The sequence below is a fragment of the Erigeron canadensis genome, chromosome 9 (genome assembly GCF_010389155.1).
Source record: "Erigeron canadensis isolate Cc75 chromosome 9, C_canadensis_v1, whole genome shotgun sequence".
Classification (NCBI taxonomy): Eukaryota; Viridiplantae; Streptophyta; class Magnoliopsida; order Asterales; family Asteraceae; genus Erigeron; species Erigeron canadensis.
Window position 1 is genome coordinate 22,952,299 of NC_057769.1, and position 72,089 is coordinate 23,024,387.

Genomic DNA, 72,089 nt, shown 5'->3' on the forward strand with positions numbered 1-72,089 from the left:
TAAATTTCGGCTTAATATATTTTGTTACTATCTGTAATATCTAATGTACAACTCCTACTTTGTCCGGTTTATATCTAATCCTATTTCATTACTTTCAAATTATATATAGCTAATATATTTTAGTGTTAAATTTCGTTGTTTTGAAATCGATCCGCGGTTTCTCGCGGGATAAAAATCTAGTATATTACAAACAGAGATCTATAAACATACGTACCTACACATGTATATAACACATAGTTGACGGAGGTTGACTGAAGAGACGGGCACCGAAAGCATGTGTTTGTGTGTGTGTTTTTTTTATTTGGATAGTGTGTGTGTGTTTTTTTCTTTTCTATTTGGAAAGTAACAAGGTTTGATATGGGGAGTGTGCGTTTGTATTTAAAACTTGCTTTTAGTCTATTACACGATTTATTTTTTCAAAACGGTATTTTATTTTTACTTAAAATTGCTCGTATAATTTTTGAAACAATCATGTTAATTGACCTTATATAAATGTAAAATTTGAGATTCAAGTGGATACTCTCGAAATTAAAAATAGTATTATCTTTTTAATTTTATATTGCAATTGAACTATTTTACACAGAGTAGAAAGGGATAACCGGATAATCACAATATACCTTATTGTAATTCTTTAGTCCCGCAACTTCCATTTTTTTAAGGCTGAATTTGATTAAATAAATAATGAGAATGGACACCATGGTTGATAGGATCTTAATCTTATCTTAATCTTAATATATATTATAAGACAGTTGAATTAATGATTAATTAATTAATCACATTGTTCGATTTTATCAAATTGACTTTTGATGATGTCATCATTTAGATAAACTACAAATTAAAAATCATAATAATCATTATCTAAATATATTATTATATTAATATTTATATTAATTTGTAGAAAAAGTCTTATTAATTTACACTTTTTTGTTTTCCATCAATAGTTTACACTTTTTAGCCTTGAATACTTCATTTATATTTATTTTTAGCCATTAACTTGAGAGAAATTTTTTAAATTTACAATCATTTAATTAAATAAAAAAAATTTAACATATGAAATATTTTCTACAAAAAATAATTTGAAAACCTAATGACTTGTTAACAAATATTAGAAGAATCCTAATTGTTATCAAAGAACATAAAATAATCCTAATTGTTATCATTTATCATAGAATAAGTGATTGAAAATAAACATATGCGTGTTATGAACGCGTATCATGATTAAATACATGTACTTGAATGTCAAGTACAGGATCACAAATATGTTTATATTTTAATTTTTAATTATTTTTCCTAATGATATCACATTATGAGTATATCTATTTCAAAATATTCTATAATAAAGAAATTATTATATATAACATATGTCTTGTGGAATGACTACGACAAATAATTTCATTAATATGTCTAGGCTAATAATGACAGTGAATAACCTATGATTATTGTACTATAACTTGCAAAATATAACACTTAAAACCGTGTTTTTTTAAAATTGTAAGCTTTTATGAATTAAATGTATGAAGATCTAATATTGTTAATATCGTAAATTTCGTGTCCAGTGTTAGACACGGGTCTACAATCTAGTATATACTATAAGACAGTTGAACTAATGTCTTATTAACCAATCACATTGCTCAATTTCATCAATTTGACTTTTGATGATGTCATCATTTAGATAAACTACAAATTAAAAATCCTAATAATTATTATCCAAATATATTATTATACTAGTGCTTAGGCCCGTCCATTTGACGGGTAGTTTCAAAATATATAAATATTATAATAGTTGTGAAACAAAAAATGTATGACAAATGTCACAACTTAATAAATACGAAAGCTAAAGCGGAAACATATGAAAATTAACTCCATATAAATATTGATTTCAGTTTACCTTTTTTTTTCAACTTTAGTTAAATAAAATGAGAAACAAAAAACGTATGACCAATATTATAACTTAATCAATACGAAAGATAAAGAAGAAACATATGAAAATTAACTCTCTATAAATATTGATTCCAGTTTACCCCTTTATTTTCAACTTTAGTTAAATAAAAATAAAAGCAAAAAGTGTAGAGTATATAATTGAAATAATACATACCAATTTATCAACAAAGACCATTTCAGACGTTTTGATTTTGTTCGGGTTGTTCCACTCCGAAACAGTCCATATATGTACAACACGGAGTCGTAGATGGTGGTTAACATGTGTTGGCTTAAAGTTGTCAAGATGAACTAATGTGGTTTTATTTTTTGTTGTTGAATAATAAGTCATAATGAACCTAAAATTGACAACAAACTAAATTAAAAGAGATAATAATAACAATAACATAAAATTCAATGTAAAATAATAATAATAATAATTAAATATGAATAAAGTATATAAATAAAAAACCTTTACGTGAGGGTTTTTTCTAGGTGCAATAACATAAGAATTCAATGTTAAATAATAATAATTATTATTATGATTAAATAAGAACAAAGTATATAAATAAAAAACCTTTATGTGAGGGTTTTTTCTAAGTGATATATATATAGATATATAGATATATAGATAATAATAATAAAAATTTTTTATTAAAGGTCGGTCATTTTTTATTAAATAAATATTAAAAAATTAGAGGATTAATAAGGAGAGAGTATTAGGCTAAAGGAGGGAGATTAAGGGTGTCAAGTGTACCCCTAACCCCCTCTTTTAGTTATATTATAGATTAGTATTTATATTAATTTGTAAAAAAAGTCTCATTAATTTACACTTTTTTATTTTCCATCAATTATTTACACTTTTTAGCCCTGAATACTTAATTTATATTTATTTTTAGCCATCAACTTAAGAGAGTTTTTTAAAATTTATAATCATTTAATTAAATTAAAAAAAAATTTAACATATGAAATATTTTCTACAAAAAATTATTTCAAAACCTAACGACTTATTAACAAATATTATATTAGATTTTTATAATTATAAATATTAATATTTAGTTTAATATTTGATATAAATACAATGTGAACTCTAGATACATATCCCAAACACCATTTACAACAAAGGGTTACTTGAATCCTAAATCCAAATCAATATAAACTACATTCAAGATTCATTTTATCTCTCAATAAAAAAAAAGGTACATAATTTTCTCCTTTTTATATATTAGTTTTACATATTAATGTTTAATGTTGCAGTTGTCACTCAAATCAAGAGTTCTAATTGTTATCAAAGAATATAAAAACAATCCTAATTGTTATTATATTATCATAGAACAAGTGATTGAAAATAAACCTATGCGTATTATGGACACGCATCATGATTAAATACATATACTTGAATGTCAAGTACAAGATCACAAATATGTTTATATTTTAATTCTTAATTATATTTCATAATAATATCACATTATGAGTATAATTGGTTTCAAAATATTTTATAATGAAGAAATTATTATATATAGCATGTGGCTTGTGGAATGACTACGACAAACAATTACATCAATATGTTTAGGCTAATCATTACAGTGACAAACATATGATTATTGTACTACAAATATAACACTTAGAACCGTATTTCTTCAAAATTATAAGCTTTTATGACTTAAAAGTATGAAGATCTAATATTAATAATATCGTAAAACTAGTGTCCAGTGTTGGACACGAGTTTAAAATCTAGTTGTATTAGTAAAAATATGAGCATTTGTGTAACTTATTTACTTACCATGAATATGTTATAGATTTTTCTCACTCTCCGTAGATTGTTAGTATAAACTAGATGATACCCATGCATTGCACCGGGCTATACTATTTTCTAATATAATTTATCGTAAATGAAATGCAATAAAAATAATCTTACCGAAAATAAACTTCATTGAAAAATCTAATTATTTATATATATATAAAAAAAGCATATTATGAATACTGGTAAAATGAATATCTAATTATAATATTTTTTTCCCCTAAACTCTATAAGTCATCTCATCTCACTTCTTTATTGTTTTCTTTTTTCATTTTTGCAATTAATGGATGTCGTTAGGTGAACCAAAATTGTGTAATACAACGCCGTGAGACAACACGACTAACGTTTTCATTGGTCTTCTCATATGTACAATAGTTTATGAGTACTCATTAGACATCAAATAATAACCACCAAATAATTTACAAAATTTCAAGAATCATGGTATAAAGTTTAAAGGATTAATTCATCCATCACTTTTTGGTTATTGTCAGTATACATGAGGTATAAACAGAAATTGAGCACATTCCTAATCCTTCAGATACCATATTTACCTTTTTGATCCTTGATAATGTCTAAGCAAAAGACCTCCCAAAACTCTTTCAGCCATTTGTATAAAGAAAAGTAAGCTTTTTGTTATGTAAAGAAAAGCTTATGATTGTATAAAGAGAAGTTTATGCTTGTAGATAGGTAAGCAATTTTAAATTCAACACATGAACTGTATATTACTCGAATATCCACAATATATATATATATATATATATATATATGTAACAGGTTTTTTCTTTTCTAAATATCGTAAATGTATTTTAGGTAATCCACCAGTTAATAAACCATACAATGTCATTCTAAATTTGAGCTTTAAAATCATATGGAAGCGAATTATCGATTTACAATCAAAGACATAACTTATTGGAAAACCATTTGTATAGCCAACATTGTTCACAAAAGTGGCCACCGGCACAAGCTCTTATATATAATCCCACCGTCTATATTTTCATTGGCTTTCATTGAACATTGTTATACCTCTTGACAATTACTAACACATATTGTTGTCTTGAAAACACAGTCTCAGCAAATTATAAAAGAAATAATGTAGACACACATAATTGTGAGTGACAATACTTCTAGACTTAGTGAAAATTTTCAATGTTTATAGTATCACAGTTTGTAGTGATATGTGCAAACTATGAGTGATCAAGCAGGTAAATTTTTTATGAAACTAAATCAACGAATCTCAAGTTTATAAACATGATGATACGAATATTCTTGGCAATAATTCTAATAACAAATATTAAAATCAAAATTAAAAAATCTTTATATTAGACAATTGTCTTTCAAAAGTATTTTTAGAACAATTCTGATGTGGCAAGTCTACATTTTTTCTTAAAAGGTCTTTATTTTAATTATGATATCATAAATAATTTACAATATTTTTAATTAAAAATAGCTCATTAAATACTTATTTAAAGTTTATAATCTTTTATAACAAACAAAGAAATTTTTTTTATAATTATTATGTTATTAAATTCATCATCTCCATATCGATTTATAATATATTAATAACAAATATTACATGCATATTTTATAGTTTTATAATTTTAATTAAAACGTCCGGGTTGAACCCGAGTAAATTCGCTAGTCATAATATAATAATAGTATTGATCTCTAAACCCATTGATTTGAAATTTTTTGATAATAATATGATAACAATAAAACTGAGATACATTAATAAGAATACTAATAACAATAAAAATAACAATAATATTACCCTACGATAACGATGAATCGTAAATAAAGCTGATTACCTACAATTATCACAAAAGCCATTAAATGACCTCTGTTTTCAGAGGCATGAGCTCCAACCATTGATCCAACCCAGTTGGTAATGATTTTCAATCTATCTAGTTTGAAAATATTTGTATATTACTTAGAGTATAGTGATATTATTGTAAAAATTTGGTGGAATATCGGTCATGATCACAACAAAAAGTGAATTTCACAAATAACAATTGTATTGATCACATTAATGTTAATAACAATCAAGGTTGCGGAACTCGGGAATCGGGATCGGATCGGCGAGGGGAGAGACAATTAAGATTTTTTAAAAATCGGATTGGAATCGGATCGGTGAATAGTATGTTTTTTTGTGTATAAAATAATAGTTTTTGAAATTATATATAACAAAAAATTAAAAATATATATATAACTTCAAACTTAAACATAACATGTTTTTTCAACTTAAACATAATTGTATAGAAACAATAAGATAGTTAATAAAAGCTTTAAAAAAGAAAAAGTTTGACTTTGGTTGACCGATCCGATCCAGCCGAGTCTTGACCGGTCCAGCCGAGTCTTGACCAAGTTGTCCCGAGTCTTACACCTTGACCGATTTTCAGACCGAGTCTCACAAACTTGTATCGCCAGAGGGCCGATACACGGGCCGATTCTCATAACTCGGTTGTATCGGCCGAGTTTTACAACCATGATAACAATAGATAAACATTATTGGGTGGCCATGATTCATGTAGCCCACGATCAATAACTTATTAGAAATTTTTAATATATACTTTAATAAAAAAACACATGAGTTAAGAAACTAATAAATTTTAATCTTTAAACTCATTGATAACACGACTATCCATTGATAGTAATCTTAACAACAATAATATTTTAATTTGTCATAATGTATTTAACAACAATAATCATAAATCGTTGTTATAATAATAATAATAATAATAATAATAATAATAATAATAATAATAATAATAATAATAATAATAATACACGATAAAGAAACATAAATCCATTTATTTCCTTTCTAGAATAACAATTGATGTATAATTAATATCATAAACATTTAAGTAATGTTGTTTTCTAAACGTATAACAAAAGTTATTGTGGTTCAATTAGTAAATGTGATGGCATGGTAACCTAGAGGTCATGAGTTCAATCCCCAACTCTAGCTTTTTTATTAAAAGATGGTTTGGTCGCTTATATACATGCTTAAGTGGACACTACACATCATCAGATAAGTTGCCTACGTGGCTGATGACTTGTCATCTGAATTGTGCCTGTGATGCCATTTAAAAAAAAAGTTGACGTGGCGGGCTTAGAGAGCGCCACGTGTGCACTTTCTGATAGCCTTTTATATATATATATAGACTAGATAAATACTCGCGCGATGCTGCGGCGGTGGGCGGAAGTGACAGCGGTTGATGGTAGTAATTTTCATATCAACGTTAACAAAATTGCGAGTTACAAAAGAGGGACAGTGGTTAGAGCGTGCCTGATTTTAGGGTGGAGAGGGTATTATGGGAATAAAAAATGTCCAAGGGCAGATAAGGTATTTCAGAGATAGAAATAATTAATACGAGAGATTTGCTTTATTAGGTAATATAGATAATGCTTTCAAAAACATAATGGTTGATGCTTTGTTTTAAGATCATTAAAAACGGAATAAGGGATTAATTATATATATATATATATATATAGACTAGATGGATATTCGCGCAATGCTGCGGCGGTGGGCGGAAGTGATAGCGGTTGATGGTAGCAATTTCCATATCAACGTTAACAAAATTGCGGGTTACAAAAGAGGGATAGTGGTTAGAGCGTGCCCGATTTTAGGGTGGATAGGGTATTATGGAAATAAAAAATCCAAGGGCAAATAAGGTAATTCAAAGATAGAAATAATTAATAGGGAGGATTTGCTTTATTAGGTAGTATAGATAATGCTTTCAAAAACATAATGGTTGATGCTTTGTTTTAAGATCAATAAAAACGGAATAAGGGATTAATATAATTAAACCAATCTAGCAAGATGCTAGAGGTTAAAAGTTATAATTACAAATTCTAAATAACCAGCTATTTACACTATTTAGAACCATCCAGTTTTTTTTTAAAGAAGCATGATACCCACGCGTTGCGGCGGATATCATGGACAGTGGTGGCCGAGGTGTTGGTGATGATGGACGAAGGTGGTAGTTATTGACGGCAATAAAGGAGAGGTGTGTTGTTTTGGTATATAGAAAGAGATAATATTGTGTGTGTGTGTGTGTTGTTTTGGCAGAGAGAAAAAAAGAATAAGGATATTTGTGTTTTATTTTAAAGGGAATGATAAGTTGCGAGTATATATGTCAAGGTGCTGTTATTAAAGGGAATGATAAGTTGCGAGTATATATTATTTATCTAATAAAAATAAATAATACATCTTCTAATTTGAAGTACTCCCTTCGTCCCATTAGAAGTGTCTTACTTTGAATATTTAAATCTTTATTTTTAAACTTTGACCTTAAATATAACTTTTTTTGTTATATAAAACTTGATAAAAGTTATACCATTAGAAAACACATCTAATACGCAATCAATTCATATAACTTTCATCAAGTATTATCTAACACAAATAAAATTATGTAAGGTCAAAGTTACAATTGTTAAACTTTGAAAATTAAAAAACATCACACTTTTGGTGGACGGAGGAAATATAAGAGTACAATACTGTAACAATGTATTTAAATATAAACTTATTTATTAAAGGTGGTTACATAATAAATGAATATATTTTGATTCTTACTCATCTATCTAATAATATTTAAATCATGCAACTATGTCATAATAAATGAAATCAAAAAATAGGATATATATATATGATATAGGGATTAGTACCCAGAAATGCAGTCAATTAATGCTCAAAAGTTATTGTGTGCACGAACTTTAGGTCAGCTTTATTGTATTCAGAAAACTTGTTCAATAGTCCTATAGCATGCAAAAGTGACCGAGTCAAAAGTTAGTCGGTCACCACTTTCACGTTGACCCGTTGACTGCTTACGTGACATGCACACAATAACTTTTTGGGATTAGTTTATGCACACAATAACTTTTTAGGATTAGTTTATGCACACAACTAAAAAAACAGATAATTTTTTTTCAAACTCGCCAGAAACTGCAAATACTCGCCGGAAAACTTAAAAATCCGATTAAACCTTCGTTTCTTCGAATTAGACCACGAAATTGACACCAAAATACTCAAAAATCAGCCGCGAACAAACCCTCGACAAAAGTTAAACCAATTAAGACTCGCCGGATAATTCATCAACTCGCCGAAAAATTTAAAATCACCATAACTTTGTTGTTTCTTCGAGTTTCGGACAACAACTTTGAGCAGTTTGGTGTTGGTTTCAAGTCGAAACTCGAATAAACAACAAAGTTATGGTGATTTTAATTTTTCCGGCAAGTCTCAATCAGTTTAACTTTTGTTGAGGGTTTGTTCGCAGCTGATTTTTGAGTATTTTTGTGTGAATTTCGTGGTCTAATTCGAAGAAACGAAGGTTTTATCGGATTTTTAAGTTTTCCGACGAGTATTTGCAGTTTCTGACGAGTTTGAAAAAAAATAATCTGTTTTTTTTAATTGTATGCATAAACTAATCTCAAAAAGTTATTGTGTGCATGCCACGTAAACAGTCAACAGGTCAATGTGAAGGTAACCGGTCCCACATAGCCATAATCCCGTTTTATGTTCACAATAACCAAAACTTCAAGTTTCGTGAACACAATAAAGCTGACTTAGAGTTCGTGCACATAATAACTTTTGAGCATTAGTTGACTGCATTTCTGGACACTTATTCCTATAATATACTATACAAATAAACCATCAACACAAATTCAATTTTAATGCATAAGGCACAAGCTGAAAAGATTAATTTTTAAAAAAATGAAATAATTGATTGAATAAGAGTTAACTAAAATGTAAGATAAGATCTTCTAAAACTTGACGGATGAAAAGAAAAAAAAAATCACTATATTATATTTAATTTAATGCTAAATCAATTCGATCTAATCGTTATGTAATTCTTACTCTAGATATAGGTACGTGACAAATTTTAAAATCCCAAAAGTTTTTATTCATTATATAATCATTAAATAATGGATTTTTACTGCGTATTTATCTTAAATAGTATCATAAAGTATTAAAAAAGAAACAAATGACAAATAAGCAAACTTAGTTGACATCCAAATACTTAACCCACATTAGTCTTATTTTATCCTCACTTAGTTATAACGAGCATGGTACTCGCGCAATGCGGCGACGAGCCGACGATGACGGTGGCAACGACATCTATTGGTGTAGGTAAAGGCATTTGATTTAAAAGGGTTTGTAAAAATACTTTATAATATAATGGACTAATGATGTAATATAACATTAAGAGTTGATGATGATTTAATTCATTAAGGATATAAGAAAACTAAGTGAATAAAAAACGCCATCACTCCTTACATTTAAAACTAAGAACTCGTTTTGAGAACCTGCATACTATACCAATCTTATAATAACATGTGCATTATTTCAATCATGTACAAAGACATTATATACCTAGACTAAGTAGATAACATACGGCTACACCCACATAATATGAACATTGAACACTAAATTTATATTCAATTAAAATGTAAAGATCAATATGATTATGATTACCTTATATGAAATAATAATTTAAGCAATGGTAATAAAATGTTATGTAATTATAATAATATTTAGAATATAAACATGAAGACTATTGTCCATTTAAGAAAATAAATAGAAAAAGACTATTAAAAATAGGAAATAGATATGCCATCCAATTTGGATGATCTTGCCGCAGCCGCCCTATATGGTTTTCTTTTTTTTACTTATTAATTGTTTTTATTAATTAATGATGAATTGGATAAAAAATAATTTTTGAAGGAATGCTTAAAATTAGGAAATTAATGTAAGTATGACACATAATGAAAAATCATACATGACATTATCAATTGTCAACTAATCAAAAACTATTCTCTCTTAGTTATAAAATCAACCCACAAAAATTTATTATTACGTGACTTGTTAACATATATTGTTATTTCATTTTTTAAAAACAGTGATCTTATCTTATCTTCTTTTTGGTTTTTAAATCATATTTTTAAGACTAATTGTTGGTTCCATATCAATATGAGATGCGCAATTTATGAGCTAAAGCCATTAATGAATACGTAGATTATTCATTAAGCATTATACAACAACGAATCATCATTAACTGCCCGTACAAGACAGCATAATAAAAGTATACTTTTAGTTATAGTCGAATAAATATACAATATGATCATTGTACATAATTAAGTGCAAAACAAACATCACCTTGGCATCGTTCAGCTTTGGGTTGCCATACAGCCGACTACTGATACTTGCTGTCATTCTATTGGCAACAATTTTAGTAGAACCCGCACTTCGCAACCGATACTTGCTGGCATTTATTGCTAAATTATATAAATGTAATGCAGATTTGTGCGAATTAGGCCTACTTTTCTAAGTGTAACCCCACTTTGAATCAATGCATATGTGTTATACATCACTCGTTCTCACTGCATTCTTTACAAAACTAAAATATACAAGTACCAAAGGATGAAGCTTTAAACCGCTACCCAAACAGCAATTATAGTATTTTAAGTAAATATTCACAGGAACATTCCTTTAAGATACTCATCAAAGTTATCCTCATCGTCTCTGGAGGTCGATGACTGTTTTTTCCCTACAAAAGATGCAAATGATGTGTTAGGACATTCAGATGCCACAGGACTTTAAAGTCATCATGAAAAAGTGAAAACTATATGTAGCAACATTGACCTCCTAGATCATTTTGTTTTAAGATTTAAATTATCATATGTTATGGAAACTGTTATAATATATCCAACACATTCAGCTATTATTAATACTTCAGGAAACGAACAGTAAAGTATTTATGATTAGAAGTATTTGTGGTCAACCCGAGCTGATAGCCTACATACACGACCTGTTAAGAAAAGATAATACAAGCACATGTAGCATGATATCTAAATTACCATCCATTCCATGACTTGCACAGCATTGGTAAAGGAACAGAATATATAGTCCTTGATGAACTATGTAGTTCCAACTTCCAACCCACGTGTTCAGTATGGGTATAGTGAAACAGATGAACTATGTAGTTCCAACTTCCAACCCACGTGTTCAGTATGGGTATAGTGAAACAGAAAATGAGTTCTATATGATGCTAATCTGCAGTTAGACATGAATATGCACGTAATATACAGGACACTAACCTTTGGTTCTATCATAAGCCTTGCCCGACTCATCATCCATTTCTTCTCTTTCTCTGAAATTTCACAACATGAACATGTGAACTAGAGATTTGTTTTCCCAAAAGTATTCTTGCAAAAATTTATGCTAAAAATAGCTGTGAATGGATGCGTAAAGTATTACAACAATTTAAAAACCATGACATACCTTTTCTTGCGGTGCTCTTCCTTTTCTCTTCTTTTCTCTTCCGTCTCCTTTTCCTTTTCCTTCAACTTTCTGTATAGAAGTTTCTTTGCACACCTGCAAAGCAGATAACGGAAAACAAAGTACAGTGAGCTCATATTAGATAGAACCAACAAATAAGAAGGATTCACAATATTTTTTAAAATGATTTTGGAAACATACATGAACTAAAATTTTTTGACAAAATGAATCTGATAGAGTGCGAAATAAAGTGTTGTACCAAGTCCATTTCTCTAGACTCAATACCGTCAAATAAGCTATGAGACTCAGGTAATACTTGTTGCTGATCCTCATCTTGTTCTCTCAATATCCATTACCCTTCCCCTACCAATACCCCATGTGATTTGTCAGATACTTGTCCATGAAAGTTCATCTGGTAGAGCTCGTCATTCCTCTACTATTTAAAACTTAAGTACTATAGAGTTTGTTTCTTGTGTTATCTTTTTACAAAGATACCACTCTTAATAGTGAGTCCCACTTCAATTAAAAAGAGGTATGCAATATCTAATATAACTAAAAGCAAAAGCTGGTAAAGCTTCTAGCAATTTCTTACAGAAGCAACAAGACAAAAAGAAAACAGGAAGGGATCAACAATAAGGTTTCTTAACAATAAATGTACGATTGTAGAAATGCAACCAAGATAAGAAATTTAGAGTGTCTGTGCGTCAGTAGCAAACCTTTCACAAGTTACTAACTTCACCAGGGCCTGTTTGTTTTCTCCAGCCTCAAAATAGGAAAAATTCACCTGTAAAGAGAAAATTACTCATTACTGCCAAACAACGATTTTAATTAAAATACAACTCCTAATTACTAACTTTTAGACCAAAACTTGGCTAAATAGGGAATTTGAACGGAATAGGCAGAAACTTGATATCATAGATATTTTGACATGTCAGATCACACTTGTCAAGAATGACTATGAAACACTTGCCTCGTAGCTTGCCAAACCTTCTTGTTCACTGCAATGTTTGTTACCACATACAAACTGCCCTGACAAACAAGCGCCAAAAGATTAAAAGCCCATTATGTACAGGAACTTCCAGTGTGATCATCAGCAGCCGACATACTTGGAATTTGGAAACTTTTTAAACAATAAATGACATAAATTACAAGCAAAATAAGTATCACCATTATTTATATGATTGCATATAAGATACCTCGGTGCAAGTAGAGACTACAGCCAATATGTTAATCACAATATACAAACACTATTTCATGTATTAGAACAAGGTATCCCGTAGTAAGACGGTATTATTTCACCATATCACATTATTATATACAGAACTGGCATGACCTAAAGCCCAGTAGTATAACAATAAATATGGTAGTCAAAAAGTTTCACTTTTATACATCCGATCTTCCCTTCCGAGTATCAATTTAGTGATTTAGCTTTTCAACTCGTGATTTGATCCTCTCCAATAAGCAGACATTTACACAACACTTCAAAGGTTCAATTATCAGTTTGGTTAGCCATTAATGCATATTACAAGTAAAAGAATACAAATGTAAGGTGAATATCCTAGCCATCAACTAACCTCCTACCACCTGTTTAGCTTCACCATAGAGGCTACATATATACGCTTGAACTATGTTGAAACGTAGCATTCAAAAATCAATTTATCATTAAAAGGAGTTTCCTTATCAAAGATAAGGTTTTACTTCATAGCGCAAGTTTTTAGTCACGATGCAAACTATTGGAGTTTTTTGTTAGAATATACAAATGAGAAAATCAATATTTAAGGATCCAACTACTTTTACCATCTCAAGATCAAATAACTGGCATGAGCACATCAGGCCTTTATCAGACCAAAATAGGTCATTATCAGAAAATACTCTTTAGTTAGACAAAGTCATGAGAAGATTCATAACAAGATTATGCCAACATTTTAAAAAGTGAAGGCAAATGAACAGTTTAACGTCAAAAGTACCTTTGCCAGACATTACTTCTTTCTCAGTCCTCCACCTCAGTCCAATCTGAGAAGATGCAGACAGCCATATAGTCACAGTGAATCCCTCCACATACATGTTATATATTGCAGAACAATAACCAAACAAAGTTTTAATTGCAATAGGTTGCTTAAAAGCTTACCTTCCCTGTCTTGTAATGTGACATGTCAGCAATACAATATCTTCAGACAAGTTTAAGAACATGGCAAAGTTCATAATAGCTTGAAATAGTAGTATCTAAGTGCAAAATACTAGCATCAATCTAGACTTTTAAAGGATACTCTTTGAAAAGCTTATCATAATAACGTTTCACCAGCCTTTGTTCCCATGATGAGTCCATATCATCTTCCTCTGAACGTATGAACCTTTAAACAAAATAATATAACTGTAATACATGTCATAATGCCAATGTAACAGGCATAGAATGTTTCACAGTTTTAAATGGTTCCACGATCTTGTATGACATCCACATGACTGATTAAATAAATGCCTAATATTCAACACTTTGGAATTGCACAAGAGTAAAGACGTACGAATCTTTCACTCCTTTCAGAGGTAAACCGAAGTTTTAAAAAGATATTAAAAAGAACAAATATTTGGATTATTTAGCAGTTCTTTAAGAATTAATGATAAGATACATGCTTGAAAATGTCAAGATCTAAATGAAACCCCCCCCCCCCCCCCCCCCCAAAAAAAAAAAAAAAAAAAAAAAACAGAAGAAGAATAACGAGAGCATGATATTGGGAAAAGACTGTTTCTATAAAATAGAAAGGGACACTGGACTTACCGATAACCTTCTCTAAGAGTGTCTTGATCAGTTTTTACTGGCAACTTTTCTTGATTTTGCCTCTCTCCCCCGTAGAAGCTAACTGCAAAGCAACAATGCAAAGCCACGACAGTTTCTCAAAGGTCACCAACAATAAATAATCCTTACATTTAGTCACATAGAGGCAAAGAAAGGTAACTCTAAAAAGTGGGCGATACACTACACCAAAGACCAAGCATCGTGAAAAGGTTCAGATTGTTCAGAAGCTAATTACTAATGTAATGTGAGAGAATATGTAAAACATGTAAGGATCAAAACACTTAACATCCAAAACTAACGCTAAATAGAAAACTCACTACAACGATGTGTTCATCAGAGTATCATGGAACAGAAAGCACGCATATAAATCAAGACAACATTTTTTCGTTAATGATAGTTGATCATTTAGCAATATCAACACCTTTGTACGTGTTCATCAGAGTATCATGAAACAGAAAGCACGCATATAAATCAAGATATAACATTTTTTCGTTAATGATAGTTGATCATTTAGCAATATCAACACCTTTGTATAGCATGTCTGCCTATCACATTGAATGCCAAATGAATGCTGACAGACCTGCTTAATTATGCACACATGAATGCATTAATACTACCACAAATTTTGCACATGGTAAGTAAAAAACCTTATATGTAGCAGTTCATATGTATGCTTAAGCACCGTACCTTGACATATATACTTGCAGCAAAATATTTTGTAATCAATATAAATGAATTGATTGTTTATAAAAGACCTCCGCAGTTTATAGCGTTATTGCCACCTCTAGGCAAAGCGTATTATTTGCAGCTTCAAAGTTAAAAAATAAATAAGTATATAATATACCACTAACCTAGACCAAAAAATTCACTAAGAGATCAAAGACATAGACGACAATATGTTAAGAGAAGGCATTAACCAGATAGACCTCATTAGAGAGGACTCCCAGTATATTCCGGATACATCCAAATTGAACATGTAGTGGCAGATATGCAGGAACACAGTACTGATTGCTTAATTGATGACACAAAGCATGTGTGAATGATAGTAGCCCCCTACCTTTACTTATGCGGAGGGAAATGTTCATCATCCATTTAGTTTAGGACATCAAGATTTTGCAAAAAAAAATGTCCACCATTTGCTTACTTCCTTGAATCCAGGTCAATCTTTGGGAAAATGCCGTAAACTTTTAATAAATAAATGAACTAGAACTTCTCTACATATATAGGTTGCAACAAAAAGCATACACAATTTTTAAACAAATAAGATAGTTTCAACATGTTTTCACTCATAACAATGTAGTTTAAAATTGTTTTCCTCGTCATGTTCCTAGCATCAACTAAATGACACATTTACAAAAATTAATGATATCTTTACAGCATGTTTCCCTTGTCAGTTGTCATGTATTCATGCTCCTAGCATCCGCAAAAAGGATAACCAATGAACGTTCCACATGTTTTTTCATTGAAGATTCCCTATGAGTTTGCTCTTCATTAAAGAGGGGAATAACGAATACAAGAAAGTAGGAGTTATAAATAGCTTGCTTATGCATGTTTAACCATATAAAGATGAATGCACGCAGATTTTTAATTTATAAAGTCAACAATAATAATCTTTTAAACTTGCCTAAGTTTCGATCTCATAATCAACTAACAAGCGATTTTCGGGAATAATAGTTCCCTTAGTTCCTGAAATTCTCAAACCTTTGTAACATCATACCATTCAATACTAGACCACACGCTTTTGAAATCCCCAAAAAAATGTGTATAACGTGAAGTGAAGTGTGTAAAAATAGCACAGTCATTCCCTTCCTCTTAAGCCTTAACAGGGTAAAAGAGGTCTAAACAAACAATTATTTCTACCGACTACATTTGAGGATAAGATTGTACGGTGCCTGAAAGTATAAAGCTAGTAGATACACACCTCCTAAGGACACAACCTACAAAAACCTCAAAAGCTTTATAACCATCAATCCTAAAACTGTAACTTCAAAAATATGAAATTTCTCATGCTTAACAAAATCAACGCTACCACACTCTTTTAGCCAAACCAAAAAAAAAAAACAAAGATACAACTCACCACGACATGGCGTCAAAGACATGGAAAGCAATATCTTAATAGAAAGCATTAGCCAAACGAAAGGCGCAGTCGCGCAGAAACCATTCATGTGGACGTCAAATATTTGCATAATGCATGTAAAGTAAACAATGTGGATTGGCATATAAAACACATGTGTGAATGATAGTAGCCCCCTACCTTCACTTATGCGGAGGGAAATGTTCATCATCCATTAATTTTATTTAGGACATCAAGATTTACGCAAATAAAACGCTCACAATTTGCGTACTTTCTTAGCATCCATATCAATATTTTCAAAAGATGCTTACATTTTTAATATACAAACTAACTAAAACTTTTCTATATAATACAATCTCCGTGTTTTCGGATATTCAGTGATTGAAAATCATATAATAATTAATAACTTATTTACAACATAAAGCATACACATTCTTTTCAATCCATTTAAAGCTAACAAAATGTATATGTATATATGTATTTATATAATGGGAAGTGATATTCGTACCAATATTTTCGATTGATGTACCACAACGTACAAGTTTTACAGCAGACTTTATAAATCAGTAATGTATGATTTTGGTAAATGTATTGAAAGAAGTGGTACTAATATCACTCCCCTTATATAATATATAATTATAGGAGTATGTAACTAACCATAATCATTGAGAAACTTTTTGTGGCGATCGTATGCATTGAGGCCTAAAATATGAGCTTGATACTGCCTGCAAATACCAGATTAATTTAATTAAACTTTAATAATTAAAAAAAATGATATTGATAGTAAAAAAAAAAGATTATAAAGGAATTTTATTTATTTAATTAAAATTTAATTTCAGTAGATAATAAAGAGAGTGTAGAATCAGACTGTTTCTTTTCTTCTCTGTCGAAAACCGCAGACCTAATCGAACCAAATGAAGCCATTCTATAAAAGACCTAATTTTGCACCCAATAAACCTGGATACAGTTTAATGATTCGCGTAAATACCTCTTAACACTAAAGGGTATTTTCGTCAGCTTCTTTTTTTTCTCTCTTTTACTTTAATAGAATTATATCTAATTCACTAAAAAACTTTTATCTCACAAACCGTAAATCGTTAGACGAAAAGAAAAGCATGGATAGTCTTAGAATTTCATCCTTTTTCATTAAAGATGCGATTCGATATACTTTTGACGACTTTTTAAATTTCGTTTTTTTTTTCATCACGTTAATCTTACACATGTGTAAGTTGTACTTACCAATGGGCAAGTTGTACTTACCCCTAATACATCTCGCTCTAGGGTTTAGGGTTTGAAGGTCGAGGGTTAACGGTAACCCTCGGGCTTCAAACCCTAAACCCTAGAGTGTGAACCCTCATCCTTTTTAGGTTTTTAGGGTTTAGATTTTCCAGGGTTTTTAGAATGTAGCATCCCCCTCGGATTAGCAATTAAGCTTTAGGGTTTAGGGTTTACAACTTCAAACCCTAAACCCTAAAACGTACCGTGTACCCGCTCCAGGGTTTAGGGTTTGAAGGTCGATAAGCTAACCCTCGGGCTTCAAACCCTAAATTTACCCTAGAGTGGGAACCCTCATCCGTTTTAGGTTTTTAGGGTTTAGCATTTAAGGTTTAATATTTTCCAAGGTTTTTAGAAAGTAGTTTTCCCTTCGGATTAGAAATTAAGCTTTAGGGTTTAGCATTTAGGGTTTTACAATGCGTTCTCATCTTTTTTGAACTTTATAAGTAACTTACCCATGGGCAGGTTGTACTTACGCATGGGCAGGTTATACAACTCATTACTTCCAGGTCTTTCCTACACATGTGTAGGTTGTACTTACACATGTGTAGGATGAACGTGATGAAAAAAAAAACGAAATTTAAAAAGTCGTCAAAAGTATATCGAATCGCATCTCTAATGAAAGAGGACGAAATTTCAAGACTACCTATGCTTTTTTTTCCGTCTAACGATGTACGGTTTGTGAGATAAAAGGTTTTTAATGATTTAGATATTTTTTGATTTAATAAGAGGGGAGAGAAATAGAGTGCTGGACAACTTTCTAATAATGACAAACATGCCCTTCCTGATCTTGATGAATGGAGAGCTGAGATTGGTTCTCGCGTTCTTTTTTTTAGTGGTTCTCAAAATAACTCACCCCTCTACCCCAAACTACAAACTATATCTATATCTATACTTCCTCCTCCTATTTTTCCCGAATTTCAAATTAGAATTTCAAACTATCAAAAATACTCATCTTCTTTATTTACTGATTTTAGCATTCTCATTGATGTAGCGAGAAATTAAAGATAGATAATTGGACCTGTTGATTCAAAGAATACCCAAGAACAACTCTTTCAACTATCGTTGATTCAAAAAAGAATACCGATAATCAGGGGAAATTCGCACACACTAACACGCACACTCGTGTATAGGGAGGAAAATATGAAATTTCATATATCAAAAAACTCAAAACTGATTTTACAAAACACCTAGCACCCTATTTATATTAATTCTAACACCATTAAAATAGGAAATAAATCAATACATAATTATTCTAATAAACTAAAAAGATAACATATAAAAATAAAAGATAACTTAACAAAACCATAAAAATAAAAGATCACGCTAGTGTCGGCTTTACTATATAAGGAGGTTAGGCATGGGCCTAAGGCCCCCAAAATATAAATACATCTATTTTTATATTTTAGGTTTAATGTTTTAGACTATAAACTTTTGTGTTACATGTTATTGCTATCGAAGGGTAACAAAAATGCCTAAGAAAACAAATAGGAAAATAAACTTCATGGCCTACCTTTAGATAAAAGACACCACACAAATGAACTTACAAAACTTTAAAAAAAAAAAGAAAAAAAACAACTACTAAGAAATTGAAAAAGCCTGACCGTTGATTTTCACTCCCAAACACGATTTCCAACAACAAGTTAGTGATTAAATCGTGATTATATGAAAGACTTTCTCATAAAGATGATATATAATTCTTTGCGTTCTTTTCACATAGCAGCATGGTATATAAGATAAACTACTTAATTTTTTTCTGCTCTTTGTATTTACTTTAATTTGAATGTTAATCAATTAGACCCCCAAAATTAATCTTGCTTAAGGCTCCAAAAAGCTTAAGCCTGCACTGGATCACGCTACGCATCACTCATTTAATATACTTATAATAATCTTAATGAAGTTTGAAATAAAATTTTTGGTTACAAAATGACTAAGATGTGTCAAAATGTCAAAAAGTTTATATGCAGGCCTAACCGTAAATTTACGGCCCGAGCCATAAATTTACGTTCATTTATAAATTTTCTGTTTATCAAAATAGGATCAAAAATAATCTAAGAACGAATTATGGTTGACTTTTATGGCTAGTTTTAAACTTTTAAATTAAGCCATGTAGTTGTAATGGATACACCTTTCATTTTTATTTTGAAGTGAGGTTGATAGAAAAGATATTGTAAGGTTGATAGAAAAGATATATGAAAAAAACTGATATCGTTTACATACAATTTAAATAACTTATCACACAGTACAAGTATTACAACATGTTATACAAACAACTCATAAATTATCAAATTATCTATTTATAATACTTATTAAAGGGAACCTCTCCTCTCCTTTTCTATAAAAGATAGTAAGAAAAAACTATTGTTTTCCTCCATAATCATTTTTATTTTTTCAATTCCACTTAATAATTATAATACTCTTAATAAAATAACTTAACTATACAATATAAATCTCTCAACTCATAAAATAACTATACTACCTTCTTTTAGATTAAAAAAAATTAATAATAAAAAATTACATTAATAATCACCCTACCACCATAGTCATCCCCACTGCCATTGACTCCGTTACCACTAATCGCTACCACCACCACCTGTTGTTGTGACCGTCATTACCTCTGCATCGCGCGGGTATACGTCTAGGATGGTACCTATATCACATCCCTTTTATGAAATGGTGACTGGAGAAAGTTATTTTCAGTCACCAACATTAGCATAAAAACCAAAAAATGGATAAATAACACTTAAATCGAGGGCTGTTCCTCAAACATATATGAAATGGAATGAATGGAAAACGACATCTTTATTGGTTTTGTCGGTTCTACTTCCTTTTTTTATGAAGAAAATGAATCTTTTTATCGAAGGATAAAAAAAAAGGGTCCGGATCTTCTGCGGCCGTATACTACCAAATATGCTTTGGAATGTTAATACAATATAATATTATATAACATATTTGGTGGTATACGGTCAAAATCTGGTAGGTATAGATCACTTCCATTTATGGAAAGACTTACGAGAGTTTTTAGATGAAATTCGATAAAAATAAAGAAAGCGGTAAAACGAGCTAAAATGAACAATTTATAGGGACCATTATGGCAACAAGAAAGAAAAGGCAAAGGCTTCCAAAAGAAGCTATACGACTGTTTGACTGACACACAAACAAAAACAAACACCCAACTCAAACTTAAGTCAAATCATTATTGTGATCAAACAAACCAGTTTCAAGTGAAACCGAAAACAAGCAAATGGGCAAGAAAAATACAGAGGATAGTAGTCGTAAAAGATCATCAACCAAACGCAGTACTACTAAGAGTAATTCTATTAATTCTCCTTCAACAAGTGGTAGTAGTAAAAACAGAAAATTCAAGAAACGCCGCGAATCACTGCACAAAATCAATGTACCCCACTTGTTTATATATATATATATATGTATGTCTAGTTTTAAAATTTGCAGTATTTATTTTTTGGTTTGGTTTAATTTTGAAGGAGGTTGAAGAAAATATAGCAGTTGATGTGGAGAAGGAGGAGCAGAAGAAGAAGAAGAAGATGAAGAAGAAGGAGAACTGTCATCAATGTCATATTAGAAAAGAGAATGTGGTTCACTGCAATAAATGTCATATCAAGAAGTATTGCATCCCTTGTATCACTAAATGGTATTATTTTTATTTGCTCTTTTATTATAGGGAAAAGTGAATATAAGGCTCAGACACATGTGGAACCCTTACGTACTAATATTTTATTATTTATTTTTTATGAATAAATGCATGAGCCCATGATTTTTATGGATTTAAAAAAAATATGTGAGTGTTCTACGCATCAGCTTAAATACCCGACAACCTTATATTCCCATCCCACTTTTACATATATTTGTATTTTAATTTATTTGCTTATTAGATTATGTCACGGCTATAGTAATATACACATCAAAATTAAATTAATTATAATTATAGTATTTTAAGGAGTCTTTTAGATTTCTTGGATCGATAATACACAAATCAGGAGGGATAAACGAAGACGTGACACATCGGATACAAGCTCGATGGATGAAGTGGAGAGTGACGACTTGAGTCATGTGCGACAAGCGGATCCCCCTAAAGCCAAAGGGCAAGTTCTACAGAGTGGCTATTACACTAGCTATGCATTACGGGTCGGAATGTTGGCCGATGACGAAAGCCCAAGCGTCTCGCGTGGAGGTGGCTTAGATGAGGATGTTAAGGTGGACTTGCGAGAAGACCCTATTAGACGGGATCACGACAGGAGTTTTTTAAGCTGAACTAGAAGTAGGGACCATCATTAAAAAGCTAAAGGAAGGATGCTTGAGATGGTTCTGTCATGTTAGAAGACGAGAACAACAAAGCTAAGGAGAGCGGAATCATTTCAAGTTGACGGTAGACGGAGAAGGGGTAAGCCTGAGATGAGGTGGGAGGAGCGCCTAGCGAATGACCTACAGGAGCTTGGCTTGTCGGAGGACATGACGTTTGATAGGATTACCTAATGAACTAGGATTAGAGTAGTGAAATAAGATAGGGTAGGATTTTTGGCCGACTTAGATCTACATCTTTTCTCATATTGCCTTGCCCAAGGATGTTAGCGATGGTTGGGCCACGAGAAGAATTGGGCCCAACTAAGGTGACTCAATGCTAGAATGGGTTTTTGACCTGCGAGGATAAGAGGTAGGTCGGCTGAGGTGGAAGTACAGAATATGCTCTAAAGGAGTTTCCTGGCGAAGGGCTTGGACAAGGAGTGCAAGGCATATGAGAAAAGGTTACGTAAACTTTTACTTAGACTTTGGTTTTATGTGTGTAGTTGGTTTGGCAATGAGAAGAGGTAGGGCTGAACCAAGGGGGGAGATTACTCCATTGTTTGTTCTTTACCACAAAGTGCTTTGCCGGGAGAACACGACGAATGAGTAAATACTTAGAGGACTAGGATTAGTTTAGCGGAATTTGGGAGATAAGCGATAGGACGGAAAGGGCTTTAGTGGTAGTGCTCTTGCCAGCTAGGCGGCATAAGCTTTTTTGCTTCATAGGTTGATTAGCACCCGTTTTTTTTTTTTAAGCTGACTTCTTTGTTAATTCCTACTTATATGTATGTATGTATGGATGTTTTCGTACCGCATGCTGGTTTCAGGAGGTTATTTCTATTATGTTTTTATGTGTTGTTTAATATGTTTAGTTTGATTTCTATTTTTATACTTATTGTTGGACTTAGCGCTAAAGTATGTTAGGTTGCATGTTCGCTATTTTTCCCTACCATTAATGTATCCCGGTGATACTTGGTCGACAAGTATGGTTTCTAAACTCTTTACCCTCCTGACTTTTCCTTTTTTGACCGAAGGTTCTTGTGGAAGCAGTCTCTCTACCTCTACCTCTAGGTAAGGCAAGTCTGTCTACGTCTTACCTCCCCTACACCCCGCTTGTTGTTGTTGTAGAATTAGAAACCTATAAATGAGATTAATTTTGCTAACTAAAAATGCCATGTAAGATTAAATGGGATAAGTGTAAATATAAATGACATTTTAATAAAAAACTAATTAGCTAATATTTGACAAATAAGCAAAAATTCTACATGTAAGCTAAATGGAGTTGCCACATAAGCCTTAACATATCCTCACTTAGTTATAAAGATAGTCGTATTTTCTATCTATCTATACTCCTTTATAATAATTATTATCAACCATTTGGGAAGTGTTAGAAAATGGTTAGATGCAAAAGTACTAAATTACCCTTAATAAGCACCTTCTTTGGAAAGGGTAATTACTTATTAGAGATTACCAAATTTTCTCTTAATGAATTAATTATTTAACTTACACTTTAAAGCTTTATTTTAATAATTAACACTTTAAGCCCTTATCTTCTAAAATTTTTACACTATCACAATTCCATCAACCTACACCACTTTGACACTGCCACCTCCACCAATAGTACCATCACCATCACCGACACCACTAGACTGCCTTCCCCACTACCGCCGCTGCATTGCGCGTGTACCATGCTCGTTTGTTTTAAGTAATACTCTACTCATAAATATGGTCAAATGATATTTTTACTTTTTGGCTGGAAGTCATTCTTGAAAAAGTCTCTCTACCCATGGGATTGGTTATAGTTGTTGCTTAGTATTGTATTTGTTATAAATATCTTGGAAGCCAATTTTAATTCAATTGCAGAGAATAGTAACATAATATATTGAGATTTTGTCACATGTAGGGGGTATATTGAACCAAAAGTTGCACGTTTACTTGCCAATGAATTGTTAAAATTGGTATATTATACGTTATGTTTCTTGGAAATTTTCCATTTAATGTCCCCTTAAACGTGTGAAACTGGATTTTGGTAGCCATTGGGTTAGCCCGTAGTCGGGTACGAATATTTTTAGTTGAGACTCAGCTTCGTGTAGCTTAGTTGGTTCCGAAGGAGAGGGTTTTGCAAATATGGCCAATGTTTTCCAATTGGTGGATACTCGATAGTCTTCTTAGCGGACTGCTGAGTTCTTCGAAACTCTGCCTTCCATATATTGCCCATCATTGTATATTTTTTTTAGTTAATTTTGTCATAAATAACTAGGTTGACATGTTGGTAGCATGTTCTTCATTTCTGATGGATGCTCAGTGAGCTTGTTTTTCTTGCCTTTCAGTTCTCATTCTCCCAAAACTTATCCTTATTTAGATGGCCAAGATTTCTTAGAACAAAGGGTTTTACCCAAAATCTTAGGCTGTTTGTCTGTTTGTTATTTGTCATGTTTGGTGTTACATTCGTGTCTTGTTTTCCCGACAGTAGAATTGTTGTATCATTGGTTGCTCAGAATAGTGAAAGGCTTTTTTTCACTTAATGACGTGCATGTAACTCACAACTGCTACTTAGAGCAGTTATGATAATACCAGTTTGTGGATTGCCTTTCATTCTTTCTGTTCACACTCTTGTACTAATTTGATACAATGTGCTTGCCTTAATACAGGTACCCCAATTTCTCGAAGGAGGAGTTTACTGAGGCTTGCCCTGCTTGTTGTAATATATGTAATTGCAGAGCATGCTTACGTGCATTTTCACCGAAAGTTGGTTTCTTCAGCAAACTCTTTTGCATTATTTATTTGTGTAATTCAGAGTACCATTAACAAGTGCCTTAATGTATTATCCAGGATTTGCAGGGATATTTTTGTTCTGAACCTGATAAACTTCGATACTCCAAACATATGCTACAAAAGATTTTCCATCTGGTGACATATCTAGATGAAGAGCAACTAATGGAGAAGGAAATAGATGCTAAAGTTAAAGGTAATTTATTTAAATAAATTTACAGTAAGTTTGAGTCTTTTAGAGGTCAATATTGTAGAACTCTAAATGAACACTATAATTTCTATAATTCCCTAATTTTATTTCGCGAGGCAGGGTTGCATCGATCAGAACTACAATTGCAGGAAGCTGAGTGTGATGTGGATGATGAGATAAGTTGGTATGACTCATGAAAAGATCAGTTGTTACAGTATTTTGTGGCATTAAATAATAAATTATCTTTTGTGCAGCGACAATTGTGGAACATATATCTTTGACCTTTACAGATGTTGTACATGTGGCTATGAGCTATGCCTTGCATGTAGCCGGGAGTTACGTGGTGGTCATCTTCAAGGAGGTAAGGGTCTAACTTGTGGATGGAAAGCCCACAAAGATGGTAGCATTCCGTGTCCGCCAAAAGATGCCGGTGGTTGTGATGATGGCATTCTTGAGTTGAAACGCATAATGCCTGCTGGTTGGCTTTCAAACATGCTAGAGAAGGCACAAAAATTATACAAAATCAATGGAAGTCATGCAATTCCCCAAACTTCTATAGAATGTTGCGCGTGTTATGATAACAGAAATGAAACCACTTTTGAAAAATGTAATGCAAGGCATATGATTTTTCTAAATGCTAAAGACATTCAACCTCAAGATTCGCAGCATTTCCAATTGCATTGGGCGAAAGGTGAACCCATAATAGTTAGTGACGTGCTTCAAACCACTTCAGGGCTAAGCTGGGAGCCGATGGTTATGTGGCGTGCTTTTCGTGATATCACAAAAACTAGAAATGATTCCCATGCCAACGAATTGAAGGCAATCAATTTCTTGGATTGGAGTGAGGTTAAAATAGTATATCTTGCAAGACCAAAAACAATTTATTCATTGTTATTCTTGATGCTCTTATTCGTATTTGAATCTGTCATCTTTCCAAGTCCCAAACAAATAACCAATGTGACACTATCAATCTTGTGATATGCAGGTTCCTATTGATCTTTACCAATTCTTTAGGGGATACTCGGAAGGTCTGATTATTCAGAAAGGGTGCCCCCTGATTTTGAAGTTGGAAGATTGGCAACCCGCTTGGTTATCTCAAGGGGAATGGATGCGCCATTTTGTTGAAATTGTTAGATACTTGCCTCTTAAAGATTACACTGATCCTAACAGTGGCTACCTCAATGTTGCTACAAAGTTGCCTGATCTATCCTTGAAACCAGAATTGGGCCCAAGGATGGATATAGCTTATGCAGACTCTGTTACAAAGCTTCATTATAATAAGTCTGATACTGTATGTTTTCTTATATTACATTTTGAACATACTAATCACATTTTGAACATAAAAGTTATTGCCTTTTCAAAATTAGGACGCGATGGGTTAGACTTTACATGCTCTTATCATTACTTTCAGGTGAATGTATTGACACACACAGAATCTGGGCCAACATCCCCTAACCTCAACAAGCCTAGATTGGGGAAACGAAAACATGGTGACCAGGATGAAGCAAGTCTTCAAACAAACGACGATCAACAACATGTGGCTGACCCAATGGAGGGAGGTGCTTTATGGGACATATTTCAGAAGCAAGATATATCCAAATTGGAGGAATATCTCAGGAATCACTCAGCAGAGTTTAGTCTGGATGGTTGTCACTCAGCTGGGCAGGTAATATTTGACTTATGCAATGGTGAATGTATGCATTTGTTAAAATGTTATTGGTTTACCCGACTACTTTTTTATTTTTTGAAAGAAAAGTATCCACAAACATTACTGTTTGTCCACAATTGGAACCCACAACCCATTGGTAATATACCTAATTATGTAATGCTGCAGGTTGTTCACCCTATACATGACCAGACTTTTTATCTGAACATGGAACATAAAGGAAAGCTCAAAGAGAAATTTGGTGCGTCTTCTATACTTATCGTGCCAATTGCTTGTCTTGTACATACAAGGTGTATAAAACTTTATATATTATGATCAGGGATTGAACCGTGGACCTTCAAACAAAAACTGGGTGATGCAGTTTTTATACCAGCTGGTTGCCCTTATCAAGTTAAAAACTTGAAGGTCTGATAATATTGTAAATTTTAAATCTGATGTATTATACCCTTTTTTTTTTCATTATCAAAGAAATTGTCATTTTTGTTATAATTATTTGCTAAACAATACAGTATATCTTTGTTAGTGAAGTTTCTTTCTTATAGTCATGTATGAAGGTTGAACTCAACTTTTTATCACCTGAAAGTCTTGGCGAATGTATCCGCTTACAAAACGAAATTCGTATGCTTCCCAACAGTCACAGGGGCAAAAGCCAAAAGCTAAATGTAATCCAGAACTCATTAATCATACCAAAGTACTCATTCATGTGCATGTGTTTCTTTTATATGACCGCATATTTTATTTATCTATAGATTGGGAAAATGATGATTTATGCCTTAGACCACGCAGTGGCATATTTGTCTGGAGTTGTAAATTCGACTGGGCCCGTTGATGATCTTCAAACTCAGTTCGTCGAAGTCCCCGAGATCTTAAATGGTAAGTAAACTGCAAAGACTACCATATCTTGTAATAGTCTAACCTGGTTGATTCCGATTACATATTCAATTTTGTGGCAGTAAGCAATGATATGAACATTGGCAGTCACACCAATGGTTGGGTGTGTGACACCGAGAGTGATAATGATTCCCAGGAGACCAACAGGGTAGCTTTATCACCATTGGGTCCAAGTACAAGTGTAAGACGTTCCTCAGCTGTTGAAGTCGACCATACAGTAAATCATCAGCATGATGTCATTGAAGATTCTGGTATTTATCGTGAAACTACAGGATCGTGGCGGGGGAACGATGTTGGACTGGAGGTGAAAGAGTTGCTGCAGGCTGTGGAGCATCACTACCCCAACACATTTCAAGGGGTCCAAATTCGTCCTAAACCATATTGGCAGTCCATTTTGAAAGGGCTGCATGTTGCCATCAAAGGTTTTCTGGAGGCTTCAGTGGATGCACTAGCGGAAGTGCAGATATGTAGCCTTCACGATGATTTGAACGATTTCGAGGCTTTAGGATTTGATCTTTCATGGGCACGCAATAGGCTAGACATGGTTAAGAAGCTCAAATTTGGAAACGACTCTTTGAGACTAGAGCTCGTGGCCTCAAAAGAATCTTTAGAAACGCTCAAAGGACGGTTAGATAAAGCTCAAGAGGCGTTGAAGAAAGCTTGGGTAGATTATGATAGTGCTAAAGATACTCGAAAGAAGACGTTACAGGAGGTGGCTGTTAAGTTAGGAGCTGAATATGATGATGTCTTTAAAGGCAATCTTGGTTTTGGTATGTTGCCTGGGTACTAGCTAAATCTGTATCAGTAAGTAAAGAGTCGGGGGTTTTTGTGTGCTTTTGGGACCGATTTCTTCATACATAGTAGTGGTTTGATGTAATTATGTAAAAATAAATAAAACAAGGAAATCTCAGGTTCACTTTTCAGACATGAAAACTAAACTTATTGTTTACATTTTGTATTGTATATTAAATATTGTTTTCCAAGTCTTATAATTTTGGATATGATATTTACACAAAATACTGTAGTTGCTTTTAAAACGATGCTTTGGGGCGTCATACAATTTGCTTTTTAACTGGTACATTGCGGTGTAAGAAACAAATTAAACAAACAAAACAAATGAGGTTCATGTACGGGTTATATGACGAGTTTGTTATACGTACACAATTTCATTGAGGTATTATCGTTCTTCATCCATTTTTTAGTTTATACCAACATGTTTATTTATATTAGCTAAAATTTGTTTCTTTCACAACATATTTTCTTTAAAAAGTATATTTTTTCTTTAAAAAAATTCCATACTTGAAACCATCATAAATATACAAATTGTTAGACAAAAATTTAATTTTTGTTTATCTATCTTTAACCTCTGTAATGAGTAGTTGACCTACATCCATAAATCTGTTCTTGTGAACAAATAATATTATTTAGAAAAAAAATAAAAGTTGTGAACCCTTTAATCTCATGTATTACTTTGGATGCCATATCCGTCACCCTGCAATGAGGGTCACGATAATGACTATGTTGTTTCAAGATCAACTGAATAATAAACAAATTTTTTTTGTCCAAGACTAAAATTCAATTTGTACCACTTAAGTTTTTTCGGTTGACCTTAGGCCATCTCTAATGGTGTACTCAGTTTGTCTGAGCATATCGGCCATTTCAGCAATATATTAACAAACTGTACACTAAAACAACAAATTGAACTCATTTTTACTCCAACTCAACACATTAAAAATCATTTTGTCCATTCCACATCACCAACTATTAAATTATAAAAACATATATTAAACTAAAAAAAGTTAAATGAAAGGTAACATATTCTTGAAAAAAAGATTATCATGACCCACTTGAATGATTGCTTACAATATGTTGTTTGTTGAGCATTTTGGTATAACAAACTGATAAACAAATTGATATTTTAATGTTAACAAGTTGAGTTTCAATTTGCCAAAGGCTATAGCATGTTGCCATGATGGTAAGCATTTTCTCTTGGTATTATTTTTTCTAGTCAAATTGCGTATACCCATTTACGTGAAAAATTTGTTTTTTCTTTCTAACGTTAAAGGGTCACAGACCAATTCATATTTGCGGATAACCTATTTTCATAATTGAGACATTTTTCATTCTTCACTAAAATAACAACCAAAATACACATTAAAAATAACCCATTATTTATTTATTATCTTAACATAAGTATTTCTTTTCCTTCATGGTTTTGGCAAATTGTCCAAATTGTGGTCTTACACTTTGTTACAAATCCCCCAAAATATTCTTTAACTATTTTGTCATATATATAGAAATTCTTAACGCTGCTACAACAATGTTAAATAACAGCTTTTTTCCAAAATTGCACCACCTTTTTACCCGTTGTACATTACATCCTTAATTACACACAAGACCAAACAATGAACTAACAAGTACAGCACACAAACACTTACTTTCAATCAAACTCACAACTTTATCTCAAACACAAAAAAATGTTTTCTTCAAGTAAAAAAAGAAAACCACAGGTCATTATTAGCTAAAAAGATCTGCAAAAAAGAACATAATGTTAACTGTTAGCAGTTTAAGCTTACTTGTTGCATTTACTAAAGATTTTTTGTTTGTGTGTGTGTGTATGTGTTTGTTAGGCTGAAGGTGAAGTTGATCAGCTGAAATCTTGCCATCAATGTCAAGGAAATGATAATGGGGGGTTTGTTGAGTGTAATAAATGTAAATCCAACATTTACTGTGTCCCCTGCATCACTAAATGGTAAAAGTTTTCAACTTTGTTGTTACATTATGTGTGTGTGTGTGTTCTCTGCTAATCCTGGGACATTTTTTTTGTTTAAAGAACTTGTCAAGTTGGGAAATTTAGAGGGTAATTTGATTAAATCATCAAGCTTGTAGCTTTTCCATAATGTAGTTTGATTGCATACTTGAATAGTTTTGAAATTGATATTTTTTTAATAATATTGTGGTATTGTGTTTGTTGCCTCCAACATGTAGCCTACTTGGTTCCAAGGGTAGGGGCTTTTGAAAATATCGCGGGTTTAAGGAATTCCTTGGTAATGGGTTGGGCTATCGTCTTAGCTAACCATCGGGTGAGCTTGATTTAGTTTCATGTGATTTGGCCACGGCGGTCTGGCATGGGCCTGTTTGGATTGATAGAAAATCAACCTTTATGAAATGTTGTTTTTCTTGTATTACATTCGTCTCTTGCTTTCTATTGAGGGCTTACCAGTTACTACTTTGTTGATCCTTTGTGATACTTTTCGGTCTTTTTGCTCATCCATGCTTTAAGCAGTGATAGTTATATTGTGTGTTTGGGTCATAATTTTGTACTAGTTTGACAGACATAACGTGTTTTGTCTCAACATAGGTATCCTGATATTCCGAAGGAGGATCTTGTTGAGGCTTGTCCTGTTTGTCGTGATAACTGTAACTGCAAGAAATGCTTGAATGGATTTTCACCTAACTCGAAAGGTATATGTAAACTAATTCTTACCTTGTCATGCCACAATGTGGTTGATTTTTCATACATTTTGTTTTCTTGTTTTAAAACCTAAACAAATTTTATTGATAAAAATCTCCAACTGGAAGATACCAATACAATAAGAAGCCAAATGATCAGAATAACAATTTTTCGTACATGTTAAAATCTTGTGGCAGGCAATGGCACCAAAGATTGGCAGAGTGATAGTGATGTGAATCAAGTGCCTATTGCACTTCGAGATTCTGAGAAGAAAAAACCTCAAGAAGCTAATGGCTTGTGGCGAGGGTTCAATGTGGGAGTCGGGGAAAAAGAGCTACTTGATTCCATCGAGCTCCATCACCCTACGACATTTCAAGAGGTCAAATTCCGTAGTGAACAAATTTGGTTGCCCATTCTGAAACACTTCTATAAGAAGATAAAAGATTTTCTGGAAACAACAGTGAATTCAGTGACTGAAGGCGAATTAACCACCCATAAGGAGAATTTCGAAGAGCTTGAGAGGATTGGGTTCAATATCTCGTGGGCTAGCGAGAGGCTAGACATGGTGAAAAAGCTAAAGTTTGGAAATGAACCTTTGATAAGCGAGCTCACCGAATTAGAAGAATCCTTGCAAGCAGCCAAGGAACATGTAGCCGAGCAACAAAAAGCTTACCTGGAAGCCCATGAGAAGTTGAAAGAGGTTCAATTCGAGTACAACGGTATCTCACAAGCCATGGAAGACAAAATGCAGGAAATGGCTGGCTTGTATGGAGACGATTATGACCGTGTGTTGAAGAGTCATCTTGGTTTGGGTATGTTGCCCGAGTACTAATGGCTACCTCTCTTAATTGGTTGGTTTCATTGCACTAATGGTACATTTGGATAAGGTGTTAATATAGTTCTAATGCTAGAATTATGAATTTTCTTTCACCACACTACCCATTAAGGGTTTATTTGGCTATGTTTATGGTGGGACTATCTTTGCTTCAAACTTGATGGTTATTAGAACAGAATGTGTAATGATTTTATCTTGGCATATTTAACAGCAGAATCTATGGTGATGGCTAGGAAATGTTAAAAGACTGTGGTTTAGTATTTTGCATATACTTTACATACTAACAATCATTTTAATCATTTTGGGCCTTCTAACAAAGAAGGGTTTAGTATCTTGGGATGTAAGTAACTTTTAGACTTTTTCTACTGTGTGAATGTAACTTTTATTTGGTTCATTGTATTTAACTAACATGCTAAATTGAACGAATAATGTTAAAGTGTATACGTGACAAACCATATGAGCTGCCACGTAGAAGTTTTTTACTGGCCAACGTAAAAATTTTACATTAATCGTTCAAATTTAACGGGTTAGTTATATACAATGAAACAAATGAAAATTACATTCACAAAAAATGTAAAAATTACTTACACTTCCAGATACTTAACTCAACAAAGAAACCTTTCCAAACTTGGGCTCCAACGATTCGTCTAAGGCCCTGGGCTTTTGTAACAAAGGAACCTTTCCAAACTTGAGCTTCTCAACCATGTTAAGCTTCTCGTGAGCCCATGACAGGTCAAACCCAATCCTCGTGAAGGCTAGTTATTCACTCCTTGAACAATGCATCCACCGATGTTTCCATATAACTTATTACAACTCCGTTGAATTGATCCAGAATAGGCAACCATATTTTTGGCCTGTAGACTAGTTTGGATACTTTACATTTGGCTTTTGTTGTTTCATTATGTAATTGTTTGGAAGCATACGAAGCTCTTGTATGCGAATGAATTCGCCAAGACTTTTTGGTGACACAAAGTTGGAGCGTTTATTTCTCTTGCGGATTCAAATTAGAACCCGGCTTATTCTTTTTGCGGGTTCAAATTTTTGAACCCGGCTTTTTCTCGCGAGCTCAAATTCTTGAACCCGGCTTTTTCTTGCGAGCTCAAATTCTTGAACCCGGCTTCTCTTTTGGTTTTGGTTTTTGAGCTATCACCTAAAGACATGGTAGTCTCACAGTTAAGTTTGTGAGATGCCGTCTTCAAACATGGTTGCTTTTGGTTTGATTGACTGAGCCACCGTCGTTAGACATGTTATTGGGGATTTTGTGATTGGTAAGCAGCTTGTAAAAAACAATTATTCATTGTACAAAGTAACTTATTCAAGGATGCGAGCAAGAAAATCAATGCAAGAACCCTTTTCTCGTGAGCTGCTTGTCACGAACCAAAAGCCAGAATGCTTTGTAATTTGCGGCTTATGTTGTTTAAAACAAGCTGCTGACATCCCTAGCACACCTCCTCTAATCTCAATTCTCTCCTTTGTCTTTTTCGGCTGGAATACCTCACGAACCAACACCTCCTTTTTTTCTAATAAATTGACCTAGTATTAATTACCTTAGGATGATAATTAATTCTAAGCTGTTTCTTTTTTCTTTGTATTCTTCTCGGCCGCAAAACACCACGACACCACCTTTGGCTTTTGATTTTTTTTTTTTTTTTTGCGGCTACTCATGAATCGATCGACTATCGATTTTTTTATGATTATAATTTATTAGGGTTTTATGGCCCTGATACCATATTAATAATTGATAACATAAGATGCAAGGCTGTAGGGCCTTTTCTACCTATGGAAGAACATGGAAGCAGCCTCTCTATCTTTGGTAGGGGTAAGGCTGTCTACATCTCAACCTCTCCATACACCGTCTAAGACGGTATTGGGACCCAAAACCCGTGGAAGACGGCATTGAGAGTTACTTACTTACTTTTTTTTTGCTTATACAGCCTATGATAACAGCAGAGAATCAAAAGATTACATTGTAAATGTTTGTTATATTCTTGAATGAATACAATTAATCTTTATTTATACTATAATTATATGCTATAAATATGGAAAGTATATAATTGCCGAGATCTTTGAATGAATTGTTCTCCAAGTTGAAATCTCTTATCTTTGGAAGTGATGAAGATTTATTTTGATCCAAAATCTTTTCTTTCTTTTTAGGGTTTAGTATCTGGAGGTGTAAGTAACTTTTACACTTTTTCTATTGTGTGAATGTAACTTTCATTTGGTTCATTGTATGTAACTAACTCGCTAAATTGAACGATTAATGTAAAAGTGTATACGTGGCACACCATATGAGCTGCCACGTAGAAGTTTTTGATTGATCAACGTAAAAATTTTACATTAATCGTTCAAATTTAGCGGGTTAGTTACATACAATGAACCAAATGAAAGTTACATTCATACAATAGGAAAAATGTAAAAGCTATTTTCAGATACTTTACCCTTCTTTTTAAAAGCTCTCAACTTAGCCCTAAGGATGTTAAAAGCACAATACTGACTAGCTTACATGGGCTCACCTTTACCCCAATGCAATTGGAAATGCTGCACATCTTTCATCTTTGAGGTTGGATGTTTGTAGCGCTTAGACAATACAATAAACAACTTACACTAGAGTTTTCACTCAAAAATTACACACAACATATGTTGGTTAGCAAGAAATGCTACCATCTATTCTGAGTTTTCATCCAATAAACATATCCTTGGCTCCTAAATGTGACTCTAGTGCAAATCGCAGCAACATTTAAGACCATATATACCCACAAACTACAAGAAACATGGGATAGTCGTGGCCAAGAAGAATATTTGGGGACGACTTTAGCCCCGATAAGGTTGTGGCCAATGAAAATTTAACCTTTTTAGTCCAAGTCATATTTTTTTTTTTATCGTTTAGTAAGCTTTGGTCAGGAAAAAAAAGCCGTAGTTAAATCCCATATTTCTTGTAGTGGCATGTGAAAAGTCAAAAATATATATTCCACAATTGTTGCCTCCCAAAACATAACATATAAAAACTTGATAATATGCTATCAATATATTGAAAGGTAACATATATAATAGGGGGTTGGGTATTGTAAAATAAATATTAAAGTAAAACATATAAGATAAGATCTTGACCCTTAGATCATGGTTAAATTGATGCACAAAGATTCACAAAGCAATTAATGTACGATGATTTTCATGATGCACGATGATCTTCAGTTAAGAAAAATATATTGTTTTATTTATTTTACTTTAATACTTGTTTTATTTTACCTAAAACCTATATAGTAGTTATGAGCTATCTGAACTTCTTTACAAACTGAAAAATGAATTAAAGTTTAAAAAAATGATAAATGTAACTAATTTTATAGGCTATGAACATGCCCAAAAATTAAGTGCTAACATATGACATGATAGAAAAAAATTAAAATCTAGAAAAAGAAAAACAATGATTTTATGCAAACTTTCTAACTAAATTTAACTGCTAGTTATGTATGTGTGAATTATGTTAGCCTAACAATCAGCATCATTACTCTACCACATATTCAGCATCATTACTCTACAACTCTACAACATGCTCAATACAAATATAAAATTTGATAACAAAAAGTTAAATTGAAAATTTTTACAGGAAGCATATTGAGAAATGAAAAAGGTTTAGTATCTAGGAAATGAAAGAAATTTTTATATTTTTACTATTGTATGAATGTAACGTATATTTGATGCATTGTAGGAAGAAACTTTCAAAAATTATTCAAATAATGTAAAATTGTATATGTGGCGAAAGATATGAGTTGCCACGTGTAAGTTTCTGATTGATGCACATAAAAATGTTACATTATTTGAACAGTTTTACAAAGTTTCTTCCTACAATGCACCAAATGTAAGTTTCATTCATACAATAAGAAATATGTAAAAGTTTCTTACGCTTTCGGATACTAAACCCAATGAAAAATAATGTTTCTACACCTGTTATTTAAAATTTAGACCTAGAAAAATAATGAACTAATCATGAAATTAACAATTATAAATGAACACACTTGTTAGGTCGAAAATCGACTAAGTAAGATTTGTTCAAAATAGTTGAAGTTCAGTGAAGAAAGCTTGCTCAGGATTCTGAAGTCATTCAGAATAAAGCTCACTGAAGCTTCACTTCAGATTCAGAATCAACCTACACTGAAGACGTTCAGACTGAAGTCAAAGACTGAAGACTGAAGAAGAAGATCATCTCAGAAGCAGAGCTCAGAGAAGATCTTACTTGAAGTTGAATTTGAAGAGGCTCAGTGAAAAAGTATTTACAACACTTTTTCACTGATTACGAGGAAAGTCTTTTTGCAGCTTTAATTACCTTTACCCAGTTAATTACCTTATACCTGGGATTGGGAAAGTTTTAGCAAAAGGTTGGGAATAAAGTATGTCAAGTCACATCACAGAAACTTACATACTTTACCTTAAACAAGCATGTTATGGATTTGTCCCACAAATCCATAAATGCATCCAACCATATTTGTACGGCATATTGCCATGTCATCAAGACATGTTTGCCTATAAATATAAGACTTCTCACACTTGCAAAAATGCTTGGAACTTTGGCAATTGCAACGTGTGATATTACTCTAAGTATTCTTACGAGTAATTCCTTGGCACATAGATCATTTGTATTTCTAGGGTTGTTTAGATATTTTCACAAGTGTGATTATCTTTGTTCCGCAACAACTCTTGTATTTTGTTTATAGATATAAATAAAATACATTGAAAATACATCTCGACTCATTGCCATAATACTTGAATATAATTAGTATTTATATAGTTTCAAGCACTTGTTCTTTATTGTTCATATCCATATCTGGATCGTGGCTCATAACTAGTCTTTATCTAGATTTGAATCACTTGCCAGTCGGGTTACTTGATATACTTGTGTTTATTACTGACCTATTTTATATCTTGTTCTCATTATACATCTTGTGTAGGTGGACTCACAACACTTAATACTAGCACGTTACTCCTTTCAATTGGATGGTGGTCGTGGCGAGGACGATGTAGTGGTGGGAGCGATTGAGGCGTCGAGTGATATAAATAATTGATATAAAGAGTTAGTGAATATATAATTTAAAAGTTAAATGATTGATAGTGTAATTTAATCATTAATTTAAAGGGGTTGCTATTGGTGAAAATATTTTAAAAGAGTACAAAGTGAAAATATTTCATATTTAACACTTTCAAAATAAAATGATATTCATTTTGTAATATAGTATATAAATATAAATATAAATAAATGTGCCACTAATAGTCGGATCACCACATTTCTTGTCGTTTGCAATCTTTCTCGTCTTACTTGAACTCATGTTACTATGTTAGGACAAGCCGTTCACCATGTCAACTTTGAATCTTGTTTTAATACCAAATATCTTTAAATGTTGCTTTTGATCCGTGTAGCGGTAGATATAGCCATATAATTATAAAGTTAAGAGGAGTAGAGCTGCTGGGTTGGGGAAATGTCAAACCCGAACTTGATCCCGAATTCGACCCAATACCCATCGGGGATTTTACCAGGACATCTTATCGGAGAAAAGATTTTACATGTCAAGCTGTGTAAATAGATTTATCTTTCATATATTAATGTGTATATATATAAATAAAAAAACACAATTATGTAGTGTGAAATAAGGTTGAAAAATTTATAGGGTGTGAGTATGTGAACTTATCAAAAGAAAAGGTTAGAACTTGGAACATAATAGAAAACGGATTTTTGTACTAATCATTAATCAAGACTCATATTGATATTAATATTAATATATTAATTGCTATTTTAAAATGTTAACAACTTTACACGAATTGTTATGTTATGTATGAAATTTCAATCTTGTGTATCTATGTAACAAACTTTCAAATCTTATGCATTATTTGTATCAGAGTATATATGACACCTATATAAACTGTCACTTTTAAGTTTTTGATTGGTTGGATACATATAATGCACTTGATTTGAAAGTTCATTACATACAATGCTGAGTGAAGTTCGATACACACTTTGACAATTCGTATAAAATTTACATTTGAAATGTTAATTCTTAATATATTTAATTGAATATAATATCTATAATATGTGTATGTTAATGGATTATTTATACATATATTTCAGGTCGGGTTGGGATAGACATGCCCAATTCGCAAAGGTATAATTGAGGCAAGTCGAGCCGACGTAGTGTCAAGCTTGAACTCGACTCGATTATAAAACCCGAAGCTTGAAACTCGACTCGAGCTCGACTGAGCCTTTATTTTCAATCTCGAGCTCGCATCACGAATCGACACCTTCAAGCTCGACTTGATTGAGTATTAAACTAAGGCTTAAATCGTATAAGTTCTATAAGGTCGACAATTTCAAGCTTGACTCGATTAGGTTCCACTCGGTAGAATAATAATTATGTAAAAAAAATATAATATTTAGAATGCCGTTCTAAAAACTTTTTGTAAATAAGCATAAGTTCAATTATGCACGTGAACTTTTTAAGTAGGTTATTTTGAGACTCGAGCTCGAAATACTATGAAATATTCCATTCTTGTAGCAGCCATCACATCATTGTCATAAGCTTAAAATGATGGCTTTTGGTTTGAAAGCCTACCTGAGTTGCTCGAGCTCAATCTATACTCCCATTAAAAATTATATGGGGGTGTTGAAAAGTTTACATGTTTGGGACATGCAATTTTACCCATTTACTCTTTCTCTTAAAACAAAACTAAATATCCTCATTCTCTCTCCAAAACAATACACAAAATATTCTTTCTTTCCATATACCAAAACAATACACAACCCCTTTATTTTCGTGAATAACCACCGCCGTCGTCCTTCATCGGCCACCGTCGTCTATAATATCCGTCACAACGCGTGAGTACCATGATTTAAATTTAAATAATTTATCAGTCGATTTTAAATAGGTCGCAAACTATCTCGTCTTATTTACCTCTTTTAGCCGGTCTTTGACCTGAACGGGTTCAAAATATAGGTTTTGTCCATCGGTTAAGTATGTTTTTTTTTTTTTTTCACATCCCTATTACCAGGAACAATAGATTTCAAAGCTGAGTGCTCCATGCCTCCTTTTTCTCAGGACATGACCCCACCTTCATAAACCAAAATAAATCCAATCCAATTCATAAACCAATTTCACATCCGCTCTTTTAGTCATTTTCCTTGCGGACTCCAAACCCACATTTAAATCTAGTTAAATTCGACAAAAAGTCTTTTTAGTGGACTAACTGGTAACCGTCTATTCCAGTCACCACCGTCTCCACCTAAACCCCTTAACCTATTCCTTTTTTACCGACACATCCCGTCCCCACTTTCCACTTTCATTTCACCCCAATTTCATCTATGTTTCATCTTCATTTCATTTGCATTTCATTTCACAATACGTTAAACACATAATATAATAATGATATTATAATTATTTTCTCTCTCTAAATTAAAAACAAAACAAAAAACAATTCATTTTGTTTTTTCTCTCTCTAGAATTTATCCAGTCTCATAATTTCTCTCTCCTCTCTCATTCGCTTTCATTCTTTATTTAATAATAATTTAAGTTATATTAATAAATATTCAAGTATATATATAAATATATAGATATAAATGAAGATACATAGGTAGTATCGACATATATGTATGAATCAATCGTTTTCAACTGAGTGAAATAAAAAAAAAAATGGTGAAGTTAGAGGAAGCTATTATTTGCTTCCATTTTTCGTCTTCATTCTCAGTATAACTTTTTTCAACTATTTTCTTTTTTTTTTATTAATTTTTTCTTATTTTACTCAAGATCTGTGTTTATTGAGCTCTCTTGAAGAAGACTAATCTGTAAGTTCTTTTCTTTTATATTATATTATATTATATTATAATCTGTTTCTATATATATATATATATTTGTAAATTTTAGTGTATTATATATTATATATATATATTTTTGTATATATGTTTGTTGATGTTTTGAGGTTGTTTTTTGATGTGTGTTTGACTTGAATCTTAGCGGTTTAGATCCGGGTTTCTTGGGGTACCGATTTTAATTAGTTTTTAGATTATATATATATATCACTCTGTTAATATATATATATATATAGTTTTAGATCATAGAGGAAAAACTGAATATGGATCTTAGAAGTTTGATGATTAGATTATAGTTCCAGAAAATGTTTCAAATTGTAGTATTCATTTTCTTGGCTAAGAAACTAAAGTATTAGATATAGATATAGATATATTACATGATAATAATTAAATAAATACATGAGGTTAACAATTGTTATTTGATGATATAAAGTTCTAAGATGACTAAAATATACAAGCTTTTATTGATTTGATGATATCTATCTAAGTAATAATTCATGTTCTGTTTTGACCTTAAAAATCTGTGATCCATAAGTACTGTATTTGTTAATGTTAATCTGACTTCCTGGTAGTCTTGATGCTATTAAGATAGTTTATGACACGTTTGTTTAATACGGAGTCAATCCCTTGATTCGAAACGCATTTGTGAATACCCCGTTATTCCATTAGTTTTGGTTTATAAATGATAGTTGGGTGATTGATGTGCTTATGTTATCTGTTTCGTGTTGTTACTTTTTTTTTTTATTTTTGTACTTGTGTACTTATGCTAATCGATAGCTTTTAAATTATTTGGGGTTTATAGCGGCTGGTTGAAGAATGTGTAGTGGCCCTGAACAGAAAAATTCTGCTTCGTCGTCTACCGCTTCAATAACAACAGAAGATCAAGAATCTACTAATAAAATGGTGATGAGTCCACTAACCGTTGAGACTGAAGATTCTTTTTCCAGTTTACTTGAATACGCAGCTAATAATGACTTTGAGGGTTTTAAACGATCAATCGAGAAAGATCCTTCACCAATAGATGAAGTTGGACTTTGGTATGTTCGCAAGAAGGGTTCTAAGCAGATAGTCCTTGAACATCGGACTCCGTTAATGGTTGCTTCTACTTATGGAAGCGTAAGTGTTTTGAAGTTGATAATTTCACAGCCGAAAGTAGATGTGAATTTTGCTTGTGGCCCGGATAAGTGCACTGCCCTTCATTGTGCGGCCTCTGGTGGTTCTCTTGATGCCGTTGAAGCGGTTAGGTTGCTTTTGTCTGTTGGTGCTGACCCAAACATTGAAGATGCAAATGGGCACCGACCTGTTGATGTGATAGTTGTACCTCCTAAACTATCTGGGGTTCGGGCTTCTCTAGAAGAACTTCTTGTGAACAGCTCTTCTGATGGATTGGTTAATGAATGCAAGCTGACTGTATCTGTGGCTACGTCAAACTCGTGGTCCCCAACCCTATCGTCTTCTCCCGATGATGGTTCTCCATGTTCTCCTTCAGAGCTTGTCTCTTCCCCAATGATGTCGAAGTTTAATGACCTGTCACTGAACTCTACAGAGAAGAAAGAGTATCCAATTGACCCTTCATTGCCTGACATAAAAAACAGCATATATTCTACTGATGAGTTCCGGATGTTTTCATTTAAGGTCCGTCCTTGTTCACGGGCCTATTCTCATGATTGGACCGAATGCCCATTTGTTCACCCTGGTGAAAATGCACGCAGAAGGGACCCGAGGAAGTACCATTATAGCTGTGTCCCGTGCCCTGATTTTCGGAAGGGAGCTTGTAGGCGCGGTGATATGTGTGAGTATGCTCATGGTGTTTTTGAATGCTGGCTCCATCCAGCTCAGTACCGTACACGTTTATGCAAAGATGGTACTAGTTGTGCTAGACGGGTTTGCTTTTTTGCTCATCTGCCTGAGGAGCTGAGGCCACTGTACGTCTCTACCGGTTCAGCAGTCCCGTCTCCTAGGTCAGCTGCTGCTAATGCTAGTGTCATGGACATGGCTGCAGCTTTGAACCTTCTTCCCGGTTCACCCTCATCTGTCTCGGTTATGTCTCCTGGCTTTAACCAACAAATGTCTCCAAACGGTGGGTCACTCTCTTCTGGTGCTTGGCCACAGCAAAATGTCCCGACCCTTCATCTTCCTGGAAGTAGTCTCCAGTCAAGCCGGCTCAGATCTTCACTTAGTGCCCGGGATATTCCACCAGATGAGTTGAGCATGTTGCAGGATTTCGAGTCTCAACAAATGCTAAACGATTTGGCCTGTTTCTCACAATCTCGACCTGGTTCACTCTCTTTGAACCGATCGTCCCGGTCCAAAACATTGGCTCCAGCAAATCTTGAAGATCTATTTTCGGCTGAGTTGGCTTCTTCACCGCGGTACTCTGACCAGGCGGCATCTTCTGGTGTCTTTTCACCATCACACAAGTCGGCTGTTCTGAATCAGTTTCAGCAGCAACAAAGCATGCTTTCTCCCATAAACACGAATGTGTTCTCACCAAAGAATGTTGATCATGCCTTATTACAGGCTTCTTTTGGTGTGTCATCACCGGGAAGGATGTCTCCTAGAAGTATGGATCCAATATCTCCAATGGGTGCCCGGCTTTCTGCTTTTGCACAGCGCGAGAAGCAGCATCAACAGCTACGAAGTCTCAGCTCAAGGGAGCTAGGAACAAACTTTGGTACAAACAGTCCTTTTAATGTTGGATCACCTGTGAATAATGTTTCGTCTTCTTGGTCTAAATGGGGATCTCCAACTGGGAAAGTAGATTGGTCAGTTAATGCAGAGGAATTTGGGAAGTTGAAGAGGTCGTCTTCTTTTGAGCTCAATAACAATGGTGCGGAGGAACCCGATTTATCATGGGTGCAATCTCTTGTGAAGGAATCACCACCCGAGATGATGAAAAACAAGCCGGCTGCACCACCTTCTGGTAGTGGTGTTGCGGCTGCGCCATCCGGTGAAGGTCATTCACATGGTGAATCAACCGATCATTCAGTATTAGGTGCATGGCTTGAGCAGATGCAACTTGATCAGCTCGTAGCTTAAGCAAAGAGATGAATTCTTATTCATTTTTCACTTAGATGTTGACGAAACAAAAACTCATTTCTAGATTTAAGTATATATTCTTTTGGGCCGTTCCTTGGTTCATGCGGTTTGGTATAACAGTGGGCTGAAATGTTTCTGTGGAAAAAAAAACATGTTCAAATTTTATATTCTTTTGGGTTCAAAGATAATTTGAAAGGTTCATCTAATGGCGAAAAAGCAGAAGAATGGAGAAGAATGCAAGGCCTACAAGATATGGGTATTGTTTCTTCCTACTCTGTTATTTCATAATTCTAGCATTACATTTCATTACAATTTTTATATGTTTCATTTGTGTTGAAACAATTTTCAATGTTCTTTATTATTTCCTTTTGGCTAAACTGAGTACTGATCCCGAACGATGTTATTGGTGGATACAGTTTGTGCTACTTAAATTGTGGCTCTTTTGGTCAAATGTGGCACAAATAATCCAACTTTTTATTATGTAATACATGTTATTATAGCTACTATTTCGCCATTTTCATTTATGTTTATTCTCTTCTTTTGTTCTGTTTCTTTGTTCGATCACTTAAAGTTCACTGTGCTATAATTTCCGTGTTTCTAAGAGAGAATATTTACACATTTAAGTGAAATGAACAGTTTGTTTTGCGTGTGTTGGCTTGGCATGATATCTTTTGTTGATAATAATCAATCTACTCCACCAAAACTTGTATGTTCTCGGCTGCTGAAAAGTATTTTAATTTATGAAACATGAAACATCATTGCAACTGTTTTCGCAGAGTTTAGATATAAAATTTCTGTATATCTTTCATAGGCAAATCAACTCTCCAAACAGTGAAACACTACTTCTGTAATAGGTTTGCTACTTTCAAGTTCCAAGTACATTTCTTAATGTAGATTTATTTGTCAAGTCCAATGTCTTTGGTCATAATACTGTAAAAGCTGCTTGATTTATTCGGCTTGTAAAAACGAACAACCTTTTCTGGTTGGGGCCTGTAAACACAAACGGATAAATTCTTTTTTTTTTTTTGTTGCTTTTGGTACAATATACGCAAGAGAACCACAATTTCTTGTGTTTATGGCAGTAGCTGTGTGGTTTTGGTTGTGAAGCAGTGTGTTAACTGGATTTTGCATCTTGTGTGTTCATGTCCTTGATTTACTGTGCGTTTGTGGGAATTTTTGTGTTCGCCGTTTATTTTGATTGACTTTGCATCGTATATATGTATTTTTGTCTCAATATTTTTCTTGGGAAGACAACTGTATATCCCATTAATCTCCAAGAAAAAACCCCATGAAATGTAGTCAGGTTTCGAACCCATCTACACTTCCATTGATGTTCTTTAATCTAAAATTTAAAAAGATTTGTGATTAAAGAAAGATTATTATAGTAGTAAATGCTAGGTTAAGGATGATGGATGGTTAAAACAATGGGAGATTTAAAGATATCATTTTCTAATAATCTTTTGAGAATACACTCGCGTGGTGGTTAAGGATGTGGCTTTAATTTCACTTAGAGTTAATTGCACTTTTCGTACCTATGGTTTGTACCCACTTTCACATATCATACCCGAGACCACTAAATTACGTGTTTCATCCTTGAGTTTGGAATTCCGTTAACAAATTTGGTCCAACACCCAAACAGATGTTAAGTAGGCGGTCACGTGACCTGCACACCGAGGGTATAAAGGTCTTTTTGTTACCATGGGGACTTAAAATGTAATACTTTAATTAATCTCCAATATCATGCTAAACGATTATCAATTACAGAATTAAAAATATATAAAAATAACATCTAATTTTAGCTACTCAAACAATAGAATTTCATATTGCCATCGATAAAAATACTGTTGAAGAACAAAAATAAACATAATAAATAGATTGTTTAATCACAATCTTACTTTGGATAATTTTTTCATATTTTGATTTTGAGATGAAGAATTTAGGGTATATCCGTGGAACAATCTTGATGGAGCTTTCTTAATATTGGAATTGGGATGAGTTTTTCACTTTTTAGATTTTGTGGTTGATAACTTAGCATGGAAAGCTGTGAAAGAAAGCTATTTTTTAAATATATATTCATCTAAAATAACTTTGAATTTGGAACTGAATTAATTATGTAAACATATGTTGGGCTAGATAGTTGAGTTTTTAATTTTAGGTTAAGTGAAGTTGTACTAAGTGGGACTAAATGGAATTCACGGAATTTTCCCGACACCGATCCCGACTAGTCTCGATCCCGAAAACATGAAAATTTGGGTACCGGTACCGATCCTGATTCGGTGCCATTTTTTGATACCGGGATCGGGATGATACCAGGACGGGATCGGGAATTGAAATTTTTAGCTCATCCCTACAAATTATACAAATTACCAAGCTCCCAATAACATTGATGATGATGATTGATGATGCACTTAGCATATACACAAATTTTTCTTTCTTTTTCCTTCTTAAATTATATGGAACCTACCTAGTAATCCAACCCATGTATGTGTAAAGTGAAATTCAAATCTAGGTAAATTCTTCTAAAGTCAAAAACCATTAATGGACAATAGACCACAAATTAACCTCATTACCTTAGATAACCTCAAGAAAAAAAAAGCTCATGCATGCATTGCTAGGCGTAACAGCAAGCATCATAGGTATGATAGAATGACAGATCTGAAAGGCTGCTCCATGGACTCACGATAGAAATACCGAGGTTTTTTTTATATATATTTTTTTTGGGGGGTAGGGGAGACAAAGTAGTCTCTTGTACTGACCGACCTAACCCTAGACACCAAGTAACCGACAATGTCGCAATTAAACAAGAAAAATATTGTATTAAATTAAAATAATATGATTTAGGGTTACTTAGGCCTCTCTTAATAAACTTTTTCTTTAATCTCTTCCTCATCCACGTCAGCTTCTTTCAATTTAAAAACTACCCCTAGCATTAAGACCTTTTCATCACCTCTTCCGCATCTTTTCCTAAACTTTTTTTTAAAAAATAACAATCATACATGCCCCCGACCCCACTTTCCTCTCATCCAACTTGTTCTTAAAACCAAAGTATGCCATTTTCGACGAGCAAGAAGTGGCGCCTAGCATTAACGTCTATTTCAGACGAGATGGAAGACCACTTGGACGAGCTCGTCCAAGTTCTACTACAAGAGGCCTTATAAGGCGTATCTATATAGGCCACCTTATATTAGTAATATTAGATGGATGCCGCGCGTTGCAACGGTAAAATATATAATGTTAGAGGTGTTGTGACAACGTTAATTTCAAATCAAATACTTAATTGGAACTTTTATTTGTATGACAGTTTTTGAGAAAAAAAAATATTTGACAAACAAAGAGAAATTTAGTTAAGTCTGGAATTTTTATAAGAGTATTTTAGTCATAGTGTATAGAATGAAAGATAGATCCTAAACTATCATAATAGCATAGCAATTGTAGTCAATGATGACTAGTCCAACTGGTCAGAAGCATTCTAGGTTTTACCCAAGGTCTTGAGTTCGATCTTTAGGGATGACAAGTCTTGGAGTTTTTTCTTCCGAATACTTATAACGGCCCATGTTTAACATCTCATTGTCTAGGGTACGTGCAAAGCTTCACCATTATACGGTGAGGTTTCCCTCCGATTTAATGTTAAAAAAAAAAGCAGAGCCATTGTAGCTTGAAAAATTATAGACATGAAGTTAAAGTCAACCTTTTTGCTACGTTTTTGTTTACCATATTCCAACTCTTGTTTCTTTTTTAAAAAAAAAAAAAAAAATTTCCAATTCTTGTTTAGTATTTTCTACCCTTTTGTTTTCTTCCTGAAGCGCGACGTGCACGCTCTTGACCATATTTATCATCTGCATCACTTTTGGTCTGAAACCGCTCCAGCCCTGGTTTAACAAATTGATTTGGGGTGCTTCATCACTTTTATTCTTATCATCTGCCGCAGCTTTCTGATCTAGGTAACGAAGATGCGTGCGTTTTTAATGTAAACGTGGATAGGGTGTCAAGAACAGAAGATCCAGCAACGAACATAAGTAACCTTCTTTTCATATTTTTGAGACTACGGGAAAAATTCAGACATGCCTGACAGTGTGGGTTGAAATTGCGTGTCACCTTCATCTTGACAACGTACGTTTTTAAGGGCATGCAGGATTTGTTGGAGATTACTAGCAGGACGAACCAGTACACGTACCATAACTTATATCACTCATTGTTAGGATATATGGTCACATTATTATTTGGATCACACTTAAATACAGTTTCACAATACAACTTAGTAGCGTCAATTTGAGCCTTAATGAGACTTTTAGACCAAAACACTCTCCCCCCACTGTCGTCAATGCAGATAATTGTAAACTCAGCCACGGGGAGCTCCATCAGTAATTGAATTTAAGGTACAATAGGTGGGTCGGATAATAACTAAAACGAATTAGGATCAAGAACCTAAAATCATCAAAAAAATTAAAAAAAAAAATTGATACAAAAACTTGAGATTTGTTAATTGAATATTTGAATTGTGTTTAAGAGATTAGAAGAGGCTATATCATATAGACTAAACTAAACTTGTCCACGCCAAGTATTACAATGATATAAGAAAATTAGAATCTAAGATATAGAAACCAACTATATAACCCTCAAGTTAAGAACATTGTGCGACTCTTAGCTTGGACCGCAACAGCAAGAATCAATTAGACGGTAAGGCCCTTGGAAAAAGAGTAATATGATCATGTGAAGATACTAACAAAATGAAAATCAATTTACACATGCTTTGTGCGAGCATTTAAAAAATGATTAGCTAACAAATAAGTACTATCTAAATTGTCACACCACAATGTTGGAGTAGTGTGCATAGCAATACGTAAGCAATTCTTGAAGAAGCGATTGAAGTCATGTAAGCTCAGTTGCAGTGTGAGCCATAGACTTTCATCAGCCTCTGTAGATGACCGAGATACAAAAGGTTGATTTTGTTAGTATGTGATCACGTAAAAAGAACGTATGTCCGAAAATGATTTAAGCCTACGGGGTCACATGTCTCGACTCAAATATAGTTAATATTAATTGATTTATTAATTAATATGGATCATGAATAAGTTAACGAACAATCATTAGTATTTAACGGTTACTAGCTAATGATCGTTAAAGTAAAGAGATAATTGTAATTAAATACCATTAGGGAAAGTTCTAGAAAATCCCATAGGGGGCCGGCCTCCCTACTAGGTTTCCTAGTGAAACCCTAACTTGATTGCCAAGTTGGATTAAACCTATAAATACTAAAGCTAGGTTAATGATTTTTCATAACTACAATTCCAAGAGAGTTAAACCCTAAATCTCTCCTCTCTTCTTTTGGACGGCTAAAGCAAGGAAAACCCTTTAGGGTTTTTGGTTTTCGGTTTGAAGAAGAAGATCAAGCCAAAGGTTGTTCGGTTCGTAATCAAGTGCTACCACACCTATATCGGTGGATCGTGTGTGCGATCGTAGAGAGATTTACTTCAAATCCTTTTAAAGTTTCTTTACTTTATCATCTACATTAAGAGGTATTCCTTAATTCTATTTCAAGGTTAATTATTTGATCACATGGTTTTATTTGCTTCCGTTGCGTACTCATGAATAATGATATTTAGTTATACATTCCAACAGATTTGAATCCCCTTTAGGTTATACTCGTCATTTGATTATGCCAGGTGCATGTCATCATCATCATGTGGTTAGGTTGATTATTAGATTGATTTGTTAGGTTGATTAACCATTTTCCTTTCTAAAATATCTTCACTATTATCTTTACATAAATTACACTTACATCAACCTACGCCCCGCATTGCGTGAGTACCTTTTAGTTTAGTGTAATAGTCGCATCTTCCTAAAAAGAAACCGAGAAACTATGTGCTCATTGACAATGTAAACTACAACATTATTATTACGGATAGCATATCATAGAGCTACACAATGAATGAAAAACAGTTCTCGAAACAAATAACAAATGTTTGAAACAAACATGATGCAAAATCTCTAGTATGAACATAGACTATAACAAAGCTGGTCTATAATACTCCACACCACACAAGGATTTTCCGTATCCTTGAAGATAATATCTGATTTTTTTGATCTCATGTAAAAAACCACCTTCTTCTACTTCTTAAGAAAGGACCATGGACCGGTTCCTGTTCCCATCCTGCAAATAGATACACCAACCGATTAATAAATCGTCAGAATGCACACTTCTAGGAAAAGAAATCTAATATGTCCAAAGTCACCTCCAAATGCCCGCGAATGCACGTAATCCCATAAAAATGGATAGAGCAATCCAAATTCCAACAAAACCGTCAACTTTGTATAGTCCAAATAATGACCCGATGCTCCCTAACGCTACTAAGATCTAACAACAAGAAAAACACATCAAAAGTCAACATAAACAGAATGTAGCAAGACAAAAAAAAGCGCAATTCTTATACACGAAGGGTAAATGCTAACCATGGAGTATGCAGAATAAGCGAAGTCAGATGCACCAAAGTTGACTCCATCGAATACAAACGCTAATGAATTTATTGGTTGTGTGCCAGCAACAAACTAATTGTGGGAAAAAGAGGAGATATGAGAGTTGTGACAATCATAATTATGAAAAAAATCGAAAGTAAAGGATTGACTGTTAGTAAAAATGAAAATATACCGGGATACCAATGGTAATGATGTGTTTAACATGTATGTCATTTGTGAACATCTTAGAACCAAACTGCAATCCTAGTCCAACAAGTAAAGCGAGTAGCAGACCCATTACAAATGCCATCTGCAAAGAGTTTTCACATGTAATACATAACTTAAACGAAGAGCTTTACATGTTAAAAGTAAAATATAGAACTATATATATGATAGTTGGTTGGGTGTAATGTTTTAGCTTTGAAAGTTTATCACATGTGGCAAGAGCGTAAATATAGGTTGTTCAAGGTAGGTATCCGTCCTGTTGACAAGCTAGTTGAAGCTCTTAATACTCAAGTTTAAACAAACAGCCGAAGTATAAACCTTGTGAATCGCATGAAAGTTATCAATAGATGGCTTCCAACAGCTAGAATAGCCAATTTAAGGATGGAAATTTAGTTTGGAGGAAAGCAAAATCGGTGTGTGTGAAAGAGGGGTGCACAAAGGTCTGATGAGATGCAGCTAAATAGCAGTTTTAAAAGCACAAGTTATACTTCTCATTGACCATGGGTTGGAAACGCACCTGTAATACTCGAGCTGCTATTGATGTTGCCTTTTCATAGTCCTTTTCAGCAAATGCCGTAGCAATTAATGCCTACAAATGTCCATGCATAAACTTATATATTGATCGATAAACATCTTTAAAACGACTATAGACTTCCAATGTTCATGACTTGTAATAAAGAACAAACAACACATAGTTGTATTACCCAACCTCGTAGCCAATGATCAACAGCTAAAAATTTGTACGCACAGGTTTGGGTTGACCCACAACACTTTTTGATATTACCTGTGGATGGCAGATGGAATGTGGACCTGGATCCCTTTTACGCACGTTAGAACAAATGAAATGTTTGAAGCGTTTCCTTTTTAGACACATTATACCCATATCTACACATTCGGAGGTGAGGTGAACTTTCCAACTCTAGTCAAGACTATTTTGTTGATAATTTTATTTTTATGATTATAATTATTTTATTAATAAAGAGGATTGAGGATACATGTATAATAGATAATCACAAGACGCAATCAATATCTACCTGTCCAGCAACTGCCAACCCATCGGCAAGAAGTGAAGACGTCAACCAAACCTGTAAGCAAATTTGGAAAGCAGCCATAGTTGTCTCACCCAACCTCGTAGCCAATGATGCAGCCAATGTAACACAACTTGTTGCCGCTAATACTTTGAACAACAACAGAAAACCTGCAAAGTAAAATCCAAAAAGATGTTGGAAAAGGAATATCTTTGACTTGATAATAACTAGTAAAGCATTAGAATATCATATCAACTTTACTAAACATAGGCAACGTTACACTTCACATACCATTTTTAAGAAACCTACTCAACGGCAATTGTTTCATACTTGGAGGTAATAGATCAACTTCAGTCATTAATCGGACCAGAAGAATTATTGATATTAAGTACCTTCAAAACAGTATATTATCTTTGGTCAGAGAACTAATGAATGGATACGTCTCAAAGTTCTTTATTTGAAAGATGGAAAATTACTGGGAAAGAACATGTGCAATGGCTGCTCCGCTAACTCCCAAATGGCAAACAAAAATAAGAATTGGATCCAAAATTATGTTTACTACATCGCCTACAACTGCATTCGAGCATAAGAATATATTGGAGCATTAAACAGAGAAACTAGTAGTAATATCAAAAACTCTGACAAAAGCATACAAGTGAATTATTTACCCGTGGCATATAAAGGAGTTTTAGTATCTTTGAAACCACGAAAGACACCTTGCATTGCCAAAGAGAGAAGAACGGCTGGAGCTCCAAGTGCGCGCAATGTCAAATATTTATGCGCAGGTAATAACATGTTAGATCCCTGTTTAATAAAAATTTTGTTAGCTAGAATAGAATCAGATTGCTAAGACGCTAACCATTATGCTACCACATTGCCCTACGAAAGGTATATATACTTACATGTTTCACGCCCATTAAATTCAACAGTGGGTTTGCTAGAAACACAAGTAGAATTGTTACAATAACACCAAGCACTGCACCAAAAAGCAATGCAGTTGATGCTGATGGGATTTTTCGTTTTTGCTTTTTGAACACTGCCTTATTTGGGATGCTTTTAGTGGTCATATGCTTGGATGGACCTGTTTTAGAACCTGGATAACAAAATGATTAAGACACGCGCAAGATCATGAATAGAAGATAACGATAAATAAAAATGTACCATCTTCTGGGGCCATCTCTTTTTCGTCGTTTTTTATTAAACCATTTACTAAGTTTTCAAGTTTGACGTCATCTTTCATCAGTTTCTTTGCCTCTTCTCCGTTAATGGAACTCTTTTCTATGTTCGTGCCTTTGAGTGCTATACTATTCAGTCTTTCTATAGTCTCCTCCTCGGCAACAAAGGAAGTTGTTATACTAACAAGTGGGAATATGGCTATTTTTGAAACTTGATTGAAAATTGAGATAGATACTCCAACAGCGGCAAGTTCCACAGCCCCTATAGCAGAGCATAAATGAATTAGGAGATTTCAATTTCAGAAATATGATGGTGTTTCGTACATATATTATTGAGAAGAACATGTGTACAATAATATAGGATCATATTAGTTAAGAAGGCATACCTATATGACCAATGAATGCAGTGTCGATTAAAGAAGCAATAGGATCTGCAGCAAATGCCATGGCTGCTGGTACAGCAATAGAAAGTATTGCACGTCCAATCGAATCCATTTTTAAAACAAGCCTACAAAACCATTTTATATGAACATAATTAAAACTACAATGCTAAAGTTTTTCACTTTTAGATATATGGGAAAACAATAAAAGCTCCAAAAGAAAACGATAAGTAATTTGTTCCCCAGAGTATATGAGATCTCCTTCATGTACGCCATGTCAAGATTAAAGCGAACGAGTAAAATAAATTTTAGAACGGAAAAATGTGAAAGTACGACGTAGTACCTAGCATCTTTGAAGAAAACAAAGATTGGATGTTTCCATTTTCTCTCCATGGGAGTAACATTACCATCCTCGGCCATAGCAGAACGAGAGAAGATTGATATTTATAGAACAAACTTGAATGTGGTGATCTTCAACTCTTACTAATGAAAAAAAATTCAAAATCTGTAGAATGCATGCATGAGAGGATATATGTTAAGCATGTTCTCCACAGTTTAGTTAACTAGTAAAGTGGAGTTGAATGCACATCTGAATTATACAAGTGATTTTGGATAACCTACAAGTAATATAAAGGTCTAAAAAGTTCCAAATATAAAAATCAAGAAATAATGCAATAGATATCAGACAAGGTTCAACTCACATATGGACTTATTATAAGCCTCTAGAGATTTTTAATACAATTACCACAATCAGCCAAGGAAAAAGTAGAACCTAGAAGAGAGACACTGTGTAATGACATATGCTACGTCAATATAAAGAGTTCCGTGAGCACATAAGACCTCCCCTAGTTATAGGATTACCTTAGACAACTATGGTCTTCTGTTCACAAAGAGTCTCGATAGGATATATCTAACGATGCTTCCTTCAAGTTCCCCACACCTTATACAATTCATTTTTCTACTAGCTAAACATTTCCAAGAACGTTGAACTTGCACACCCATCGTTATGTACGTAATGATGAGCTAAGACAGATACGAGTTGCTTAAGTTAAGGAAATCGTACAATTAATTATCTGCAGGGGATAGTATTGGTACAGCAGCGAGAACCCAACTTGGGTGCTGCCGCTATCACATACCGAGAACTCAGCATGTACATTTAATAAACTTTGGTGGGCAAATGAATTTTTTTCCTTCACTGATCTGCCATAGGAAATATTTCCTTTTATCTGAAACTTTAATCACAATCTCATTATTACTCTAGTCAATTAAGCACACTGATAGCTGACACAACATGAGGATCTAATATAACATTAGCAAATATATATGCACCCAAAATTTATGATTTGTCAACATGACTTTGTTAAGAAGATTCTAATCTGCATCACATTGGTCTTACATGTGTCATTTTCTCTCTTTTCATTCAAACTTTCAACTTATCGTATCAGATATGATATAGCTATACTATACAAGAATATCATGTGCCCATGAAAAGAGACTCTTAAGCCTGTCAAACAAATGAGTATACCTCCCCCACTCAACATTCCCCCTAAAGTATATATTTAGTTAACTTATAATACAAAAACAAATTACAATTCTTGGATTATGCAAAACTGTCATACATTGCCCTGTGATCAGTATAGTACTTTACATTATAAAATATGTTGTTAGCAATATTCCCCTAGATAACACCCACTTCAAGTAATTCTCAACTTGTATTTAAATAATACAATCCAAGAGAAAGATGCAGACATACACAAAATAACAATACTTGAAATGAAAGGAACAGAAACATCATAGTCAAAGAAGCCTTAATACAATGTAGTTAACTAAAGAAACTTTTATGAAATATCCTTATATCCCTCTAGGTAAGTACTCCTTCCGTATCATTAGAAGTGTCATGTTTTGAATTTCAAAGTTTAACATTTATAATTTTGACCTTAAATAATTTTATTTGTGTTAGATAATATTTTTCAAAGATTATGACACACAATCATGAAAATAACTTAATTTAAATCCTTTTCAAAGATTTTTTTGCTTAGCAAAATATTTCTAGTATTATATATAATATTATTTTCTTATTTAAAGTTAGCATTTAACATTTTATTTGATCTAGAATGTATTTATTCATACATATCTAGAGAGATTCTCAAATCAATCAATAGATTAAGTGGTTGGAGCCATTTGCATCTAAAAATAGAGGCAATAGTTCGATCTTGATGCCCGCAGGCCAAAGGTCCATGTCTGCTTTTGGTAAAACATGAGAGCAACCTCTCTATCTTAGATAATTATTATCGACTATAGATGCTTTAATTAACTTGGATCCCGGTGTGTAATGATGATATTGAATCGAATCTTCATAAACACCTCCTTAAACTCGGAAATTGATAATATTTTGTAGAATATAAATGATATTGGAACCATTATTTTTTTGCTAGATGTATAATAATATACACGTTAATAATGCACGGTTGTGAACTTGTGATATATTTTTAAAAAAGTAATAGTGTCAATATCAATTCCCTTTGTAGCACATTGCCTCCTTAGTTCTTATCCATTGATGGAACTCAATTGGGCCGAGAATTCTTCCCTACCAACTTGACCTTCTCGATGCCACTATAAAGACGACCATTAGGTGTAACGTTAATCTATTTTGCTTTAAAAATGAATATTCATTCCAAACCAGAAAAAATCCTTTGATGACATCAAAGTCATTTCACTTAATTAGACAAGTGCTAGGAAAAACTCTATAAATAACTAATTTTTTGAGAGTTATATCAATGATGATAATAGTAAAGTAAAAGTCTTATTTCTGAAGATGGACATTTATTTTAGAAATCAAAATGTGTAAATAGAATGAGTATATAATGAGTAATGGGTTATTTTATTGCGAGGGCTAAACATGTTAGGTTTGACAAATACGAATTGATATTCTCTACACTTTTTATAAATTTCTCAATTGTCAGTTAGTTGTAAGTAGAATAAAATGATGAATCTTGAAAAGTAGCTTCCCGATAGTTTTTCTAGAAATAAAATTAGATGACAAGATCAAAAGATAAATAAAAGGAAAATGATAAAAAGGAATTAATAGATCACATGTCTCATAAGTTTGTTGTCATAATTGATCAATTTCATGCATTTCTTATGTATTTGCCATTTGGTAAACAAAGGTTTTTTGGACTTTATTATATACATGGTTTTATAAATTCTCCATAAGAACTTTCAGTATCTATCAGTATAGCTATCAAATACATCTAGTGTTTTACCCAAAATTATGAGTTGGACCCTTAAAGATACTTTACTATGGGTTTTTTCTTTTAAAAATGTCACTCAACAATAATGTAAACTCGATTAGAATAATATAGTCTATTGAGAATGACACTTGCCATTATAGGATGTTGGATAATAATTCGAAACACGTAAATTCAAAATAAAGTCTTCACTTACCCTACAAAGACTAATTAAATGTCAATGTGTTGGTGACTCATTGATAAACTTTTTGACTTTGAGATAATTAATCAGGATTTAAATTTTACTTTATACATCTGTAAGGATGGATTATCGAGTGATTTATAATAAAATAAATCAAATTAACCAGGGTAAAAACCTTCACCCGAAAACCTAACTAATGACATGTGTGGTAAATCTATGAGATGTCTGGTCATTTAGCAAATACTATATTAATTTAAACATATTATTATTTTATATCTTATTTTTTTTTGTCAAAAAATGCTTTAATTTACATAAAATGTTGTTTCAACTAATTTAATTTCTTTTAAACATCTACTAGCACGTTACCCATGCAATGCGACGGTAGTCGTCGCGACGATGATGTGGTGGGTATGATTGTTAATGGCAGAGACGGTGTCGAGTGGTGTAAATTAGTGATGTAAAAGTAATTGATCTAAATAGTTAATGAAGATATTTTAAAATATAAATGATTAATAGGTGTAATTTAATTATTATTGTTAAGTGGGTAGTGTAAATAAAAACATTTTAAAAGGTGTTATGTGTAAATATTAGATAAATTTTAACATTTCCATAAAGAAAAGCCATTCTTTTTATAGTATAGAAGTATAGATATGTGTATGATATAACTATTAATCAATTAGATTTACATTTCTTGTTCGTTTAGTAAACTTCTATACAATTATCTTATTTACCTTTTTTAAAAAATCTTATTTAGTTTTTTAACAACGAGTTAGTAGTTAGCATTTGAGACACCACAATGACATTCAATTGAACAGTATGCGAAACTTGAACCATACATGTCTGGGATTAAACTCAGGATTTCCAAAACTCCCTAATAACCCACTCACAAATGTTGAAAATCTTATTTAATTATTAATTTAATTTATTATAAACTATATTTTATAATTTATAACTATAAAAAATAGTAATAAACTTTACTAATTAATTTGAATACTATCTTTTATAATTTATGTTTTTACCACGTTATAATTTTTTTTATATAATTGTTTGGTTTGAAATTAACAACACAACAACACCTCGCACTTTATGTATTGTTGTCATCACTTTTCACGGGCATCCATTTAGTATGTTAGATATGTGGCTTTATATAAATAAAAAACTAGTCTTCAGGTCCGTCTGGTGAACGAATAATCTCAATATAAATATATATATATAATATATATAATATACGGAGTATATATCTAAGGTAAATATCAAAATAATAAATAATAAAACAGGTGAAAAATAACAAAACATGAACAAAATAAATTTAAAAGAATAAATCCTTTTGTAGTAAAAAAAGAAACTACAACTGACGAAAAATTAAATTAAAAGAGATGAAAAATAACAATAATATAACAATTCAATATCAAATAATAAATATACACGAACAAAATACCAAAACTTAAATTAAAGTGACATAAAAAAACCCATATGTTTTTTTTTTATATTATTTTTATTTTATATAGAATTTTAGTTAACTTGATTTGTTTATTAAAGTTGAGAAGGAGATGAATAATATGAATGAGATAGATTAATAAAAATTTAAGTTGTATATATAATAATTTATTGAGAGAGTTTTAAAGATATTATATATCTATCAAAATTTTAAAAAGATTTGTTTTGATAGAAAATAATTTATGATATAATTTTAAATATAATTATTTATTTAATAAGAAAATAAAAAAGATTAAAAAAAATAAGAGAGCTCTAGAGAAGTAGCAGAGAGTTTTAAGTCTAAAAAGAGCTTTAGCGGTGTCAAATATATCCAACCTTTTTTTTATTTTATTTTATTTTTTTATTGTATTGATAGATTACCATATCGTTACTCATAAATACATAACATTCTCATTGCTTTAGAAAATACCTTTTGTTAAACCGTCTGAATTGATATTTGTTGCATACTTGCATGCAACATTGTTTTTAGCGACCTGCACAATCTGTATATAGTCAATCGAACAAGGTGGTAAAAAAAGTTACAAAGGGTCCAAAATGTATAAATTAAGTTACATCCAATGTGACAATTAATAATGATATATAGCTATATATTTCTATGTGTAGATGGGAATAAGATATACCTTGATACCGATGAGAATTAATACATAAGCTTGACCTATACTCCCTATAGTTTGTTCATTTACTTTGTAACTTATTATTTTTTGATACTCGTATAATTAAAAGTCTCCAAATTCTCACAGTTTTCTCCAACTTTTAATGGATAGAAGGAGAAAGGTGAGATGATTTAATGTCCTTTTTTTTTGGGCGTGCGATATATATATTACTAGTTTGTATCCGGCCAAGTGTATAAACATTGCCACATATCATATATATGGGTCAACATGGAGATATTTTGTGGGTTCTTGCAGCCACATGTCAGCTTAGTCATCACTGAACTCTTATTTGCACATGTAAAAGGTAATTTCTTGATATTTATGGCGTTGTGTAATGAACTAGCATTTCGGAATATACTCTTTAAAGGTGGACGGAGTGGAGTGAGCACCGGACCCATACGGATGGCACATTGCGCCGACTCCCGGTTCCGGTTGGGTGGGGAGTATATTGGGTACAGTGGTGCCGGATGTGGTGTCGGGTTATTCGAACGTTGAACTTTGAAAAAAAAAAGGACATGGGACCCACACCCAACGGTTATCTTTTTTCTTTCTCTTCTCTTTTTCTTTGCACTCCGCCTGCTTCTTTTTTTTTGTTTTCTTTCAAAATTTCCAATCACACACACAAATCACACACATATATCATACATCCACATAAATCATCTAAACAATCATGAACCCTTTCTTCAACAATCCTTTATTTCTTGACAATCACAACCCAACACCACCAAATTTCCAATCGGACTCGAGTTCATCCGACGAGACAGAACGGTATCTTAATCTATTCACAATGGCGCATTATGCGTTTCAACAAAATGTCCGTGATACTGCCTCCTCTTCAAGAACGTATACAAGACGCGACGATCGTCTTGAGTCTCACAACCGTCTTTTTCGAGATTACTTTGCTGAGGAACCGAAATTTAATGAGACTTTTTTTAGACAACGGTTTCGTATGAGTAGACGGTTGTTTGTGAAGATAGCTTCAGATATGGAAAACAATTTTAGTTTTTTTCAAAGGAAGATGGACGCTCATGGTAAATGGGGGTTTTCGGCTTTACAGAGATGCACATCTGCAGTTCGCCAGTTAGGATACGGTAGTAATCCCGACAGTTTAGATGATTACCTAAATATGTCGGAAAGATCATCACGTGACACCCTTAATGCTTTTTGTGATGGAGTCATTAAGTTATATCGGCATGAATATTTGCGTAGGCCAACGCGTACTGTTACGCAACGCATTCTTAATCATCATGCGTTTTATCATGGTTTCCCCGGCATGTTAGGTATATCTTTACTTAATATATATATATATATATATATATATATATATCTATATATTACGTAGTTTAGTTAATAATGTATATATGTATATATATATATTACGTAGTTTAGTTAATATTTTCGGTTTAATAAATGTGTTTATAGGGAGTCTTGATTGTACACACTGGGCTTGGGATAATTGTCCAGTAGCTTGGCGTGGCAAGTACACGCGAGGTGACCATCACGGGCCGAAGATATCGCTTGAAGCAGTTGCATCACAGGATTGTTGGATTTGGCACGCATAATTTGGTGTTGTTGGTTCAAACAACGACCTTAATGTGTTGAACCAATCTCCTATATTCAATCCTTTTGAAGATGGCACAGCACCATTGGTTCCTTTCACTGTAAATGGAACCGAATATCAGTACCCGTATTATCTCGTGGATGGGATCTACCCAAGATATGCGATGTTTGTGAAAACGATTGCCCATCCAACCGGTGAGAAAAGGATTCGACATGCTAAGGCACATGAGGCTGCAAGGAAGGATGTGGAGCGAGCTTTTGGTATTATAAAAAAAAAAAAGGAAAATACTTAGAGAACCGGCACGACAAATGGAAGAAACCCCCATCCGTAAGATTATGTATGCGTGTTGTATTCTTCACAACATGATTTTAAAAGACGAGGACCACACTATAAGTCCTGATTACATTCCAGATCCCCCGGTTGCGCCACAGCCATCGAATGAACGACTATTTGAGATACAGAACCCAAACGTTCACGAGGATCTTAAGATGGATCTCATTGACCATATTCATCGCACATTCGTCCCGGGCATCGATTGCTAGTTTATTTATGTATTGTGTTATCGTTTCGTTTAATATTGTAGTTTGATGTTTTATTTTGTTGTTTGTTTTATTTTTAATATTTGTATTAGTTTGAATTTATTAAATAAAATGTTTTAGTTTTAGAAATAAATAGAAATGAAATTAAATAAAAAAGGGTGGGGAGGGGAGGGGAGGGGTGTCGAGGTGCTCCTAGCAATTGGGGAGGGGAGGGGAGGAGATTAAAAAAAAATCAGGGAAGGGAGGGGAGGAGTGGGCAAGCCCTCCCCCCACCCTAATGATAGGGAAAGTGATATCCATAAATTGATTTTTTTACCACAATGTACAACTTTTATAACAGACGATATAAGTCAGTAAAATAGATTTATGGTAAATATATCGATTCTTGTGGCACGAATATCAATTCCCTTAATTATACAATCTCAATTAACTTATTTTCTATATTTTCATTTAGACGTGTTGCAAAATGAATATTAATTCATTGTACTAATATATGATATTATCTATATAAATATTAAAACAATAGTTATCCTAACATTTTAAAGTCTTCTACAATTTAAAGCTATTTTTAAAAATTGCCACATAGGTCTTTATCCTATGTGGCATCTCTATATTTTTTTACAATATAAAAATCTACAAAATTATATTATCTAAAACTATTAAATTAAATAATAAAATTTATATATAAACAAAATCTTACAAAAATAAAAGTAAAAAATCACATTCTACATCATAATAGAAACTGTATGAATTTAAAATCTATTTTTAAAATTGGAAAATATTTGGTTTTCAAATTATTTATTTCTTAATTTTACTATCTAATATAACCAATATTATATATCACATTGTAATATAGTTTTTTATCCTTTTCGTGGCGGTGATTTTACGTTTTATAAAAACTATTATCAATTACTAGGTGAATTCAACGTAATTTGAATCATAAGTTTGTTCTTTGTAATCTAATTATAATTTGAATTTTGTTTCTAACTATATCTAATTAAAGCTTTCAACTTTTATGAATTTTATTATTTGATGAAGTAGGTTTTATGAAACTATTTTCTTTGAAAGAGTGTGATGAAAATTCTAATAAGTCACATATCACTTTGCAAAAAATAAAAGATCGTTATGATTTTACATTATATTTATATTTTAACTTCATTTTATGTTCATTAGTATTGCATGAAATATAATATGTGATAGTTAATATGAATATTTGATAACGTATGTTTTTATATAAATGCAAGGATTTTCATAAATAATAAGAGTTATATTTTGAATTTATCTATTTCAATAAATGTAAAAATTTCCATTTAATGATAATATAGATTTATATGTACATGCCTAAATAATGTATAGTTGTTAAAAGTTATTATAAATATTCATATAACTAAAACAACATTTTTAAATAACCGCACATCGTGCGGGTAAAAGACCTAGTATTTTATATACAAGTAAGTATCGTAAGTTCATCTATACTATATTATAAAGGATATAGTCCATTTTATTTATGGAAGTGTTGAAAATATATAATATTTTCACTTAGCACCCCTTAAAATATTTTCACATACACTACCCCATAACATTATGATTAATTTACACTACCAATCATTTATTCTTTAATATATTTTCATTAACCATTTACATCAATTATCCACACCACTCGACGCCGTCTCCACCACCAACACTCGGCCCCCCACTACAACGACATTGTCACGACCACCGCCGCATTGCGCGGGTAACGTGCTAGTATAAATAAATAAATAATTATATTTTCATGTAAATACATGCATATATAAAGATGTGAGATATATGTAGAGATTGGAAGAGGAGTAGAGGGAACACTTGTAAAATTGATTATGGGCGCCATATAGCAAGATGAGGATTACAGGATTAAACGAGAGTTGCTAACTATTTGGTAATCAAAATCTGGCTTGCTCTGATAGACTGATATATACCACAAGTCCACAATGATAAAAACAATAACACAAAATAAGAAGGAAAGATTATATAACAGACATTTAAACATACGAGTATTTAACTACATAGGTCTATTAAACTACACAAGGCATTGCAAACCTTCGTAGATAATACGAATCCAAAATTTATATTTTTGTTTTTTTAGATTTTGCCTGATAGAAAAATATCATTTATTTGCATACCCCCATCTAAGTTAATAGATTCACCACTGCTTGGGGGGGGGGGGGGGGGCGTGGAAAACGAGGTGGACGACCGACCAAAGTCCGATTTTTTATGGGGCGCGATTTTATATTTTTTTTAGGTATATATATATATATATATAAGATATATGTTATTAACTAAACCCATTACAAATTTTAACAATTATCAAAAAATTATACAATAAACAAAGTCTTAGGGATTGGCGCGATTGAGAATGAAATATTAGATAATCTAGACTATCAAGAGTTGATCAACCAATTTGCTATAACTTTATCATCGTTTTAATATCTTAGTTTATGTAACTATTTTTGTTGCACCTATCCTTCGGGCCCTTTTTATTTTCTCGGCCAAGGTCTATAAATCCTCAAAGACAGCATTGACCACTGCATACATAAACACAAACCTTTGGGACAATTTATGTGAATGACTTTTCTTTAATTCGTCACTCATTTATTTTCCAAAAAATTTGACAATCATTCTCCATGTATTATAACGACACTCACAATCACCGATAAATTATGGGTTACATTTACTTAACCTTAGGGTGTTGGCATCCTACCCCTCAACCTCTCACTCACCATTCACCTCTAACCAATCTTTTTATGTCACCTCAACTCTACCACTCACTCATCACTCACCCAAATTTTGTTGGTAACTCACTACTCACACCACCCTATCCTTTACAAGAAAAGACAAAAAAACAAAAAGACAAAAAACAGGGAAGAAATAGACAAAAAAGAAGGGAGAAGAAGACCTACCACTAGTGGATGAAATGAGTGGTAGAACCACTCAATCTCACCACACGATGAGTGGAAAGGGACTGGCGGTGGTGTAGCGGTGTAGCGCCACGCCAACTACTCGCCCACCACCCATACAATGCCAACACCCTTATATTTGTAATGTCGTAAATTCTATATATCTAACGTGGGTTTAAATCTAGCTTATTTAATATATACAATCTAAAATCAAAACCAACCTAAATCGAAAATTGCAGAAACAATCCTTAAATAATGAATCCCTTTGAGTGTGTAACACAATAAATATCTATAAAATTTGATATTTTTATACTTTTAAATATTATTCAATCCGCCTATTGATTAATTACCTACATAGCAAAACTTTTTGAGGCCCGTTATTTCTTTGTTAAAAAAGCGTAAATATACGTGCCTGGAACCCCCTCAAAAATCATAATGATTCAACTTTTAACGAAACCTTGAAGACGTCTCCCACAATTGGTGTTGAAATCGATGAAAAATCTGCAACCAAGTTTTACAATAAATAACTTGTTACGGGAGCCTTTTCATTAAAACCCAATGATTAGATCGATCTCAAGAAATGTGGAAGGCTTTGCTTCTCTAGATTGCTTCTCGAGAGGTCTCAAGTGAAAACTTGCGTATTGACGTTTAATTAGTTAACATTAGAAAAGAACTATCAAGTAATTAACAAATAACGTTTACAGTATAAAAAATGGGGAAAAACATTCAACTAATATTAAAAAATAATAACAATTTATTTGTGTGATTATTTGTGCTACCCCATCGTGATCACGGCTCATTATTTTTGCAATAGAAATTAGAGTAAATTATATTTTTCGTCCCTGAAGTTGGTACGTTTTTTACTTTTGATTCTTAAACTTTAAAAATTACAATTTTGACCCTAAAGTTGGCCAATTTTTTCAATAATCGTCCTTTGGCCTTACGGCGTTAAAAAATGGCCGTTAATGTACGCACATGCTAGACATGTGAGGGCACTAATATCATTTCACCTTACACCGAGGGACGAAAAGTGAAAAAATAGCTACTTGAAGGACGAAAAGTGAAAAAATAACTACTTGAGAGACGAAAAATGAAAATCATACAAATAAATTTATTCTTCCATACTTTCTTTTCCGATCATCTTCTCCGATCATTTTTATCGATGGAATTTTCTGACTAGACATTTATTTTTCGATGATACCTAATAAAAACTCAACTTTGAATCCAAATCTAAACCACAACAAAATAATTTACTCAAATTCATGACATTCAAAACACAACCAATAAAACAAATTATAGTTCAAACATGTCAGTCATCTTTTTTTTTTCTTTTCTAAATTTTGATTTTAATTGAAAGGGGGACAGTGGATGGTGGTGATTCTAGATGGCGGCGGTGGCTGGTTCTGATTATAGTCGGCGGCTATTGGTTGGTGGTGAATGTAGACGGCGGTGGTTGGAGGTGACTGTAGATGGCGGTGTTTGGTGGCAATTGTAGGCAGCGGTGGCTGGTGGTGATTGTAGGCGGCGGTGGCTGTTGTTGATTGTAGTGGCGGTGGCTGTTGGTAATTATAGGCGACGGTGGCTGTTGTTGATTGTAGTGGCGGTGGCTGTTGGTAATTATAGGCGGCGGTGGCCAGAGGTGGCGGTGGGTGGCAATGGCTCGTGGTGGTTATAGACGGCGGTGGCTGGTGTTGGTTACAGACGGCGGTGGCTGGTAGCGGTGACTGTTGTTGGTGGTTTTTAGGTGGTGGTGATTGGAGAGGCTTGGGGGTTAAGGGGAAATAAATGTCTAGTCGGAAAATTCTATTGGAAAAGACGATCAGAAAGATGACCAGAAAAGAAAGAATGTAAGAATAAATTTATTTGTATAATTTTCATTTTTTGTCCCTCAAGTAGCTATTTTTTCACTTTACGTCCCTCAAGTAGCTATTTTTTCACTTTTCGTCCTTCAAGTAGCTATTTTTTCACTTTTTGTCCCTCAGTGTAAGGTGAAATGACATTACTGCCCTCACGTGTCTAGCACGTGCGTACGTTAACGACCTTTTTTTAATGCCATAAGGCCAAAGGACGATTATTGAAAAAATTGGCCAACTTTAAGGTCAAAATTATAATTATTAAAGTTTAGGGATCAAAAGTGAAAATTTGTCATCTTTAGAGACGAAAAGTGTAATTATGATTACCCAATGTATTCCTCGGTCAGATACCATATACAAATTTGAATATTCTAACTAAACTTTGATTACAACAATTCTAGCAAAGAAAACGGTTCTCGTGTTTATAACCAATGTTAATTTGAAATAGAGGGAAGCTAAGTAATAAACACACATTCATTTCCACGCAATCCACACAATTCACTTTCAAACCTTCGACTATCTAAAAGTAAGAGCCCATTAATTAAGGAGAGTCGATTGTTTTAACTAGATTTTGTTAGGGGCAAAAGTACAGTCAACAGTTTGCATCGGCTCATTCTATTGACAAGTATTGACTTTTTGGCTTCATTGTACCGTATCCATCGGCAAACATCGATACTTTGTATTGGCTCCTTTTATCGGCTATATTTGGCCGATTGTGATAAGTATTGACTTCTCTTTTTGTTCATAAATGCAAGTACAAGGACCCACCATTTTTTTTTATTATTATTTTGTTTAGCAACTTTTGAAATTTTGGTAAAGTTTTAACACTACAACCTCTATTATGGCAAGGTTTTGGCAAAAATGACAAGAAATGTAGTGAATACATGGCATACTCTGGTTAACCCAAAAAATGCCAAAGTGCCAAAGATTTACAATGTAGCCTTGCGGCCTTGCCCCTTACATCCTAATTGAATAGGTATTCAAAAGAATTATGGTGAAAAATGATAAATTGAATGAGAGAAAATGGTTCCAAATGATGTATATGAGCAATAATGACGGAATGGATTGATTGGCCCATATAACATGAGCAAGATTACCGAAATACTTAAACCGAACCGGTACCGGTACTGAAAATCGGTACCGATAGGGATTCAGTATCGGTATCGGTTTTAGAAATTTAGTGAAATCAGTTTCGGTACCAATCGGTTCGGTACGGGAAAGCCGATTATTAGTACCGAATATGTAGTATCTGCAAAACATGTTATGCTCTTGCTAAGTAGTTCTTCTTTTTAGTTGTTAATTTGCAATTCAACTAACAGTTAGTGTTCTAAGTACGTTAGCTTTTGTACATGTAAGGATAGCTTAATTATACCATGTGTGATGTTGGCATAAAATGTACAGGTTGTTCTATTTTCTGTAAAACATGCTCTATAACAATACTATATATATTTATATACTGTATGACTAAATATTAGAGAACGAGAGTTGTCCTTTAACATTTTTGAATCACTGTATATATATGAATTGCGAGTAAACATTACGACGTTATAAAAACAAATTAAGTATGTTTTGATGGGTATGGAAGTAAAAAAAATAACCAACCCAGCTATAGCTTCAATCATCCGACACTTTGGGCAATCTTTTTCTTTAACCGAAAAACCGGTACAGGGACCCTACCTATGTAATCGGTATGGTATTCGGTTCTCACTTTTAGTTGTTTTCGGTATCGGTACTAATCGGTTTTTGTACGGTTCGATACGGTTCCGTACCGAAAACCATCCCTAAAACTTTACGGGTATATGAAATTGCCTTTTGTTATTTGGTCACCCCTCCGTAAATGTTGGTCGTTAAAAAATTTGGTGCCAAATACTCAGAAAGTCAGAATCTGTACCAAATAAAATTGGTACAACTTTGACTTGATTTTGAAGCCTCGTTGATATCAGGGCACCAAATACAATTGGATCAAGCTAAATCCTATACAATTGGATCAAGCTAAATCCTATTTGGAACATAGGCTTTAGCCCAATTTGATATTTTTTAAATCGAATTATATGACAATTATTTGACGTAAGTGAAATCATCATACTCCAAAGGACCAAATCCATGTATCCATTTTTGGCTTAATATATATTACATAAAAAAAAAAGAGAGATTTGAAAACAAGCAACTAATGTTGGAACAAGCATATGGTAAAATCTATCCTGTTAGCAAGAAACCAAGAAGGTATACATTCTCTATAAGAGGATTTTTGACATCCTGTTACGATAACTTGTCCCATTTATTATCTAATAAACAACCACCTTTGTTCTAGTTCCTAAGAAATGACCATGGACCGGTTCCTGTTCCCATCCTGCAGTTATGATTAATAGAAAAATATCAATTGATGGTCTTCGAATTAGTTTGTTTCCAAATGGTAGATTAAAATTGGGAAGCAAAATCGTTCATAAGATCGATGTTGTTTATGAATGGCTCATGGTTTAATTCATGTTAGTTTGTTTATGTGATCTTGATTAAGTTTTTGTGTTCATACTTCAAAGTGCATGATTGTAGCTTCTTTCGATCTTGGATTGTAAAAATGGAACAAAAAAGCCGATGTCATTAAAAGTTACCTCCATATGCCTGCGATTGCACGTAAGCCCATGAAGATGGATAGAGCGACCCATATTCCCACAAAACCACCAGATTTGTACAAAATAGTTAATGAACCGATGCTGCCTATCGCGACTAGAATCTAGGATAAAGAAATTCAGATAAAGTTTAGGGACCTGAATTTTTTAGTAGGAGAAATTTAAAAGTATTCATGAAGAAGAATGGCAAATACAAACCATTGAGTATGCAGAATACGCAAAATCAGATGCCCCAAAGTTAACTCCATCGAATACAAATGCTATTGAGTTAATTGGTTGTGTGCCAGCAACAAACTGCTTGCATTAAGAGGAGTACTTAGACGAGACAATCATAATCATGTAGACGAATATTTACCAGATTTGCGAATTAAAATTAGAAAGATAAATACCGGGACACCAATGGTAATGATGTGTCTAACGTTTATGTCTCTTGTAAACACCCCGGAACCAAAATGCAATCCAAGCCCAACCAGAAGCGCGAGACCCAGACCCATCACGAATCCCATCTGCATTTTACAACATTTCTTAAGATTTATATGTAATGTACGATAGATATTGATATATATAAAGAAATATAGAAGCTTCTTATGATAAGACCAAATAAAAGAACCATGATACTTGGTTCCCAGATTGATTTGTTTAGAACAAGAACTACTCTATTTCATTTGAATTATATTTCTTCCTTCATAAGGTGTAAATTTATTTGCAATAATACAACAATTGTGAGTTGTGACACCTTAAAGTGGAATGATAGTTGTTTTGGTATCGATTAAAAAAGAATTCAAGTTGAAACGGGCTATCATTTAACGCTGGTGAAAAACAGGCCCAGTCCAGTTGCATTGACCAGATAATACCCTTTCACCCATTAGGTGATGAACTGATGATTGGTGAACATGGGCTGTCCTTTAACATTGAGTGAAAACGGGCTTTTCCTTTTGGCCCGGCTCAAAAAGAATTCAAATTGAAAGGGGCTATTTTATTTATTTATAGTTAAGAACATCTAAATTGTACTTATGATTATGAATACGATATTATCCAATAGTAATTTAAATTTTTGACTAGCATGATCTTGTAGGCTATATGCACTGAAAATACACATTAGGTGATTTTTGACCAATAAGACATCTTTGTCCCATTTGTCCCATTTTCTTTTTATCTGAACTTTTTAAATAAACCGCAAGCCAGATAGACTGACAAATATATGAATGGGTAAACTGATTGGAAATGTTTCCTTTACTGGATACCATACACTACAAAACGTACCTGCAATACCCGAGCTGCAGCTGCTGTTGCCTTTTCAAAGTTCTTTTCAGCAAATGAAGAAGCAATTATCGCCTACAAAATTTCATTGGCAAATATATGAATCATTACTCGTCCTAAAAGTGACGCATACAATTATGGGCTTTTGGAAGCATGTCCAGTAAATAATTACTCAAAACAAACAACATCTACCTGTCCAGCGACCGCCAAACCATCAGCAAGGAGTGATGATGTCAACCACACTTGTAAGCATATTTGAAATGCAGCCATAGGTCTTGCACCCAACCTTGCAGCCAATGATGCAGCTAAAGTCACACAGATAGTTGCCGCTATTACCTTAAACAACAAGAGAAAACCTGTCGAAAAAGCACCAGAAAGACGTTGGAAAAGAATATTGTCAACTTGATAATACAATATAAGTTTAGTATTAAATCTATGTGGTTCCTAAAGTAGCTTCAACAGTGTGATGCCAATTACCAAGGCGTCAAACCAAGTATTTAAACCTAGGGTGCGTTTGGTTTACAACAGGGTTTCATTCCCATTAAGATTGTTTGGTTTATGATGCTAGGGATCAGAATTAGGTATCAAACCCACGTAAGAGGTTGGGTTTAAGAATTGATTCCCATTGCCATTTAAACCAATAGTTTTTCCCATACACATAGCAATTGCCGCTAGCAAACCAGATAGTAGATTTTAAATACCATTTTTAAGAAACCGATTGAATTGCAAAGCTTTAACACTTGGAGGTAGTAGATCAACTTGATGCATTAGTTTGACCAAGAGAATTGTTGAAATTAAGTACCTTCAATAAAAAGATATCATTAAGTCCCAAAAAGAATTTTTAATTTGAATGAGAGAAACCAAGAATAATGGATATATGTGATGGATAATTACTGTGACAGAACATGTGCAATGGCAGCGCCGCTAACTCCCATATTGCAAGCAAAAATAAGGATCGGATCCAAAATTATATTTGCCACATCTCCTGCCACTGCAGTAGAAAAAGGAAAATATGTTGAAATTTAATGCTACAAATAATAGTTGGGTTATCAACTATGAAGGAAGGATATAAGTAACATGTACCCGTGGCATATAAAGGAGTTTTAGTATCTTTGAAACCACGGAAAACACCTTGCATTGCCAAAGAGAGAAGAACCGCTGGAGCTCCAAGTGAACGTAGAGTCAAATATTTATGTGCAGGTATTAGCATTGGAGAACCCTGTTTGAAAGAGAAATGGAGTCAAATGATCATAATATTACTAAGAACAAAAACATTAATAGAATGTAGATACTTACGGGTTTTACTCCCATCAAACTTAAAAATGGTTTTGCTAGTAGTACAAGTAGCAGTGTTTCAAGAAGTCCAAGTATTGCACCAAAAAATAGTGCGGTTGATGCTGAAGGAATATTACGCTTCTGTTTTTTGAGCTTTGACTTATTTGAGTTATTGTCAGCAACATGCATATGCTTGCAGGGGCTTTCTTTAGAATCTGCATAACAAGAGGATGATTTTTATACGGTTTTTATTGCGATGTAAAATGGATATGTAACAATATTTAGGTCAACTTACCATCTTTTGTTGCCAATTCCTTTCTCTCTTCTTTCTCTGGTAAACCTTTTTCCAATTCTTCAAGTTTGACATCATCTTGAGTCAATTCTTTTTTCTCCTCTGTATTCGTTGGATTCTTCTTTGGGCTCTGAAGTTTGATTGCTTCATTGTTCATTCTCTCTACGGTCTCTTCCTCAGCAACAAAGGAAGTTGTAATACTAACAAGTGGAAATATAGCTACTTTCGAGACTTGATTGAAAATTGCAATAGATACTCCAACAGCAGCAATTTCCACTGGACCTATACACAAGAATAAACGTCTTAAGCAATGAAATTTTATTTTCGAAGAAAATGATATTACTCACAGAAGACAAACCTATACGACCAATGAACGCAGTATCAATTAATGAAGCAATAGGATCAGCAGCTAATGCCATAGCTGCTGGTACAGCTATTGTAAGTATTTCCTTTCCAAGTGAGTCCATCATGAGAGCAGACCTACATAACCATGTCGTATGACCATAAGAACTCTAACAACGGAATAACTTGTGCCAAATAGGAAAACGACATATTAGCTAATGCTACCAAACTTTATAGTTCAATCCAGACAATCAAGAAATTCCTAATTAAGAGAGGTTATGAACCATGTGAGATAAGTACCTAATATCCTTAAAGAAGACAAAGATTGGATGTTTCCACTTTTTCCCTGATGGAAGCACAATACCATCTTCGGCCATAGAAGACAAGATTAACTGTCAGATAGTCGGCAGCACAAAAACCTTGATTCCTCAAGGTTAAAATCCAAAACCTGGAGAAAACATACATGTTAGTAGCATGTTAACTAAAATGTTCGTGTCCACAGGTGACCGGTCTTAACTAAGACGTCTCTAACTTAAGAACACAAATGAATGTATGAATTTTCCCAAGACGCTTCTTTCAGTTTTCCACGCGACTATATTCCTCTATAGATATGTTTACATATCACTAAGTTAATAAACAAAAATATGACAATTAAGTAAATTCACCCTAAATGAAAACCTCAAAGATTTATAATATAAAACTAAGTGGCATAGACACCAAATAAATGATTTATTGGTCTGGAACAGCCAAGAACTCAATAACCTCTGATACTTGGTAAATCAAAGTCAAAGTGAAAACAGACCCTGCTTCATAAGGTTATAACGCACTAGCAGGAGCTACGACCACGATTTGCATAGAATGGAAAAAATAAATACCCCTTATCGATATGCATTCAATCGTATGATACATTATGCTTTATTTCATATCGTAAAGAAGGAACAATGGTCTTCCTAAAACAAGTTTAGCCATCGCAAGTAGACTAGTAGTACTACGAAATACTAACTTCTAACCCGCTAATCTCCCTCTTTCAAACTAAACACACAAGTTAGATTTGAATACTTCAACAGAAATCACGGAAACAGTAGAACACTAAAAGCATCAGAACAACATATATAGTCATACATTAGTCAAATTAATAAACATCAATGCATATATATACCTAATGTATGTTTCATTCTCTCTCTTTTTATGAAGCATTTTGTTAGAATAAAGGAAAAGATATAGTGTGTATAAAGATGAAATGTGGTGCAAGTTTTGCCCAATTTTTGGGTGTTTGTCTATATTTTTTAGTATCAAGCAAGGTTTGAACGGATGCATGATTATATTCGTTTTAATCAAGATGACTTAATTATACAATTATATATATAGTTTCATGCAAATTTGGCAATCAAAAACCTAACAATGGAATGGTAATGTCCTTTTGTAGTTTTGTCTAAATT

General features: G+C 33.1%; 7 protein-coding genes across 10 annotated transcripts in view; 4 read left to right on the forward strand and 3 right to left on the reverse strand.

Moving 5' to 3' along the window:
* Positions 1-10,789: 10,789 nt before the first annotated feature.
* Positions 10,790-17,836, reverse strand: LOC122583858 (protein FRA10AC1). The gene is made up of 11 exons (XM_043756232.1): positions 17,727-17,836; positions 17,516-17,583; positions 14,767-14,848; positions 14,261-14,344; positions 14,122-14,161; positions 13,961-14,006; positions 12,964-13,022; positions 12,710-12,777; positions 11,997-12,089; positions 11,813-11,865; positions 10,790-11,262 (listed from the first exon to the last, which is right to left on the reverse strand). The coding sequence occupies exons 1-11, from the start codon at positions 17,780-17,782 to the stop codon at positions 11,189-11,191; spliced, it is 723 nt and encodes a 240-aa protein (XP_043612167.1). The 5' UTR covers positions 17,783-17,836; the 3' UTR covers positions 10,790-11,188.
* A 3,479-nt stretch (positions 17,837-21,315) lies between these two features.
* LOC122582194 (lysine-specific demethylase JMJ25-like) lies at positions 21,316-28,937 on the forward strand. Its single transcript, XM_043754553.1, has 13 exons — positions 21,316-21,530; positions 21,619-21,785; positions 25,087-25,183; positions 25,268-25,403; positions 25,518-25,581; positions 25,652-26,243; positions 26,383-26,688; positions 26,809-27,063; positions 27,232-27,304; positions 27,383-27,468; positions 27,606-27,725; positions 27,813-27,936; positions 28,017-28,937. Exons 1-13 carry the CDS (start codon positions 21,378-21,380, stop codon positions 28,742-28,744), a joined length of 2,901 nt encoding a protein of 966 aa, XP_043610488.1. The 5' UTR covers positions 21,316-21,377; the 3' UTR covers positions 28,745-28,937.
* Positions 28,938-30,383: 1,446 nt separating this feature from the next.
* On the forward strand, positions 30,384-32,434 carry LOC122583902. Its single transcript, XM_043756274.1, has 4 exons — positions 30,384-30,464; positions 30,585-30,706; positions 31,316-31,419; positions 31,606-32,434. Exons 1-4 carry the CDS (start codon positions 30,432-30,434, stop codon positions 32,238-32,240), a joined length of 894 nt encoding a protein of 297 aa, XP_043612209.1. The 5' UTR covers positions 30,384-30,431; the 3' UTR covers positions 32,241-32,434.
* A 7,418-nt stretch (positions 32,435-39,852) lies between these two features.
* Positions 39,853-43,674, forward strand: LOC122581297 (zinc finger CCCH domain-containing protein 30-like). The gene is made up of 2 exons (XM_043753499.1): positions 39,853-40,065; positions 40,892-43,674. The coding sequence occupies exon 2, from the start codon at positions 40,906-40,908 to the stop codon at positions 43,126-43,128; it is 2,223 nt and encodes a 740-aa protein (XP_043609434.1). The 5' UTR covers positions 39,853-40,065; positions 40,892-40,905; the 3' UTR covers positions 43,129-43,674.
* A 5,492-nt stretch (positions 43,675-49,166) lies between these two features.
* Positions 49,167-52,809, reverse strand: LOC122583011 (protein DETOXIFICATION 43-like). 3 transcript variants are annotated; one of them, XM_043755449.1, is made up of 13 exons: positions 52,733-52,809; positions 52,396-52,517; positions 51,996-52,271; positions 51,737-51,870; positions 51,503-51,638; positions 51,311-51,407; positions 51,126-51,226; positions 50,841-51,004; positions 50,324-50,395; positions 49,775-49,891; positions 49,579-49,674; positions 49,362-49,483; positions 49,167-49,279 (listed from the first exon to the last, which is right to left on the reverse strand). In XM_043755449.1, the coding sequence occupies exons 1-13, from the start codon at positions 52,807-52,809 to the stop codon at positions 49,237-49,239; spliced, it is 1,557 nt and encodes a 518-aa protein (XP_043611384.1). In that variant the 3' UTR covers positions 49,167-49,236. The 3 variants fall into 3 exon arrangements, with proteins under 3 accessions (XP_043611384.1, XP_043611383.1, XP_043611382.1); XM_043755448.1 differs by having other exon boundaries at positions 51,737-51,915; XM_043755447.1 differs by having other exon boundaries at positions 51,737-51,927.
* A 5,946-nt stretch (positions 52,810-58,755) lies between these two features.
* Positions 58,756-60,071, forward strand: LOC122583358. Its single transcript, XM_043755774.1, has 4 exons — positions 58,756-59,248; positions 59,391-59,510; positions 59,601-59,789; positions 59,905-60,071. The coding sequence occupies exons 1-4, from the start codon at positions 58,756-58,758 to the stop codon at positions 60,069-60,071; spliced, it is 969 nt and encodes a 322-aa protein (XP_043611709.1).
* A 6,887-nt stretch (positions 60,072-66,958) lies between these two features.
* LOC122582271 (protein DETOXIFICATION 43-like) overlaps positions 66,959-72,089 on the reverse strand; it is a 10,850-nt gene continuing 5,719 nt past the window's right edge. For both annotated transcript variants that reach the window (XM_043754642.1, XM_043754643.1), the window contains 13 exons: positions 70,951-71,098; positions 70,667-70,788; positions 70,312-70,590; positions 70,038-70,231; positions 69,825-69,960; positions 69,636-69,732; positions 69,443-69,543; positions 68,934-69,097; positions 68,745-68,816; positions 67,871-67,987; positions 67,680-67,775; positions 67,464-67,585; positions 66,959-67,204 (listed from right to left, as the gene is read on the reverse strand). In XM_043754642.1, the coding sequence (XP_043610577.1) occupies positions 67,162-67,204; positions 67,464-67,585; positions 67,680-67,775; positions 67,871-67,987; positions 68,745-68,816; positions 68,934-69,097; positions 69,443-69,543; positions 69,636-69,732; positions 69,825-69,960; positions 70,038-70,231; positions 70,312-70,590; positions 70,667-70,788; positions 70,951-71,027 (1,620 nt within the window). In that variant the 5' untranslated portion in view covers positions 71,028-71,098 and the 3' untranslated portion in view covers positions 66,959-67,161. The remainder of the gene's footprint in view (positions 67,205-67,463; positions 67,586-67,679; positions 67,776-67,870; positions 67,988-68,744; positions 68,817-68,933; positions 69,098-69,442; positions 69,544-69,635; positions 69,733-69,824; positions 69,961-70,037; positions 70,232-70,311; positions 70,591-70,666; positions 70,789-70,950; positions 71,099-72,089) is intronic.

Bases quoted from the DNA above. Each gene is read 5' to 3' on its own strand.
- LOC122583858 (XM_043756232.1), bottom strand. From the start codon at position 17,782: ATGGCTTCATTTGGTTCGATTAGGTCTGCGGTTTTCGACAGAGAAGAA. The intron at 14,849-17,515 runs GTTAGTTACATA...GTTGCTTTGCAG, and splicing joins AAAGTTTCTCAATGATTATG to TTAGCTTCTACGGGGGAGAG. The intron at 12,778-12,963 runs GCAAGTGTTTCA...TTCTCTTTACAG, and splicing joins AAGGTTTGGCAAGCTACGAG to GTGAATTTTTCCTATTTTGA.
- LOC122582194 (XM_043754553.1), top strand. From the start codon at position 21,378: ATGGGCAAGAAAAATACAGAGGATAGTAGTCGTAAAAGATCATCAACC. The intron at 26,689-26,808 runs GTATGTTTTCTT...CATTACTTTCAG, and splicing joins ATTATAATAAGTCTGATACT to GTGAATGTATTGACACACAC. The intron at 27,937-28,016 runs GTAAGTAAACTG...ATTTTGTGGCAG, and splicing joins AGTCCCCGAGATCTTAAATG to TAAGCAATGATATGAACATT.
- LOC122583902 (XM_043756274.1), top strand. From the start codon at position 30,432: ATGTTTTCTTCAAGTAAAAAAAGAAAACCACAG. The intron at 30,707-31,315 runs GTAAAAGTTTTC...GTCTCAACATAG, and splicing joins GTCCCCTGCATCACTAAATG to GTATCCTGATATTCCGAAGG. The intron at 31,420-31,605 runs GTATATGTAAAC...ATCTTGTGGCAG, and splicing joins ATTTTCACCTAACTCGAAAG to GCAATGGCACCAAAGATTGG.
- LOC122581297 (XM_043753499.1), top strand. From the start codon at position 40,906: ATGTGTAGTGGCCCTGAACAGAAAAATTCTGCTTCGTCGTCTACCGCT.
- LOC122583011 (XM_043755447.1), bottom strand. From the start codon at position 52,809: ATGGCCGAGGATGGTAATGTTACTCCCATGGAGAGAAAATGGAAACAT. The intron at 50,396-50,840 runs GTAGATATTGAT...GGACATTTGTAG, and splicing joins GGTTGGCAGTTGCTGGACAG to GCATTAATTGCTACGGCATT. The intron at 49,484-49,578 runs GTTAGCATTTAC...TCTTGTTGTTAG, and splicing joins CTTATTCTGCATACTCCATG to ATCTTAGTAGCGTTAGGGAG.
- LOC122583358 (XM_043755774.1), top strand. From the start codon at position 58,756: ATGGCGCATTATGCGTTTCAACAAAATGTCCGTGATACTGCCTCCTCT. The intron at 59,511-59,600 runs GTTGGATTTGGC...ATCCTTTTGAAG, and splicing joins AGCAGTTGCATCACAGGATT to ATGGCACAGCACCATTGGTT. The intron at 59,790-59,904 runs GTATTATAAAAA...TGATTTTAAAAG, and splicing joins GGATGTGGAGCGAGCTTTTG to ACGAGGACCACACTATAAGT.